The sequence below is a fragment of the Ranitomeya variabilis genome, chromosome 7 (genome assembly GCF_051348905.1).
Source record: "Ranitomeya variabilis isolate aRanVar5 chromosome 7, aRanVar5.hap1, whole genome shotgun sequence".
Classification (NCBI taxonomy): Eukaryota; Metazoa; Chordata; class Amphibia; order Anura; family Dendrobatidae; genus Ranitomeya; species Ranitomeya variabilis.
Window position 1 is genome coordinate 22011455 of NC_135238.1, and position 72089 is coordinate 22083543.

The 72089-nt window shown below is 44.6% G+C and overlaps 2 protein-coding genes across 2 annotated transcripts; one reads left to right on the forward strand and one right to left on the reverse strand.

Annotated features, from left to right (window-relative positions):
• The first annotated feature begins 29035 nt into the window (after window positions 1-29035).
• On the forward strand, window positions 29036-37479 carry NPW (neuropeptide W). Its single transcript, XM_077273031.1, has 2 exons — window positions 29036-29791; window positions 36771-37479. Exons 1-2 carry the CDS (start codon window positions 29036-29038, stop codon window positions 36933-36935), a joined length of 921 nt encoding a protein of 306 aa, XP_077129146.1. The 3' UTR covers window positions 36936-37479.
• Window positions 37480-37873: 394 nt separating this feature from the next.
• LOC143786178 (astacin-like metalloendopeptidase) lies at window positions 37874-49069 on the reverse strand. Its single transcript, XM_077275467.1, has 12 exons — window positions 49013-49069; window positions 47975-48017; window positions 44299-44349; window positions 44033-44185; window positions 43222-43339; window positions 41633-41811; window positions 41466-41550; window positions 40637-40764; window positions 40098-40415; window positions 39900-40009; window positions 39410-39638; window positions 37874-38034 (listed from the first exon to the last, which is right to left on the reverse strand). Exons 1-12 carry the CDS (start codon window positions 49067-49069, stop codon window positions 38030-38032), a joined length of 1476 nt encoding a protein of 491 aa, XP_077131582.1. The 3' UTR covers window positions 37874-38029.
• Window positions 49070-72089: the final 23020 nt, after the last annotated feature.

Below are 72089 nucleotides of genomic sequence, written 5' to 3' on the forward strand. Positions count from 1 at the left end.
GAGAGAATAACATGGAGGACAGTCTGAGGGAGAGAATAACATGAAGGACAGTCTGTGAGGGAGAGAATAACATGGAGGACAGTCTGTGAGGGAGAGAGTAACATGGAGGACAGTGTGTGAGGGAGAGAATAACATGAGGACAGTCTGTGAGGAAGAGAATAACATGGAGGACAGTCTATGAGGGAGAGAATAACATGGAGGACAGTGTGTGAAGAAGAGAATAACATGGAGGACAGTGTGTGAGGGAGAGAATAACATGGAGGACAGTCTGTGAGGGAGAGAATAACATGGAGGACAGTCTGAGAGGGCGAGAATAACATGAAGGACAGTCTGTGAGGGAGAGAACTACATGGAGAACAGTCTGTGAGGGAGAGAATAACATGAAGGACAGTCTGTGAGGGAGAGAATAACATTGAGGACAGTCTGTGAGGGAGAGAATAACATGGAGGACAGTCTGTGAGGGAGAGAATAACATGGAGGACAGTCTGAGGGAGAGAATGACATGAAGGACAGTCTGTAAGGGAGAGAATAACATGAAGGACAGTCTGTGAGGGAGAGAATAACATGGAGGACAGTCTGTGAGGGAGAGAGTAACATGAAGGACAGTCTGTGAGGGAGAGAATTACATGGAGAACAGTCTGTGAGGAAGAGAATAACATGAAGGACAGTCTGTGAGGGAGAGAATAACATGGAGGACAGTGTGTGAAGAAGAGAATAACATGGAGGACAGTGTGTGAGGGAGAGAATAACATGGAGGACAGTCTGTGAGGGAGAGAATAACATGGAGGACAGTCTGAGAGGGCGAGAATAACATGAAGGACAGTCTGTGAGGGAGACAATTACATGGAGAACAGTCTGTGAGGGAGAGAATAACATGGAGGACAGTGTTATGATCCCAATGGCAGAGGATCTCTGATATTCCGGCAAGATAGCAAAAATGTAAATACTGCTCTAGGGAGGTGGAAACTGGGCTAACCGCATACCTGATCCTGACACAAACAACTAAAAGTAGCCGGTGAACGTGCCTACGTTGGTTCTAGACGTCTCGAGCCAGCCGGAGAACTGACTACCCCTAGAGGGAAAAAATAAGACCTCGCTTGCCTCCAGAGAAATTAAACCCCAAAGATATAGAAAGCCCCCAACAAATAATAACGGTGAGGCAAGAGGAAAACACAAACGTAGAGATGAACTAGATTCAGCAAAGTGAGGCCCAATAGTCTAGATAGCAGAAAATAGATAGTGGACTATGCGGTTAGCAGAAAACCCTACAAAACATCCACGCTGAACATTCAAGAACCCCCACACCGACTGACGGTGTGGAGGGAGAATATCAACCCCCTAGAGCTTCCAGCGAGTCAAAAATCAAATGTAAAGCAAGCTGGACAAAAACACTGAATAATGCAAACGATCCAAATTGTACAAAACAGACATAGCTTTTCTTGCATGAGGCAGACTGAAAGGAATCCGGAGGAGACCAAATAGGTCTGGATACAACGATGCCAGGCAAGAGACTGAGTCCAGAGGAGACTCAAATAGGAAACACCCGCTGCTTAACGACACAGCTGGAGCTCAGGCCTGCAACAAGACATACCTAACACAATACCGTTAGTGACCACCAGAGGGAGCCCAGAAACACAGTTCACAACAGGACAGTCTGTGAGGGAGAGAATAACATGGAGGACAGTCTGAGGGAGAGAATAACATGAAGGACAGTCTGTAAGGGAGAGAATAACATGAAGGACAGTCTGTGAGGGAGAGAATAACATGGAGGACAGTCTGTGAGGGAGAGAGTAACATGGAGGACAGTGTGTGAGGGAGAGAATAACATGAGGACAGTCTGTGAGGGAGAGAATAGCATAAAGGAAGTCTGAGGGAGAGAATAACATGGAGGACAGTGTGTGAGGGAGAGAATAACATGGAGGACAGTCTGAGAGGGCGAGAATAACATGAAGGACAGTCTGTGAGGGAGAGAATAACATGGAGGACGGTGTGTGAGGGAGAGAATAACATGGAGGACAGTCTGAGAGGGCGAGAATAACATGAAGGACAGTCTGTGAGGGAGAGAATAACATAGAGAACAGTCTGTGATGGAGAGAATAACATGAAGGACAGTCTGTGAGGGAGAGAATAACATGGAGGACAGTGTGTGAGGGAGAGAATAACATGGAGGACAGTCTGAGAGGGCGAAAATAACATGAAGGACAGTCTGTGGTGGAGAGAATAACATGGAGAACAGTCTGTGAGGGAGAGAATAACATGAAGGACAGTCTGTGAGGGAGAGAATAACATGGAGGACAGTCTGTGAGGGAGAGAATAACATGGAGGACAGTCTGAGGGAGAGAATAACATGGAGGACAGTGTCATGAATCCCAATGGCTAGGGATAGCACAGGACAAGCAAAGTACAAATATATTACGGACGAGCTCTAGGGTGATGGAACCTGGGCTGACCGCTGCCCTACGCCTGACAAACGCAACTAGAGATAGCCAGGGAGCGTGCCTACGTTGGTTCTAGACACCACGCACCAGCCTAAGAGCTAACTAGCACTGCAGAGAAAATAAAGACATCACTTGCCTCCAGCGGAATGAACCCCAAAAGATATAGTTGCCCCCCACATGTATTGACGGTGAAATGAGAGGAAGGCACACACATAGAGATGATATATAGTTTTAGCAAATTGAGGCCCGCTGTAAACTAGAAAGCAGAACGATACAAAAGGGGACTGAGCGGTCAGCAAAAAACCCTAATCAAAAAAACCATCCTGAGATTACAAGAACCCATGTGCCAACTCATGGCACATGGGGAGAACCTCAGTCCACTAGAGCTACCAGCTAGCATAGAGACATAATAAGCAAGCTGGACAAAAAACCAAACAACTGAAAATCAGCACTTAGCTTATCCTGAAAGATCTGGGAGCAGGTAGGCAGGAACCAAACAGAGCACATCTGAATACATTGATAGCCGGCAAGGGAAATGACAGAAAGGCCAGGTAAAATAGGAAACACCCAGCCACTGATGGACAGGTGGAAACCAAAGGCCGCAACCCACCAAAGTCACCCAGTACCAGCAGTAACCACCAGAGGGAGCCCACAAACAGAATCCACAACAGGACAGTCTGTGAGGGAGAGAATAACATGGAGGACAGTCTGTGAGGGAGAGAATAACATGGAGGACAGTGTGTGAAGAAGAGAATAACATGGAGGACAGTGTGTGAGGGAGAGAATAACATGGAGGACAGTCTGTGAGGGAGAGAATAACATGGAGGACAGTCTGAGAGGGCGAGAATAACATGAAGGACAGTCTGTGAGGGAGAGAATTACATGGAGAACAGTCTGTGAGGGAGAGAATAACATGAAGGACAGTCTGTGAGGGAGAGAATAACATGGAGGACAGTCTGTGAGGGAGAGAATAACATGGAGGACAGTCTGTGAGGGAGATAATAACATGGAGGACAGTCTGAGGGAGAGAATGACATGAAGGACAGTCTGTGAGGGAGAGAGTAATATGGAGGACAGTGTGTGAGGGAGAGAGTAATATGGAGGACAGTGTGTGAGGGAGAGAATAACATGAGGACAGTCTGTGAGGGAGAGAATAGCATAAAGGAAGTCTGAGGGAGAGAATAACATGGAGGACAGTGTGTGAGGGAGAGAATAACATGGAGGACAGTCTGAGAGGGCGAGAATAACATGAAGGACAGTCTGTGAGGGAGAGAATAACAAGGAGGACGGTGTGTGAGGGAGAGAATAACATGGAGGACAGTCTGAGAGGGCGAGAATAACATGAAGGACAGTCTGTGAGGGAGAGAATAACATGGAGAACAGTCTGAGGGAGAGAATAACAAGAAGGACAGTCTGTGAGGGAGAGAATAACATGGAGGACAGTCTGTGAGGGAGAGAATAACATGGAGGACAGTCTGTGAGGGAGAGAATAACATGGAGGACAGTCTGAGGGAGAGAATAACATGAAGGACAGTCTGTAAGGGAGAGAATAACATGAAGGACAGTCTGTGAGGGAGAGAATAACATGGAGGACAGTCTGTGAGGGAGAGAGTAACATGGAGGACAGTGTGTGAGGGAGAGAATAACATGAGGACAGTCTGTGAGGGAGAGAATAACATGGAGGACAGTCTGTGAGGGAGAGAATAACATGGAGGACAGTGTGTGAAGAAGAGAATAACATGGAGGACAGTGTGTGAGGGAGAGAATAACATGGAGGACAGTCTGTGAGGGAGAGAATAACATGGAGGACAGTCTGAGAGGGCGAGAATAACATGAAGGACAGTCTGTGAGGGAGAGAACTACATGGAGAACAGTCTGTGAGGGAGAGAATAACATGAAGAACAGTCTGTGAGGGAGAGAGTAACATGGAGGACAGTGTGTGAGGGAGAGAATAACATGAGGACAGTCTGTGAGGGAGAGAATAACATGGAGGACAGTCTGTGAGGGAGAGAATAACATGGAGGACAGTGTGTGAAGAAGAGAATAACATGGAGGACAGTCTGTGAGGGAGAGAATAACATGGAGGACAGTCTGTGAGGGAGAGAATAACATGGAGGACAGTCTGAGGGAGAGAATGACATGAAGGACAGTCTGTAAGGGAGAGAATAACATGAAGAACAGTCTGTGAGGGAGAGAATAACATGGAGGACAGTCTGTGAGGGAGAGAGTAACATGGAGGACAGTGTGTGAGGGAGAGAATAACATGAGGACAGTCTGTGAGGGAGAAAATAGCATAAAGGAAGTCTGAGGGAGAGAATAACATGGAGGACAGTGTGTGAGGGAGAGAATAACATGGAGGACAGTCTAAGAGGGCGAGAATAACATGAAGGACAGTCTGTGAGGGAGAGAATAACATGGAGGACAGTGTGTGAGGGACAGAATAACATGGAGGACAGTCTGTGAGGGAGAGAATAACATGGAGGACGGTGTGTGAGGGAGAGAATAACATGGAGGACAGTCTGAGAGGGCGAGAATAACATGAAGGACAGTCTGTGAGGGAGAGAATAACATGGAGAACAGTCTGTGAGGGAGAGAATAACATAAAGGACAGTCTGTGAGGGAGAGAATAACATGGAGGACAGTGTGTGAGGGAGAGAATAACATGGAGGACAGTCTGAGAGGGCGAGAATAACATGAAGGACAGTCTGTGAGGGAGAGAATAACATGGAGAACAGTCTGTGAGGGAGAGAATAACATGAAGGACAGTCTGTGAGGGAGAGAATAACATGGAGGACGGTGTGTGAGGGAGAGAATAACATGGAGGACAGTCTGAGAGGGCGAGAATAACATGAAGGACAGTCTGTGAGGGAGAGAATAACATGGAGAACAGTCTGTGAGGGAAAGAATAACATGAAGAACAGTCTGTGAGGGAGAGAATAACATGAAGGACAGTCTGTGGTGGAGAGAATAACATGGAGAACAGTCTGTGAGGGAGAGAATAACATGAAGGACAGTCTGTGAGATAGAGAATAACATGGAGGACAGTCTGTGAGGGAGAGAATAACATGGAGGACAGTCTGTGAGGGAGAGAATAACATGGAGGACAGTCTGTGAGGGAGAGAATAACATGGAGGACAGTCTGTGAGAGAGAGAATAACATGGAGGACAGTGTGTGAAGAAGAGAATAACATGGAGGACAGTGTGTGAGGGAGAGAATAACATGGAGGACAGTCTGTGAGGGAGAGAATAACATGGAGGACAGTCTGAGAGGGCGAGAATAACATGAAGGACAGTCTGTGAGGGAGAGAATTACATGGAGAACAGTCTGTGAGGGAGAGAATAACATGAAGGACAGTCTGTGAGGGAGAGAATAACATGGAGGACAGTCTGTGAGGGAGAGAATAACATGGAGGACAGTATGAGGGAGAGAATGACATGAAGGACAGTCTGTAAGGGAGAGAATAACATGAAGGACAGTCTGTGAGGGAGAGAATAACATGAAGGACAGTCTGTGAGGGAGAGAGTAACATGGAGGACAGTGTGTGAGGGAGAGAATAACATGAGGACAGTCTGTGAGGGAGAAAATAGCATAAAGGAAGTCTGAGGGAGAATAACATGGAGGACAGTGTGTGAGGGAGAGAATAACATGGAGGACAGTCTGAGAGGGCGAGAATAACATGAAGGACAGTCTGTGAGGGAGAGAATAACATGGAGGACGGTGTGTGAGGGAGAGAATAACATGGAGGACAGTCTGAGAGGGCGAGAATAACATGAAGGACAGTCTGTGAGGGAGAGAATAACATGGAGAACAGTCTGTGAGGGAGAGAATAACATGAAGGACAGTCTGTGAGGGAGAGAATAACATGGAGGACAGTCTGTGAGGGAGAGAATAATATGAAGGACAGTCTGTGAGGGAGAGAATTACATGGAGAACAGTCTGTGAGGGAGAGAATAACATGAAGGACAGTCTGTGAGGGAGAGAATAACATGGAGGACAGTCTGTGAGGGAGAGAATAACATGGAGGACAGTCTGAGGGAGAGAATGACATGAAGGACAGTCTGTAAGGGAGAGAATAACATGAAGGACAGTCTGTGAGGGAGAGAATAACATGGAGGACAGTGTGTGAAGAAGAGAATAACATGGAGGACAGTGTGTGAGGGAGAGAATAACATGGAGGACAGTCTGTGAGGGAGAGAATAACATGGAGGACAGTCTGAGAGGGCGAGAATAACATGAAGGACAGTCTGTGAGGGAGAGAATTACATGGAGAACAGTCTGTGAGGGAGAGAATAACATGAAGGACAGTCTGTGAGGGAGAGAATAACATGGAGGACAGTCTGTGAGGGAGAGAATAACATGGAGGACAGTCTGAGGGAGAGAATGACATGATGGACAGTCTGTAAGGGAGAGAATAACATGAAGGACAGTCTGTGAGGGAGAGAATAACATGAAGGACAGTCTGTGAGGGAGAGAGTAACATGGAGGACAGTGTGTGAGGGAGAGAATAACATGAGGGCAGTCTGTGAGGGAGAGAATAGCATAAAGGAAGTCTGAGGGAGAGAATAACATGGAGGACAGTGTGTGAGGGAGAGAATAACATGGAGGACAGTCTGAGAGGGCGAGAATAACATGAAGGACAGTCTGTGAGGGAGAGAATAACATGGAGGACGGTGTGTGAGGGAGAGAATAACATGGAGGACAGTCTGAGAGGGCGAGAATAACATGAAGGACAGTCTGTGAGGGAGAGAATAACATGGAGAACAGTCTGTGAGGGAGAGAATAACATGAAGGACAGTCTGTGAGGGAGAGAATAACATGGAGGACAGTCTGTGAGGGAGAGAATAACATGGAGGACAGTCTGAGGGAGAGAATAACATGAAGGACAGTCTGTGAGGGAGAGAATAACATGGAGGACAGTCTGTGAGGGAGAGAGTAACATGGAGGACAGTGTGTGAGGGAGAGAATAACATGAGGACAGTCTGTGAGGAAGAGAATAACATGGGGGACAGTCTGTGAGGGAGAGAATAACATGGAGGACAGTGTGTGAAGAAGAGAATAACATGGAGGACAGTGTGTGAGGGAGAGAATAACATGGAGGACAGTCTGTGAGGGAGAGAATAACATGGAGGACAGTCTGAGAGGGCGAGAATAACATGAAGGACAGTCTGTGAGGGAGAGAACTACATGGAGAACAGTCTGTGAGGGAGAGAATAACATGAAGGACAGTCTGTGAGGGAGAGAATAACATTGAGGACAGTCTGTGAGGGAGAGAATAACATGGAGGACAGTCTGTGAGGGAGAGAATAACATGGAGGACAGTCTGAGGGAGAGAATGACATGAAGGACAGTCTGTAAGGGAGAGAATAACATGAAGGACAGTCTGTGAGGGAGAGAATAACATGGAGGACAGTCTGTGAGGGAGAGAGTAACATGAAGGACAGTCTGTGAGGGAGAGAATTACATGGAGAACAGTCTGTGAGGAAGAGAATAACATGAAGGACAGTCTGTGAGGGAGAGAATAACATGGAGGACAGTGTGTGAAGAAGAGAATAACATGGAGGACAGTGTGTGAGGGAGAGAATAACATGGAGGACAGTCTGTGAGGGAGAGAATAACATGGAGGACAGTCTGAGAGGGCGAGAATAACATGAAGGACAGTCTGTGAGGGAGACAATTACATGGAGAACAGTCTGTGAGGGAGAGAATAACATGGAGGACAGTGTTATGATCCCAATGGCAGAGGATCTCTGATATTCCGGCAAGATAGCAAAAATGTAAATACTGCTCTAGGGAGGTGGAAACTGGGCTAACCGCATACCTGATCCTGACACAAACAACTAAAAGTAGCCGGTGAACGTGCCTACGTTGGTTCTAGACGTCTCGAGCCAGCCGGAGAACTGACTACCCCTAGAGGGAAAAAATAAGACCTCGCTTGCCTCCAGAGAAATTAAACCCCAAAGATATAGAAAGCCCCCAACAAATAATAACGGTGAGGCAAGAGGAAAACACAAACGTAGAGATGAACTAGATTCAGCAAAGAGAGGCCCAATAGTCTAGATAGCAGAAAATAGATAGTGGACTATGCGGTTAGCAGAAAACCCTACAAAACATCCACGCTGAACATTCAAGAACCCCCACACCGACTGACGGTGTGGAGGGAGAATATCAACCCCCTAGAGCTTCCAGCGAGTCAAAAATCAAATGTAAAGCAAGCTGGACAAAAACACTGAATAATGCAAACGATCCAAATTGTACAAAACAGACATAGCTTTTCTTGCATGAGGCAGACTGAAAGGAATCCGGAGGAGACCAAATAGGTCTGGATACAACGATGCCAGGCAAGAGACTGAGTCCAGAGGAGACTCAAATAGGAAACACCCGCTGCTTAACGACACAGCTGGAGCTCAGGCCTGCAACAAGACATACCTAACACAATACCGTTAGTGACCACCAGAGGGAGCCCAGAAACACAGTTCACAACAGGACAGTCTGTGAGGGAGAGAATAACATGGAGGACAGTCTGAGGGAGAGAATAACATGAAGGACAGTCTGTAAGGGAGAGAATAACATGAAGGACAGTCTGTGAGGGAGAGAATAACATGGAGGACAGTCTGTGAGGGAGAGAGTAACATGGAGGACAGTGTGTGAGGGAGAGAATAACATGAGGACAGTCTGTGAGGGAGAGAATAGCATAAAGGAAGTCTGAGGGAGAGAATAACATGGAGGACAGTGTGTGAGGGAGAGAATAACATGGAGGACAGTCTGAGAGGGCGAGAATAACATGAAGGACAGTCTGTGAGGGAGAGAATAACATGGAGGACGGTGTGTGAGGGAGAGAATAACATGGAGGACAGTCTGAGAGGGCGAGAATAACATGAAGGACAGTCTGTGAGGGAGAGAATAACATAGAGAACAGTCTGTGATGGAGAGAATAACATGAAGGACAGTCTGTGAGGGAGAGAATAACATGGAGGACAGTGTGTGAGGGAGAGAATAACATGGAGGACAGTCTGAGAGGGCGAAAATAACATGAAGGACAGTCTGTGGTGGAGAGAATAACATGGAGAACAGTCTGTGAGGGAGAGAATAACATGAAGGACAGTCTGTGAGGGAGAGAATAACATGGAGGACAGTCTGTGAGGGAGAGAATAACATGGATGACAGTCTGAGGGAGAGAATAACATGGAGGACAGTGTCATGAATCCCAATGGCTAGGGATAGCACAGGACAAGCAAAGTACAAATATATTACGGACGAGCTCTAGGGTGATGGAACCTGGGCTGACCGCTGCCCTACGCCTGACAAACGCAACTAGAGATAGCCAGGGAGCGTGCCTACGTTGGTTCTAGACACCACGCACCAGCCTAAGAGCTAACTAGCACTGCAGAGAAAATAAAGACATCACTTGCCTCCAGCGGAATGAACCCCAAAAGATATAGTTGCCCCCCACATGTATTGACGGTGAAATGAGAGGAAGGCACACACATAGAGATGATATATAGTTTTAGCAAATTGAGGCCCGCTGTAAACTAGAAAGCAGAACGATACAAAAGGGGACTGAGCGGTCAGCAAAAAACCCTAATCAAAAAAACCATCCTGAGATTACAAGAACCCATGTGCCAACTCATGGCACATGGGGAGAACCTCAGTCCACTAGAGCTACCAGCTAGCATAGAGACATAATAAGCAAGCTGGACAAAAAACCAAACAACTGAAAATCAGCACTTAGCTTATCCTGAAAGATCTGGGAGCAGGTAGGCAGGAACCAAACAGAGCACATCTGAATACATTGATAGCCGGCAAGGGAAATGACAGAAAGGCCAGGTAAAATAGGAAACACCCAGCCACTGATGGACAGGTGGAAACCAAAGGCCGCAACCCACCAAAGTCACCCAGTACCAGCAGTAACCACCAGAGGGAGCCCACAAACAGAATCCACAACAGGACAGTCTGTGAGGGAGAGAATAACATGGAGGACAGTGTGTGAGGGAGAGAATAACATGGAGGACAGTGTGTGAAGAAGAGAATAACATGGAGGACAGTGTGTGAGGGAGAGAATAACATGGAGGACAGTCTGTGAGGGAGAGAATAACATGGAGGACAGTCTGAGAGGGCGAGAATAACATGAAGGACAGTCTGTGAGGGAGAGAATTACATGGAGAACAGTCTGTGAGGGAGAGAATAACATGAAGGACAGTCTGTGAGGGAGAGAATAACATGGAGGACAGTCTGTGAGGGAGAGAATAACATGGAGGACAGTCTGTGAGGGAGATAATAACATGGAGGACAGTCTGAGGGAGAGAATGACATGAAGGACAGTCTGTGAGGGAGAGAGTAATATGGAGGACAGTGTGTGAGGGAGAGAGTAATATGGAGGACAGTGTGTGAGGGAGAGAATAACATGAGGACAGTCTGTGAGGGAGAGAATAGCATAAAGGAAGTCTGAGGGAGAGAATAACATGGAGGACAGTGTGTGAGGGAGAGAATAACATGGAGGACAGTCTGAGAGGGCGAGAATAACATGAAGGACAGTCTGTGAGGGAGAGAATAACAAGGAGGACGGTGTGTGAGGGAGAGAATAACATGGAGGACAGTCTGAGGGGGCGAGAATAACATGAAGGACAGTCTGTGAGGGAGAGAATAACATGGAGAACAGTCTGAGGGAGAGAATAACAAGAAGGACAGTCTGTGAGGGAGAGAATAACATGGAGGACAGTCTGTGAGGGAGAGAATAACATGGAGGACAGTCTGTGAGGGAGAGAATAACATGGAGGACAGTCTGAGGGAGAGAATAACATGAAGGACAGTCTGTAAGGGAGAGAATAACATGAAGGACAGTCTGTGAGGGAGAGAATAACATGGAGGACAGTCTGTGAGGGAGAGAGTAACATGGAGGACAGTGTGTGAGGGAGAGAATAACATGAGGACAGTCTGTGAGGGAGAGAATAACATGGAGGACAGTCTGTGAGGGAGAGAATAACATGGAGGACAGTGTGTGAAGAAGAGAATAACATGGAGGACAGTGTGTGAGGGAGAGAATAACATGGAGGACAGTCTGTGAGGGAGAGAATAACATGGAGGACAGTCTGAGAGGGCGAGAATAACATGAAGGACAGTCTGTGAGGGAGAGAACTACATGGAGAACAGTCTGTGAGGGAGAGAATAACATGAAGAACAGTCTGTGAGGGAGAGAGTAACATGGAGGACAGTGTGTGAGGGAGAGAATAACATGAGGACAGTCTGTGAGGGAGAGAATAACATGGAGGACAGTCTGTGAGGGAGAGAATAACATGGAGGACAGTGTGTGAAGAAGAGAATAACATGGAGGACAGTCTGTGAGGGAGAGAATAACATGGAGGACAGTCTGTGAGGGAGAGAATAACATGGAGGACAGTCTGAGGGAGAGAATGACATGAAGGACAGTCTGTAAGGGAGAGAATAACATGAAGAACAGTCTGTGAGGGAGAGAATAACATGGAGGACAGTCTGTGAGGGAGAGAGTAACATGGAGGACAGTGTGTGAGGGAGAGAATAACATGAGGACAGTCTGTGAGGGAGAAAATAGCATAAAGGAAGTCTGAGGGAGAGAATAACATGGAGGACAGTGTGTGAGGGAGAGAATAACATGGAGGACAGTCTGAGAGGGCGAGAATAACATGAAGGACAGTCTGTGAGGGAGAGAATAACATGGAGGACGGTGTGTGAGGGAGAGAATAACATGGAGGACAGTCTGAGAGGGCGAGAATAACATGAAGGACAGTCTGTGAGGGAGAGAATAACATGGAGAACAGTCTGTGAGGGAGAGAATAACATGAAGGACAGTCTGTGAGGGAGAGAATAACATGGAGGACATTCTGTGAGGGAGAGAATAACATGAAGGATAGTGTGTGAGGGAGAGAATAACATGAGGACAGTCTGTGAGGGAGACAATAACATGAAGGACAGTCTGTGAGGGAGAGAATAACATGGAGGACAGTGTGTGAGGGAGAGAATAACATGGAGGACAGTCTGTGAGGGAGAGAATAACATGGAGGACAGTCTGAGAGGGCGAAAATAACATGAAAGACAGTCTGTGGGGGAGAGAGTAACATGGAGGACAGTCTGTGAGGGAGAGAATAACATGGAGGACAGTCTGTGAGGGAGAAAATAACATGGAGGACAGTCTGTGAGGGAGAGAATAACATGGAGGACAGTCTGTGAGGGAGAGAATAACATGGGGGACAGTCTGTGAGGGAGAGAATAACATGGAGGACAGTCTCTGAGGGAGAGAAAAACATGGAGGACAGTCTGTGAGGGAGAGAATAACATGGAGGACAGTGTGTGAGGGAGAAAATAACATGGAAGACAGTCTGTGAGGGAGAGAACAACATGGAGGACAGTGTATGTGGGAGGGAATAACATGGAGAACAGTCTGTGAGGGAGAGAACAACATGGAGGACAGTGTGTAAGGAAGAGAATAAAATTTTTCCCCGTTGTTAAGTTTATCATATGGTAAAATAAATGGTGTCTTTGAAAACTATAAGTCATCCTGTAGAAAACAAGCTGTCATACAACGATAGATGACTAATAAAGTTTTGACTATTAAAATAAAGACAGGAGAAAAACAATGGCAGTGTGTCCAATGGGTTAAAGCATAAATGTAAGCACCAATGTTTATATGAATACTAGATGGTGGCCCGATTTTAACGCATCGGGTATCTACTATATAATCGTCTAATTCTGTCTGTCTGTAACGGAAATCCCGTGTCACTGATTGGTCTCGCCAGCTGCCCGCGACCAATCAGCGACAGGTGCAGTCCGGCCGCGAATTGGCACGGGATTTGAAACACACTTCGCTGATTGGTTGTGCCCGGCCGGCTGCGACCAATCAGCAAAAGGTGCAGTCCGACCGCGAATTGGCGCAGGATTTGAACCACGCTTCGCTGATTGGTCGTGCCTGGCCGGCCGCGACCAATCAGCGATATTGGCTCGGGATTTAAACCCCGCTGCGTTGATTGGTCGCTCCCGGCCGGCCGCGACCAATCAGCAACAGGCGCAGTCCGGCCGCGAATTGGCGCGGGATGTGAACCACGCTTTGCTGATTGGTCACGCCCGGCCAGCCACGACCAATCAGCGCTGCGGGGTTTAAATCTCGAGCCAATATCGCTGATTGGTCGTGGCCGGCCGCGACCAATCAGTGATATTGGCGCGGGATTTAAACACTGCTTCACTGATAATGTATATATTTTACCTGGAAAATCCTGTGTATTCATTGCATTATTCTTAAATCTTCATAAATAAACTACATACATATTCTAGAATACCCGATGCGTTAGAATCGGGCTACCATCTAGTATATATATATATATATTTATTTATATTGACTGTATTATTATTTTTTTTTCTTCCGCACTGAAATATTGTAGCAAACTACTGTAAACAGGATAGAATGTAACAATTCCTACCATAAACATAAAGAAGAATGTTCTCTTTCCTGGACAGCATGCAAATGATACAGAATTGTACCACAAAGTATAAAGTCACATTTAATTTTGGTTTTATCGTCCATCCAGTGCTAGGAGTAGTAGGTTCACAACAGCTGGAGAACTACAAGTCGCATATGTTGCTTTCGATGTACCTAAATAATTGTGGTTGCATTGTGTTTATGTTTCCAGATCAGATAATCTGCGTCTGATATCGGGATAAGCGGCGTCCCATCATTACTCCACTTATCTCATGTCTATGGAGAGCTTTGGCGCACACATGGTCTGCAGCCCATTATCTCGGGATCTGGAGGGACCACTCTACTTTATTTTTTCTGCAGATGGCACCGCAGCTGCGATTCACGGTTCCATCTGAAGAGCACTAGAATAGAAATAATGAGAAAAGATAAACAGTTTTGATAGTAAGGAGGCTGCGATTCATCATATGTGACGAGTGGGCAAAAATGTTTATGTACCATAAAGTGCAGAGTAAACCTGGCTGACTTCTCTGCACCCAGAAAACCTGGTGCAAGTATGGTGGATATGCCCCCTGCATGTATGGAGCTGGGTCTGGAGCTGTGCTATGCAGCCTGCACCCGAGTCTGACGGCAGTGGTTGGAGGCGGCTCTGATCGCTGCAGTTTAATCCCTTAGATGCTGCTGTTAATCGTAGCAGCGGCATTTAAGAGGTTGGAAGAGAGAGGATGCGTTCCTTCTGATGCCCAGCATTCCCTTTACCCCCTCACTTGTGGATAGCGGAGTGCTTATGGCATTATTATGGCATACAGATGATACAGGGGGTCTCCTGGTGACCCCTGTGTCTGTCGGCCATGTTTGTGCACCTATGAAACCCAGCCTCTCTATGCAGAAAAGGAAAATGTGCTGCAATGGTAGTAATAAAGGATTGGAGAATGTTGTTTTGATCCGAATATCTCCATGCAGAAATTTTAAAAAATATATATTTTTTGCAATTAAGAGTACCAAAACATGGACTACCCCTTTAAGACTGCATTATTTTATTCCTTAAAGGGATAGTGTGCTCTAGGCATTTACTTTTTATTAAAAGGGCCCAGTAATAATAATCAGATCACATGTTATCTTACCGCTCTGACCCGTAGGTAAGTAACCTTCTGGGAAAACTACTAGCAACTGTTATACAGCACTTCTACAGGTAGAGTGAAGAATTACACATGCTGGGTCCTCCGGTGGAACATATTCACCATGTAGCCACTCTGACCAATGCACGATTAATCTATCCTTAGAGGTGTTTTTCACTATAAGAAAAATGGATCTCATACACTTTTATGTATGTAGAATAGCAAACAAAGCAGGTCCAGCTCTGTGCTGCTGCTTGGGTCTCTGTGTTTATGCTGCACCAGTGATGTCATATCAACAGGGTATTTCACCGCTGCAGCCAGTCACTGAGCTCAGCAGCTCATGCCGTCTGCACCAGCAGAGCTTCTGAGCTCAGGGATTGTCTGCAGTGAGAGACTCTGTGCTTATGTTGCATCAGCGATGTCACATAAACATGGCACTTCACCGCTGCTGCCAATCACTGAGCTCAGCAGCTCATGCCGCCTGCCTCAGCAAAGCTTCTGAGCGATTATGCTGCACTGATGATGTCACATAGCAGGGTACTTCACTGCTGCAGCCAATCACTCAGCTGAGCAGCTCATGCTGCCTACCTCAGCAAAGCTTCTGAGCTCAGTGATTGGTTCTCCGTGATTATGCTGCACTGATGATGTCACATAGCAGGGCACTTCACCACTGCAGCCAATCATTCAGCTGAGCAGCTCATGCCACCTACCTCAGCAGAGCTGTTGAGCTCAGTGATTGTCTGCAGTGGTGATGTGAGCTGTAGCAGTGACATCACCACTACAGCCCAAGCACAGAAACTGGACATGGAAGTGAAGTACCTGTTTGTTATTTTACGTCTATGGTCCGCTTTATTTAAACATAGCTGCTTTCTTAAAAAAACCCCCAAACAAACAGATTTTGAGATATTTCAGTTCAGTAACATTAATTTAAATGGAACTGAGCTGCAATACCAGACACAACCCGCAGACGGGTGTGGCGCTGTTTCTGGAAGAACGCAACCATGCTTTTCTAATTCTGTTCAACCCCCTTTAAGGCTGTTGCTCGTATCACCGTGTCTCCTACTCTATTTGCAAATCTCTTCAGCCCCCTGAAAATACGGGTCAATTACATAACAGTCGTATTAACGGAGTGTGAAATGGCTCCGTCTAATGCCATCAGGTGGGCGTTGCGCTGGGATGCTGCAGGAATCAAGCTGTGAGCGTGCACTTTGGTGGGTGAACGCCATTAGTTCACCTTTACAATAATAGTAAGAGCACTGAATAATGTAATTGGTCGCACATTAACCCATTGGGATGAGCGGGAGAATCGGTGTCGCCGGGGGACGGAGCACTCGTCTTCCAGCATCTTTGGCAACTAAGGGGTTAATCCACTCCAAAAATATAGCGACATCTTAGAACCTATCCTGGCATTGTCTTAGTCATCCCACTTGTGTACTGTCAAGTGAACAAACAGGAGCCCACGTTCCCGAGCCCTACACCAGTACAATAAAAACTCCGCTCCACAAAGGGTCCCAACCTGCGGTGTCTAACACCTGTGTGCCGCCATGACATTGCCACATTTCTGTCTGTGGATCCCAATGGATCAGCGATCAGCCACGTGAGCACTATATGATAGTATTGCAGAATATGGACACCTTCGGGGGGGGGGGGGGGGGGGGAATAACACATTGATCACTTGGGGTCTGACCACCCAAGCGATCCCAAAAACAAGCCTCATCGGAATGGAGTGGAGGTGTGCATGCATTTTTGCTTAAAGGGAAAACACCCCTTTAAGCATTATTTGGTGATAATTTTTGGACAATGAATGGCAATATTGTGTGACGACTGTATAGAAGTAACATTTGTCACTGTATGGCTATATTCACATGTACATATGTAGAAAGTATAAATGTATCTGTGATATAGATTTATGCTATATAAATATATGCATATATACTGTATATATATATTTATTTTTATTTTTTATGCATATTACATGTATGATTATTACACACACTGTCAGATTGATCAGATCGTTGCAGGTTCAGTTGTAGTGATTGCTGCCAGAAACTACAGCCAGCCATGCTTTTTTCCTACATCGGCCAATACAGGAGAAATGTAGCATTACATATGTCCATCATAGTCCACCAAAACTACAGGTGCTTCTCACAAAATTAGAATATCATCAAAAAGTTAATTTATTTCAGTTCTTCAATACAAAAAGTGAATCTCATATATTATATAGCGTCATTACAAACAGAGTGATCTATTTCACGTGTTTATTTCTGTTAATGTTGATGACTTTGGCTTACAGCCAATGAAATCCCAAAAGTCACTATCTCAGTAAATTAGAATACTTTATGACACCAGCTTGAAAAGTGATTATAAAATCCGAAATGTTGGCCTACTGAAATGTATGTTCAGTAAATGCACTCAATACTTGGTCAGGGCTCCTTTTGCATCAATTACTTCATCAATGCGGCGTGGCATGGAGGCGATCAGCCTGTGGCACTGCTGAAGGGTTATGGAAACCGAGGATGCTTTGATAGCAGCCTTAAATAAAAAAGAAATTGGTGTGCACTAAGGTTGAAATAAGGCGAGGTGCAGGTGTAGAGGACTAGGATGTCCTAACACACTAAGACTAAATTTAATACACCGCACACTCTAAGTGTATCATTTGTGAAAAACTTGAAATTTATTGAAGTGCTATAAACATATCATTCAACAATGCAGAATGCGACCAGAAGTCAAACTGACAACGTTTCGACTCCTCCCGAGTCTTTATCAAATGGTCGCTGGAAAGAATAGAACAAGTGTAAGAAACCGTACATCAAATATATACAAATTTTACTTGCAAAATAGTAGCACACAACAACCCGAGAGAGAAAAAAAAACAGTATATACAAATATACATATAGGACATAGCATAATACAGGTATTCGATCCTGTCTCAGGTGAGAAAGAATCCCCATCCTATAGGTGAAGGTGTCAATCCGCGTGGTTTGGAGGTGATTTCGTATAGTTCAGAGGACGGAGGGTTCGAGAAGAGACCGAAGTGAGGTTTACCTTAGCAAGGTGAATAGCAGTATAGCATAAATAGTATCCTCGTAGCATAAAGAGTATCTATAAAGAATAAAAGGCGTTAGTAAGGACCAGGGATGAGAGGCAACCTATTCCATAATATGGGGAGGATTTACCTTACAATATGATATTAATAATGGGCAGGAGGCCTTTCCTTATGGTACCGCAGGTATAGTCTGTTAGGGATACATGGAATAGGAATATGTGATAGCAGCCTTCACGGCTGTGCTGACTTGAGAAAACACAGTGGACCTACACCAGCAGATGACATGGCTCCCCAAACCATCACTGATGGTGGAGACTTCACACTAGACCTCCAGCAGCTTGGATTGTGGCCTCTACACTCTTCCTCCAGACTCTGGGACCTTGATTTCCAAATGAAATGCAAAATTTACTTTTATCTGAAAACAACACCTTGGACCACTGACAACAGTCCTGTTCTTTTTCTCCTTGGCCCAGGTAAGACGCTTTTGGCTATGTCTATTGGTCATGAGTGGCTGACACAAGGAATGTGACACTTGTAGCCCATGTCCTGGATACGTCTGTGTGTGGTGGATCTTGAAGCAATGACTCCAGCAGCAGTCCGCTCCTTGTGAATCTCCCCCACATTATTGAATGGCCTTTTCTTAACAATCCTTTCAATGCTGCGGTTATCCCTTTTGCTTGTGCACCTTTTTCTATCACACTTTTTCCTTCCACTCAACTTTCCATTAATCTGCTTGGATCCAGCACTCTGTGAACAGCCGGCTTCTTTAGCAATGGCCTTTTGTGCTTTCCCCTCCTTGTGGAGTGTGTCAATGACTGCCTTCTGGACATCTGTCAGGTCAGCAGTCTTCCCCATGATTGTGGAGCTACTGAAACAGACTAAGGGACCTTTCTAAACACTTAGGAGCCTTTGCAGATTTTTTTTGTTAATTATTCTAATTTACTGAGAAAATGACTTTTGGGTTTTCATTGGCTGTAAGACATAATCATCAACATTTACAGAAATAAACACGTGAAATAGATCACTCTGTGTGTAATGACTCTATATAGTATAGGAGTTTCACTTTTTGTATTGTAGAACTGAAAAAAATTAACTTTTTGATGATATTCTAATTTTGTGAGAAGCACCAGTATCTGTTCTAACTCCATCATATATATGAATGTTTATCCTGATCCTTATTTCCCCCAGTAGCATGTTGAGGACAGTAGGGGGGTCCTCATGCACATGAGATGGTCAGCGAGTACCACTGAAAGTGGCTTCTCCAGCCGACTTAAACCTACTAGATCGGAGTCCCTTCTATGATGTCTTTACATTCTAGTAGGGCATAAAAAAATAAACAAGCGGCATCGTATTAACTGTAGCCAGCTTTGCAACCAATGATCCGATATTGTCCTTCCCATTTTCCTCAATAGAGCAAAGGATTATTTATTGCGAAGGACGAAATAAAATGGAAAAAGACGGGAAATGAAGATATTTCTAATTATCCCAATATTTCATTCTATTACTCAGTGAATTCCATAAGAAATTACCATTATTGTAGCCAGATTTATATTAGTTTTTAGTAATTAAAAATCACATCTTTGTTGTTTCTTAATTTAATATAAATTCGTCTCCTGCATTTATTAAAATTAATTAAATTTATTACAATGTGAGCGGCGCCGCTTTCGGCTAACCTTCCCTTCAGTATAGTGGTAATGGGATATGCCATCATTTTATGGTGGGTGGGGGTCCGACCACTGGGACTAGCAATGAGATTGAAAGGCCTCCAGCACTGGATCAGCGCACTTCTATGTTTTTCCTTCAGAGCAGCGCTCCTGGCTACTCGCTGTACAAAGAACTGCAGCACTATCGTCTTCCAGTTCTACAGTCACATGCTCAGTGCAGTGGTGTAACTTGAAGCCTGTAGACCCCAACGCAATATCTCCAACAGTGACCCCAATTAAAATGGGTATTTAGTAATACTGATCTTCTAATATGGAACCACTGGGTCTCAGAGGTTCTAGGTGCCAATGCAACTCCCGCACCCATTCTTGTTATTGCCCTGGTTTAGGGCAGAGGGTGCAACCATGGATGGACCCATGCGGGAAGGGGGCACGCTGATGCCAATGCCTATCTCAGCTGGATATGCATCCAAGGACGCACATTCAGCTGAAGTGTATTGTGAAGCAGAGACCCATCTGCTCCCTGCACTACAAAACACACCACCGGCAGCTGACGTCGGCTTACCCGTCACGAGCCACGCATGGCAGTGACCTCATGTGCCACCCATGGCTGCCATGCCGAAGTCAGCTGCAAGCTATAGAAGAGTACGGTTGTGGGAGAGAAGGACGGTAGGAAGGAAAAGAGTTAGGAAAGAGCGTCAGAATAGACATTATACCAGGAAGGGGCCCAGGATGACGGGCATTATACAAGGAAGGTGTAATAATTATAGGGGATAACTCAGGAGACACTTTGCGTGGAACAAGACAACTACAGGACACAGTTTTATAAGTGGTAAAGTCTATATTATCACACGGTGATTCAAACAGGTGCAGAGAGAAACTCAAGTCCACAACACTTGGTGCAAATATCAAATGCAGCTCAGCAGTCTATAGGAAACTTCAGAGGAAAATGCAATCACGCAGAAAGTCTATGAAGCACAATTATTCTTGAGGATACTTGACACGAATAAATCCTTGTCTTGGTCCAAACACAGATAGATAAGCTTATAAGGCAGTTCAAATAATATCTTAGCTCAACCAGGGAGGCCTGGTTAATAGTCTCAGGTTTTTGCAGAGCAGCAAACAGCTTACATGTCCAGCAAATGCAAATGGAAGTAAATACGGACAGCAGATGAAGGAGGATTACTGGAACTGGTGTATGCAGCAGGAACTCAGAGCAGAGTAGCAGGATCACCACACAGGTTCACAGGAGCAGGTATATAGCCAGGGAGTAATCAGAGGTCAGGAGCTGGATGCAAGGCAGAATACTCTAGCACAGACTGAAGGCTGGGGTGGAGTTTTATAGCAGGAAGACACAGTGCACATGAGACCAAAGATGCCATCTTTGAAAAGGGAAGTAATGCACAAAAGGTAAAAAATGTTCAGTACTGACAGAAGGGGCCAAATATGGGGGTCATTATACCAGGATGGCGGTCATTATACCATAAAGGGGCTAAGGATGGGAGTCATTATACCAGGATGTGGCCCAGGATGGAGGACATTGCACCAGGAAGGGGCCTAGGATGGGCGTCATTTGACCATGATGGAGGTCATTATACCAGATGGGGGCCCAGAATGTGGGACATTGTTATAGGACGGGTGACATGGTTACAGGAAAGGGTCAGGATAAGGACATTATTACACTAATTGGCCCAGGGCAAGGGACATTATGCCAGGAAGGAGATCAGGATGGGGAACATTATTACTGTAAGGGACTCAGAATGGGGGACATTATCTCAGGACGGGGCCCATGATGGGGGACATTATGTCAGGATGGGGCCCATGATGAGGGACATCATACCAGAAAGGGAGACATTATACCAGGAAGAGGAGCAGGACAGGGGACATTGTAACAGTGAGAAATACAGGATGGGGGACATTATACCATAATATTATGTAATTGTAAAGTGCTGCGGAATAGGTTGGATGTTATATAATTAAAATTATTATTATTATTATCAGGAAGGAGCCTAGGATTAGGGATATTATTGCAGTAAGGGGCACCAGAACAGGGGTGATTATTACAGAAAGGGGCCCAGAATGGGGGGCATAATTACAGGAAGGTGCCAGGACGAGGACATAAATACAAAGCGTTTGAATGCGAACATAACTACATGGAGTGTGTATATATAAGATCTAGAATGCTATAAGGGCCCATATATCTGATGAACATGAAGGTGGAGGCCCAGGTCCAAATTTTGCATCAGATCCATGGAACTCTAGTTATGCCACTGGAAAGGAATATACCCAAGGGTATGCAGACTTTTGCATGAAAACTTTAGGTAATTTCAATGCATCTTCAAAAAAGGGAAACTTCTTACTTTATTATTTTTGCGTACACAGCTCCCACGCAGAGCTCTATGTCTCCATGGTTACAGACTACAAACTAAGTCCTGTGTAGTCTGACCGTGCAGATATGTTTTACTTTATTTCCTCAGCTTTCTCTTTTGCTCATTTCTAGATGCGGTAGCACAGGGCTACATAATTAGATTAATCAGGTTTTTAGTTTTCCATGGATCATCCTGCATAGCACTGGCTGTGAGACAAGTGACTGAGCATGTGTGACCACCAGCATTCTGCTCCCTAGGTGGACGTGCACTTTGTTATATACTCTGAACACCAGGTGGCGCCAGACTATGTAAGAAAATGTCATAACTCTTGACTGGATCGTTATATTAACATCATGTAAATTGGAAATATTAATCATTTTTTATGATCTGTCCAAAGTATATGAAAGTGGGACAACTCCTATAACTGACAGCAAGCAGAGCTCTTGAAAACAGCATCAAATTGCAAGGATATCAGAAATTTGCAGATCTTTTCAGTCTGGTCTGTAACTTTAGCAGAAGACCTCCACATGGCCAGACCTCTCACATTATGTCAGCACAATAAGAAGTTTTTTTTCGTTCCTGTTCTGTATTATTCAAATTGCGCTGTTTGTGATGCGGATAGTAAATGATCTTGTATTATGCCGGTGACATTTCGTACAATCCAGCTCCATTACGATGAGTAATTATCCACATTTTATTGCCTGGATTTGCATCTTTTATCTTGTTGCAAAGTTTAACGTTCACAGATAATTTCTTTTATTAGGAGAGCTGGCGCAGACCTATTTGTTTGTAGGATAATGAGGTTTTCCTACATGTGTTCAGATTGTGAACCAACGTACCACAATGAAGGAATTACAAATCAACCCGTCTAATTATCCGGTGGTATTGTCTAGAGGAACAATCGGGAAGCGCTGTGCTCGGCGCCGAGTACACGCCACCCTGTCTATGGAAGTCTCTATTCACAGGTGAGATCGGTCTCCAGAGCAAGACAGGAACGTGGGGGACGGTCACCAACTACACTGGAGTCATCTGTCCTCTCATTAGTAGGACACAGAGGTTACGAGAAACCAGCCATGAACATATAGATATCTACAGAACATGTGAGAGGTCCTGCTCCTGCCGCTACAGGAAAATCACACTGACACTCGGGGTGCAGGATAATGACACTGACACTGGGGTACAGGATAATGACACTGACACTGGGGTACAGGATAATGACACTGACACTGGGGGTACAGGATAATGACACTGACACTGGGGTACAGGATAATGACACTGACACTGGGGGTACAGGATAATGACACTGACACTTGGGGTACAGGATAATGACACTGACACTGGGGTACAGGATAATGACACTGACACTCGGGGTACAGGATAATGACACTGACACTGGGAGTACAGGATAATGACACTGACACTGGGGTACAGGATAATGACACTGACACTGGGGGTACAGGATAATGACACTGACACTCGGGGTACAGGATAATGACACTGACACTCGGGGTGCAGGATAATGACACTGACACTCGGGGTACAGGATAATGACACTGACACTGGGGGTACAGGATAATGACACTGACACTCGGGGTGCAGGATAATGACACTGACACTCGGGGTACAGGATAATGACACTGACACTGGGGGTACAGGATAATGACACTGACACTCGGGGTGCAGGATAATGACACTGACACTCGGGGTACAGGATAATGACACTGACACTGGGGGTACAGGATAATGACACTGACACTCGGGGTGCAGGATAATGACACTGACACTCGGGGTGCAGGATAATGACACTGACACTCGGGGTACAGGATAATGACACTGACACTGGGGGTACAGGATAATGACACTGACACTCGGGGTGCAGGATAATGACACTGACACTGGGGGTACAGGATAATGACGCTGACACTCGGGGTGCAGGATAATGACGCTGACACTGGGGGTACAGGATAATGACACTGACACTGGGGTACAGGATAATGACACTGACACTGGGGGTACAGGATAATGACACTGACACTGGGGGTACAGGATAATGACACTAACACTGGGGGTACAGGATAATGACACTGACACTCGGGGTACAGGATAATGACGCTGACACTCGGGGTACAGGATAATGACGCTGACACTCGGGGTACAGGATAATGACACTGACACTCGGGGTACAGGATAATGACACTGACACTCGGGGTACAGGATAATGACACTGACACTTGGGGTACAGGATAATGACACTGACACTTGGGGTACAGGATAATGACACTGACACTCGGGGTGCAGGATAATGACACTGACACTGGGGGTACAGGATAATGACGCTGACACTCGGGGTGCAGGATAATGACACTGACACTGGGGGTACAGGATAATGACACTGACACTGGGGGTACAGGATAATGACACTGACACTGGGGGTACAGGATAATGACACTGACACTCAGGGTGCAGGACAATGACACTGATACACGGGGTGCAGGATAATGACACTGACACCCGGGGTACAGGATAATGACACTGACACTTGGGGTACAGGATAATGACACTGACACTTGGGGTACAGGATAATGACACTGACACTTGGGGTACAGGATAATGACACTGACACTGGGGGTACAGGATAATGACACTGACACCCGGGGTACAGGATAATGACACTGACACCCGGGGTACAGGATAATGACACTGACACTCGGGGTACAGGATAATGACACTGACACTCGGGGTACAGGATAATGACACTGACACTGGGGTACAGGATAATGACACTGACACTTGGGGTACAGGATAATGACACTGACACTTGGGGTACAGGATAAAGACACTGACACTTGGGGTACAGGATAATGACACTGACACTCGGGGTGCAGGATAATGACACTGGGGTACAGGATAATGACACTGACACTTGGGGTACAGGATAATGACACTGACACTTGGGGTACAGGATAAAGACACTGACACTTGGGGTACAGGATAATGACACTGACACCCGGGGTACAGGATAATGACACTGACACTGGGGGTACAGGATAATGACGCTGACACTCGGGGTGCAGGATAATGACGCTGACACTGGGGGTACAGGATAATGACACTGACACTGGGGGTACAGGATAATGACACTGACACTCAGGGTGCAGGACAATGACACTGATACACGGGGTGCAGGATAATGACACTGATACACGGGGTGCAGGATAATGACACTGACACCCGGGGTACAGGATAATGACACTGACACTTGGGGTACAGGATAATGACACTGACACTTGGGGTACAGGATAATGACACTGACACTTGGGGTACAGGATAATGACACTGACACTGGGGGTACAGGATAATGACACTGACACTGGGGGTACAGGATAATGACACTGACACCCGGGGTACAGGATAATGACACTGACACTCGGGGTGCAGGATAATGACACTGACACACGGGGTACAGGATAATGACACTGACACACGGGGTACAGGATAATGACACTGACACTCGGGGTACAGGATAATGACACTGACACTCGGGGTACAGGATGATGACACTGACACTTGGGGTAAAGGATAATGACACTGACACTCGGGGTACAGGATAATAACACTGGGGGTACAGGATAATGACACTGACACTGGGGGTACAGGATGATGACACTGACACTCGGGGTACAGGATAATGACACTGATACACGGGGTGCAGGATAATGACACTGACACCCGGGGTACAGGATAATGACACTGACACTTGGGGTACAGGATAATGACACTGACATTCGGGGTACAGGATAATGACACTGACACTTGGGGTACAGGATAATGACACTGACACTCGGGGTACAGGATAATGACACTGGGGGTACAGGATAATGACACTGACACTGGGGGTACAGGATGATGACACTGACACTCGGGGTACAGGATAATGACACTGACACTTGGGGTACAGGATAATGACACTGACACTTGGGGTACAGGATAATGACACTGACACTCGGGGTACAGGATAATGACACTGACACTTGGGGTACAGGATAATGACACTGACACTTGGGGTGCAGGATAATGACACTGACACTTGGGATACAGGACAATGACGCTGACACTTGGGGTGCAGGATAATGACACTGACACTTGGGGTACAGGATAATGACACGGACACTCGGGGTACAGGATAATGACACTGACACTCGGGGTACAGGCTAATGACACTGACACTCGGGGTACAGGATAATGACACTGACACTTGGGGTACAGGATAATGACACTGACACTTGGGGTACAGGATAATGACACTGACACTCGGGGTACAGGATAATGACACTGACACTCGGGGTACAGGATAAAGACGCTGACACTCGGGGGAAAAGGATAATGACGTGGACACTCGGGAAACAGGATAATGACGCTGACACTTGGGGTACAGGATAATGACACTGACACTCGGGGTACAGGATAATGACACTGACACTCGGGGTACAGGATAAAGACGCTGACACTCGGGGGAAAAGGATAATGACGTGGACACTCGGGAAACAGGATAATGACACTGACACCCGGGGTGCAGGATAATGACACTGACACTCGGGGTACAGGATAATGACACTGACACTTGGGGTACAGGATAATGACACTGACACTCGGGGTACAGGATAATGACACTGACACTTGGGGTACAGGATAATGACACTGACACTTGGGGTGCAGGATAATGACACTGACACTTGGGATGCAGGACAATGACGCTGACACTTGGGGTGCAGGATAATGACACTGACACTTGGGGTGCAGGATAATGACACGGACACTCGGGGTACAGGATAATGACACTGACACTCGGGGTACAGGCTAATGACACTGACACTCGGGGTACAGGATAATGACACTGACACTTGGGGTACAGGATAATGACACTGACACTCGGGGTACAGGATAAAGACGCTGACACTCGGGGGAAAAGGATAATGACACTGACACCCGGGGTGCAGGATAATGACACTGACACTCGGGGTACAGGATAATGACACTGACACTTGGGGTACAGGATAATGACACTGACACTTGGGGTGCAGGATAATGACACTGACACTTGGGATACAGGACAATGACGCTGACACTTGGGGTACAAGATAATGACACTGACACTCGGGTACAGGATAAAGACGCTGACACTCGGGGTACAGGATAATGACACTGACACTTGGGGTACAGGATAATGACACTGACACTCGGGGTGCAGGATAATGACACTGACACACGGGTACAGGATAATGACGCTGACACTTGAGGTGCAGGATAATGACACTGACTCTTGGGGTACAGGATAATGACACTGACACTTGGGGTACAGGATAATGACGCTGACACTTGGGGTACAGGATAATGACACTGACACTGGGGGTACAGGATAATGACGCTGACACTTGGGGTACAGGATAATGACACTGACACTGGGGGTACAGGATAATGACGCTGACACTTGGGGTACAGGATAATGACACTGACACTTGGGGTGCAGGATAGTGACGTGGGCACTCGGGGTACAGGATAATGGCACTGACGCTCGGGGTACAGGATAATGACACTGACACTCAGGGTACAGGATAATGACACTGACACTCGGGGTACAGGATAATGACACTGACACTCGGGGTACAGGATAATGACACTGACACTCGGGGTACAGGATAATGACACTGACACTCGGGGTACAGGATAATGACCCTGACACTTGGGGTACAGGATAATGACACTGACACTGGGGGTACAGGATAATGACACTGACACTTGGGGTGCAGGATAGTGACGCTGACACTGGGGGTACAGGATAATGACACTGACACTGGGGGTACAGGATAATGACACTGACACTTGGGGTACAGGATAATGACACTGACACTCGGGGTACAGGATAATGACGTGGACACTCGGGGTACAGGATAATGACACTGACACTCGGGGTACAGGATAATGATGCTGACACTCGGGGTACAGGATAATGACACTGACACTTGGGGTACAGGATAATGACACTGACACTCGGGGTACAGGATAATGACGCTGACACTTGGGGTACAGGATAATGACACTGACACTTGGGGTACAGGATAATGACACTGACACTGGGGGTACGGGATAATGACACTGACACTCGGGGTACAGGATAATGACACTGACACTGGGGGTACAGGATAATGACGCTGACACTCGGGGTACAGGATAATGACACTGACACTTGGGGTACAGGATAATGACACTGACACTCGGGGTACAGGATAATGACACTGACACTCGGGGTACAGGATAATGACACTGACACTTGGGGTACACGAGAAGAATACAATAATTGTGTAAGAAAAAAAACAAATCTTTCTATTCTTTTCATTTTCTTTGATGGTGAATTTTAACTTATTTTAACTAAAACTTTAAATAGTTTCTGATACTTTTTCTTGCACATTTTTGTTAATATAAATGATCACAATTTCCAATTAAATCCTTGCAAAAATATTCACGCCTGTGTCCAAGAGCAGTAACAGGAGATCTGGATAATGAGAATCTATGACCATGAAAACCCATACGACACGGACCCTCGCACTGATCAGATGTCACCCCTCACATCTGCACTAATGTGGGTAATGATATTTAATTGGGGTATAATAGGAGAACAAGGTACAAGTGAGTTCTCTGCATTATCCCCGTTCACTGGGCGACCCCCTCCTTGAGTGGTATCTCTGTGATGATGTGATGGCTCCCCCCCCATATATCTCTTTATATAGAGAGGAACCAGGGACTCAGTTACAGATCTGATACCAGGCTGAATAGAGGGGTGGAGGTGGCTCTTGTACAGAGGACACATCTGCCTATACTTCTCCTCATCTCATATGATTCTTGACCAGTCCAAGAGGACACTCACAACAATCTAAACTATTCCCGTGTTCTTCGACAAGTAGACGATGCGTTGGCTGATCAGCCCCATTGGTTGTTGGTTTCTAGGGCTCCTACTCCTCGCTGCACCCCATCCAGGGACATCCTGGTACAAGCACTCTGCCAGTCCCAGATACCACACCGTGGGCAGAGCCTTGGGACTCCTCATAGGGGTTCGTAGATCACCATACCTATGGAGAAGAGAAGTTAAAGTAGACCCTTGGCCAGTCATCCAGCAGGGGGAAGAAGAAGACAAAGGATTATTTCAAACCTCCAGGGGTGGGGAAAGAGCAGGGCTCCAGTTGTCCCCTGATCCAGGAGAGAAGATTTTAAAACTGATCCAAAAGAACAGGCTGAGGAGCCTTGAGGAGGAGCGAAGTCTTAATGATGTTCAGGATGGAAAGAGTCTGGAGCACAGATTTGGGCTGTACAATGATCTGGGAGAAGAGGAAAGTCTTGAAGAACAGAGCCAGATGAGCAGGTGCCCAGAGGAAGAGGAAAGAAGAAGCCCTGAGGAGACCATGTTGGTCAACATGGAGTCAGGAGAACAAAAGAGAAGCCCAGAAGAAACTTGGGTCACCACAGAGCCAGGGGAAATAGTTAGAAGTCTGGAAAGTGGACAGAGGAAGGTGAAGAACCAAGATAAGTATGTGAGGACCTTCCTAGAGTCCGGACCGGAGAGAAGGCCAAGTGGAGAAGACATCCTGTCCATGTTCCTTCACCTGCAGGAGGAGAACAGGTCACATCCCCAGCCATGGAGAACACCGACTGACAAAGATAAGCAGGTAACATAGCGTTAAAGTTTTAAAGTAGTTGTTTGAGGGAGTGAACAGGGTGACAACCAGTATGACCACATTAATGTCACCACCCAGCATGTCCTTTGCTACCGCCCTGCTCTCCCAGGCTCCTGAATAGTATATCTGCCTAGTTATGAGTTATGCAGTGACCCTTGTTTCCACCCTTCTTTTCCAGGCTCCTGAATTCCATATCTCCTTAGTTGTGCAGTGACCTTTGCTTCTACCTTTCTCTCCCAGACTCATGAATTACATATCTGCTTAGTTATGCAATGTCCTTTGCTTCCACCCTTCTCTCCCAGGCTCCTGAATTCCATATCTGCCTAGTTATGCAGTGACTTTTGCTTCTACCCTTCTTTTCCAGGCTCCTGAATTCCATATCTCCTTAGTTATGCAGTGACCTTTGCTTCCACCCTGCTCTCCCAGACACCTGAATTATATATCTGCTTAGTTATGCAGTGACCTTTGCTTCCACCCTGCTCTCCCAGACTCCTGAATTCCATATCTGCCTAGTTATGCAGTGACTTTTGTTTCCACCCTGCTCTCCCAGACTCCTGAATTACATATCTGCCTAGCTATGAAGTGACCTTTGTTTTCACCCTTCTTTTCCAGGCTCCTGAAATCTATATCTGCTTAGTTATGCAGTGACCTTTGCTTCCACCTTCCTCTCACAGACTCATGAATTACATATCTGCTTAGTTATGCAATGTCCTTTGCTTCCACCATGCTCTCCCAGAATCCTGAATTACATATCTTCTTAGTTATGCAGTGACCTTTGCTTCCACCCTGCTCTCCCAGGCTCCTAAATAGCATATCTGACTAGTTATGCAGTGACTTTTGTTTTCACCCTGCTCTCCCAGACTCCTGAATTACATATCTTAGTTATGCAGTGACCTTGGCTTCCACCCTGCTCTCCCAGACTCCTGAATTACATGTCTGCTTAGTCATTCAGTGGCCTTTGCTTCCACCCTGCTCTCCCAGACTCCTGAATTAGATAACTGCTTAGTTATGCAATGTCCTTTGCTTCCACCCTGCTCTCCCAGACTCCTGAATTCCATATCTGCCTAGTTATGCAGTGACTTTTGCTTCCACCCTGCTCTCCCAGACTCCTGAATTCCATATCTGCCTAGTTATGCAGTGACCTTTGCTTCCACCCTGCTCTCCCAGACTCCTGAATTCCATATCTGCCTAGTTATGCAGTGACTTTTGCTTCCACCCTGCTCTCCCAGACTCCTGAATTCCATATCTGCCTAGTTATGCAGTGACCTTTGCTTCCACCCTGCTCTCCCAGACTCCTGAATTCCATATATGCCAAGTTTTGCAGTGACCTTTGCTTCCATGCTGCTCTCCCAGACTCCTGAATTCCATATATGCCAAGTTTTGCAGTGACCATTGCTACTACCTTGCTCTTTCAGACTCTGATTTCAAACAGCTGTTCCTGAAGCATGTCTAACAAGGGACAGAATTGACTAAAAAGCGCCACTCTTCTACATAGGCTGTATCTGGTACTGCAGTATTAGCTTCAGCAGGACCTAGCTGCAATACCTGACTTCACCTCTAGACAAGGGTGGCGTTGCTTCTGGAAAACAATCTATTTAGTCCTTTACTAGATAGACATGCTTCTGAGAAAGCTGAGAGGAATCTATGAGTGTGTTTTATGAGGTCTATTGGGCTCAGATAAAGAAGGTAGCAGAGCTGAGTGTGTCCGATGCAGCAGAGCTGAGTGTGTCCGATGCAGCAGTGCTGAGTGTGTCCGATGCAGCAGAGCTGAATGTGTCCGATGCAGCAGAGCTGAATGTGTCCGATGCAGCAGAGCTGAGTGTGTCCGATGCAGCAGAGCTGAGTGTGTCCGATGCAGCAGAGCTGAGTGTGTCTGATGCAGCAGAGCTGAGTGTGTCCGATGCAGCAGAGCTGAGTGTGTCCGATGCAGCAGAGCTGAGTGTGTCCGATGCAGCAGAGCTGAGTGTGTCCGATGCAGCAGAGCTGAGTGTGTCCGATGCAGCAGAGCTGAGTGTGTCCGATGCAGCAGAGCTGAGTGTGTCCGATGCAGCAGAGCTGAGTGTGTCCGATGCAGCAGAGCTGAGTGTGTCCGATGCAGCAGAGCTGAGTGTGTCTGATGCAGCAGAGCTGAGTGTGTCCGATGCAGCAGAGCTGTTTGTTGGAGGATTAATATGTCGATGAGCTGAATGACAATACAGCTCTGCTATTTCTGGTTTGGACCAGTTTTGATACATCTGTTTGGTTCTTGTTTGTACCAATGTATTTTATGGCATATGATTAATTAATACGGCACATGAACTGCTTAGATATATAAAATAGGACATGATACAGTATTACACTGCATAAAGTACTTTTATAAGGAAAGCAAGGTAAAGTGGAACAGTGAGCAAGAGCACAGATTATATTGGGACAGTGAGAAAGTGTGATGACGATAATAAAGATATAATGAAGGAAGAATAGTGATATTGGTAAAAGGAGAAAGAACAGGAATGAGGCTGGTACAGTGAGTAAAAACAGAAATGTTATTGGTGTAGTGAGAAAAAAACATCATTATGCAAGTAGAAAATAAGAGCATGATTATACTGATGTAGTGGAAAGAAAAAATATAAATAAACAAAGAGGAAGAGCAGTGATAATGTTGGCACAGTGAGTAAGTGCAACAGTGACATCAGTACAGTAAGGTGCCTACAAATGATGATTGGCTAAGAATGGAAATATACAGTATTTTACCAACATATTGTAGATATTGGTAGAGCCAGAAAGCGTCTGTGATAGTAGTTCACTAAGAGCAGTTATATTAGTGGTACAATGAGGAGGGTAGTCATAAAGGAAAATTAGGTATTTGTTACTGGTGTTGATATGTAAGCACAAAGAAGGATACAGTGAGACTGGCTCAGCGAGGAACAGAAAAAATGACATGGGTGGTTGAGTGAAAAAAGCGTTTATATTAGTTATAAAATTATGAAAAGATAGTGATCACAATGAACATTGATAATATTGTTACCGTGAAGGGGTGCGTAACAATAATTGTACAATAGTAAAGAAGAGCTGTAATATAGGTACAGTGAGAAAGAGTACCATGACACAAATACAGTTAAATAACATAGTACACAGTGAGAAAGAGTACCCGTGTCACAAATACAGAGAACATACCTAAAATAGTAGCACAGTGAAGAAAAGCAGTAATATTTGTACAATGAGGAACACTACCTATAGAAATTGTACAGTAAGAAAAGATATGTAATAAACTTGTACAGTGACAATGAGCAGTAAAGTTGGTATGATGAGTAAGAGTATCAAGGAAGAGTATCTATGAAGTGGTTGAGTCAGGAATGATACCTATAAGTGTTACAGTGAGAGAAGAATTCATAATAATAGTCCAGTACAAATAACACTTATAGGAATGGTCCAGTAGGGAAGAAGAGTGATGTTGGTTCAGTGAGAAAGAGTATCTTTGTTAGTGATTTCATGAGAAATATAGAGGTCAAATGAAAAGCAATACCTACAAGTAATGCAGTGAGGGAATCTTTCATAGCCTTAGTCCAATAAGGAAGAGCACCTATAATAGTGGTTCAGTGAGGAAAACAGTGATTTTAGCACAGTAAGGAGCAGTACCCAAAATAGTAAGTGCAGTGAGGAAGAACACCAATAAAAGAAGTTTAGTGTTGAAGGGAAGCCAATGTAGTCCAGCTGAAAACTATCAATAACATTTGTCCAGTAACTATAATAGTGGTCCAGTGAGGAAAAGCATTCGTAAAAATAGAGCAGTAAGCAAGAAGACCTATTAAGTAATCCAGCGAGGAAGAACAATGTTGTTGGTACAAGTAAGGAAGAGTACCTAAATAGTGATACAATAAAAGCTGATTGATGAGGAAAAGTAGCTACAGACGTCCAATATTGATCCAGTGAGGAAAGGCACTCATAAAAGTTGTGCAGTATGAAAGAGTATTTTAAACAGTGGTCCAGTGGGTAAGAACAGCCATGTTGGAACAATGAGGCAAAGTACCTGTGTTAGTGAACTGATGAGACAAAGAATCAAGAAAAGATATTTGGTGAGTAAGAGCACTTACGGTAGCAGTCCTGTAGCATTGGTTCAGTGAGGAACAGTCTCATTAATACATGTGAATCAAATGTTCACAGCGTAGATAATAAATCACAGTTGCGCTGTAAATCACTGGTGCTGGATGAGCTGCGATACTTCATCACCAAGAAGCTTTAATAGATTTCTCTTAATAATCCTCCAGCAACAAGCTGCATACAGGCTGCAGAGTACCAGACGATGCACCAGGGAGCTCTGGATGTCCCTGACGTATCGTAATGGATGGCCTCTTTATACTGTGCCATAATGAGCTGCAGCGATCGCTGGAGACTTCTGTGAGATGATGAAACGATTAGTGTTACTGGAAACTATTTATCTCCTCATCCCAGAAATCTCCAGTGACACTATGAAGTCTGTGCGTCTTGTAGCTGTACAGAGCATGCTGGGACTTGTGGTACAGGCGTCATGTTATGTAATAGAATGTGTACATATTTAATACATTGCCATATTATGATACTGACATGCATTTACCGAAAGCATAGGGTCCCATAGCTAAGCAGAAAATGGTCCCCACACATACCCCATATTACTGTCCAACATACTAACATACTATATTATTATATAGGTCAGTGCTGCTTTTATCATAGCTCTAATCCCAAATTATACAATTCTGGGAACTGGCAGATACAGGAGCAGCACGGTGGCTCAGTGGTTAGCACTGCAGCATTACAGCACTGGGGTCCTGGGCTCAAATCCCACCAAGGACAACATCTGCAAGGAGTTTGTATGTTCCCCGTGTTTGCGTGGGTTTCCTCCCACACTCCAAAGACATACTGATAGGGAAAATAGATTGTGAGTCCCAATGGGGACAGTGATGATGTCTGTAAAGCGCTGTGCAATTAATACCGCTATATAAGTGAATTAAAAAAAAATAAAATAAATGCCACTTTGGAGCTCACTACATACACATTTATACAGCCACCACTGAGGGGAGCTCACAGGTCTATACAGTCATCACTAGAAGGAGCTCACAAAATAACTAAATACAGATTTATACAGACACCACTAGGGGGAGCTCACTGCATATAGATTTATAGAGCCACCACTAAAGGGAGCTCCATATTGATTTATAAAGCCACCACTAGATGGAGCTCACTGCATATTGATTTATATAGCCATCACTAGAGGGAGCGCCATTTTGATTCATAAAACCACCACTAGAGGGAGCTCATTGCATATAGATTTAGACAGCCACCACTAGAGGGAGCTCACTGCTTATAGATTTATACAGCCACCACTAGGGGGAGCTCACTACATACATATTTGTGCAGCCACCACTAAGAGGAGCTCACAGGTTTATACAGTCATCACTAGAAGGAGCTCGCTAAATAACTAAAAACAGAGTTATACAGCCACCACTAGGGGGAGCTCACTGTATATAGATTTATAGAGCCACCACTAGAGGGAGCTCACTACATACAGATTTATACATCCTCCAGTAGAGTGAACTCACTGCATATAGATTTGTACAGCCACCACTAGAGGGAGCTTACTGCATGTTGATTTATACAGCCACCACTAGAGGGAGCTTACTGCATGTTGATTTATACAGCCACTACTGGAAGGAGCTCACTGCATATAGATTTATACAGTCACCACTGGAGGGACCTCACTGCATATAGATTTATACAGCCACCAGTAGGTAGTGCTTCCTAAATACATATTTATACAGCCACCACTAAGGGGAACTCACAAATGTATACAGTCATCACTAGAAGGAGCTCGGTAAATAACTAAATACAGATTTATACAGCCACCACTAGGGGGAGCTCACTCTATGTGGATTTATACAGCTATCACTAAGGAGAGCTCACTGCATATAGATTTATACAACAACTAGAGTGAGCATAGTACATATAAATTTATACAGCCACCACTAGGGTGAGATTTCTACGTACAGGTTTATACAGTTACAACTAGGGGGAGCTCATTACATAAAGATTTATTTTGCCACCACTAGGGGGAGCTCACTAAATACAGATTTATACAACATCCACAAAGGGGAACTTACTACAAACAGATATAAACAGCCACCACTAGAGGGAGCTCAGTACATACAGCTTTATACAGTCACCACTAGAGGGAGCTCACTACATACAGCTTTATACAGTCACCACTAGAGGGAGCTCACTGCATACAGATATAAACAGCCACCATTAGGAGGAGCTCATTACATGCAGATTTATACAGTCACCACTAGGGGGAGCTCACTGCATACAGCTTTATACAGCCACCACTAGAGGGAGCTCACTGCATACAGATATAAACAGCCACCATTAGGAGGAGCTCATTACATGCAGATTTATACAGTCACCACTAGGGGGAGCTCACTGCATACAGCTTTATACAGCCACCACTAGAGGGAGCTCACTGCATACAGCTTTATACAGCCACCACTAGAGGGAACTCACTGCATACAGCTTTATACAGCCACCACTAGAGGGAGCTCACTACATACAGCTTTATACAGCCACCACTAGAGGGAACTCACTGCATACAGATATAAACAGCCACCATTAGGAGGAGCTCATTACATGCAGATTTATACAGTCATCACTAGGGGGAACTGTAAAATTCTTCATGCCGTAAAGCTTCTAATAGAAGCTGTAAGAAAATGCTATGTCTTCCACGATAGTTTGTTACAGTGTGTCAGCTTTGGGACCAACCTGCTCTGCTCATTTCCTAGACTGGTTACAATTGTATCAAGACTTACAGCAAAAGAAGTATTAGGTCTGTAGAGTGCTCCAGCTTCTGTTTGCAGACAAGAATGTTCTGTCATTACAGTAAGCAGAGGTATTGAAAAAAGGGATGAATTTGAAGCCAAAATATAAACAAGTATGTCATTTTTCCTACTTCTGTTTATCTTCACAGCCGATTTATTCCAACTCCAAGGCTGCTCAATGGATTAGCTGCGAAGACTTCAGATTGATCTCCTATAGAGTCCTGTGTAAAGCGAGACTACAATTCCTGTCTCATTCACAGCTACGGCCCGGCAGACCCAGGAATGAGGCAGAAGACCCCGCCGCCGATTTATGAACTCAAACCAAGAACGATTCAGACACATATTGATTCCAACCCTCATAAGGACTTCCCATCAACCATCTAAATGAGACCATTGCTCCCAGCGATCACAAGGACAGACGTCTGGAGCCCCATCATCTATAGTTCTGCTCCTCCAAGTCCACCTCGTGGCTCGCATCCAGTAATCCATACATCCACTAATACATTCCAGCATTGATCTCGATCTAATAAGTCACCAGCGGATCTGAAACTGTGTATTGTTTTGGCTTTTTCAACTAATGTTCCCTTAGACAATAAAGCTGTTTGGTTGTTTGTTCAGCACAATGCCCATATTGAATTTCTAAAAATAAAAAAAAAATCCATCACTATTTTGTTTTTTTCCATGTCCTAGTAGGTCGTAAATTCTAGACTGATTTCTGAATATATCTTCACAACTGTTCTGAGTTCAGGTTTCCTGCAAAGTTATAAAGTCACTGTGGTGTCAACAAAATAATATCACAAGGGAATATAAGAAACACTATAATGCATCGGATGAGAAAAATATACTATTTATCCCCACTCCGCCACACACACACCTTAGGGCCAATTCCAACTTGAAATATCCTATCGCCCCTCCAAAAAAAGAAATCCACGCAAAAATAAAATCTAGTGATTAAAACAAATAATACATACATAGCTATTCTAGGTGGGTGTCACCACTAGGGGGAGCTTCAGAGTTTACCGGCATACAACTTGTTGAATAAGTCAGTTTGTGGTAAGCTCCCCCTACTGGTGAATAATGTGAGTGCACTCTATATCTCTGCAGAAGAGTTGGAGCATTGTATCACAAGAGCAGAGCTCAAGGCACTAGAGATACAGTATATACAATAAATTCAGGTTGTACGGGCACCTGTAAGGGAATATCAGCACTAAAAACCCTTCCATGTGCAAATTCAAAGTAAAACTCAACACAAGTGATAAATATAATGTATTTTTATGTAAAAAAAAAAAGAACATCGACGATATAATGCATTAACAAGACAATGGCAGAATGATGTCAGGTCTCTTTTGTTGGTGTCGGAGTGATGCAGAAAATTTAGGATGTTCGGTGAACCTTTTCTTTCCATAGATTACACTGCAAGAAAACAAAAGCGAGGAAGTTAATGGAGATGACGCATTTCACAACAGGCATAAAGTCATGGCATGTGGGAGGGGGTACGACCTCTGGGACCCTCAATGATCCTGGTGTCCCCATCACCGTTTGTCCCGGTATGGAGTTTATTCCTCGCCACCCACTGTGATGGGAACTGCTGTCAAACGCTATTGAAGTGGAGGGTTCCCTGCAATATTGGGGGCCGAAGATATGAGAAAACCCTCACCCACTATAAAGTGATGCATCGAAAGTTTAGGAGATGGGAACACCCCTTTAAAGGTGTCCAGCAAGGAGGCATCTCTGCCAACAGTAAGCTGATTACTAGGGATCTTGCAGATGGAACCAAGAAAACTGATGGATCACGATAGAAGCTGCTTTGAGCTACTGTTAATAAAGACGAGGGCACCATGTTGGTTTGGACCATTCCTATGGGCTCCATCTGTTCTATAAATGTCAAAACAAACGAGGGGGTGAACCAAGGGTCAAATTGCCAATACCCTCCCATAGAGATGGTGCAAACTAGAAGGGTCGTCCTTAACCAGAATGGTAGATAGTGGTGGCAATAACCAGCACAAGGATGTAAACCCAAGTAGAAGAGTTTGTAGTGATGAGCGAACACACTCAGATAACGTGATATCCGAGCATCTTGGGCGTGCTCGAATAATATGTTCGAGTCCCCGCGGTTGCATGTTTTGTGGCTGTTAGACAGCTGCAACAAATGCAGGGGTTGCCTAACAAACAGGCAATTACCGCATGTGTTGTAGCTGTCTAACAGCTGCGAATCATGCAACCGCGGGGACTTGAACATATTAATCGAGCACGCCCCAGAGCCCGAGCACGTTCGCTCCTTATTAGTTGTCTGTCTTTAGGTCCCTGAAGCTAGGCAACCTAAAATTTAAAGAGATTGATCAGGACTTCGATACTGAGGGCCATTCCATATGATGGATCATTCTATAGACTGGTAATAGTTTGAAACCCTGGACCTCCACTGATCATCAGATCCTGGGTCGGCCGGACGTATTCAGTATACAGAGCCGGAACTGCACAGCTTCATGGAGTGGAGCTGAGCTGCTGTACCTGGGAACGGCCATTACACAGTGTATGGATATGTGGTGTTAAAGCTCTGCATTCTGTGTACTTCCGAGGGGTCGAACCCCCAATCTGATATTGATGATCTATCCTAACATCATAATCCTGTACAACCTCTTTAGAGGGATTGTACAAGACTACTAAAACATGGCTACTTTCTTTCACAAACAGTTCAGCATGTTTCCATCTTGTGCAAGCCCTTTTACAACTTCAACTCTGGAGAACCTTAGACACAGCTAAAACCAAATGATCCTCCAATTTGCCTCACCTCTTTGGTAGACCAGGCTAAATCCCCTCTTCTCAATACTTTGGTCACTCGTGAAGACAATCTGCATGGAGTTCGAATAGGAAATAATGGGTAATGGGAGATTCTGCCCGCAGAAATCCCTGAGCTGATACAGGACATCAAAATCCCTTCCGTTATAGATCCTCAGCTTGTCGTACTGGCAGTTAATACCATCGCCCTCAATGTTAAAATCTTTAAAGGTGATCCTGAACTGTAATGATAAAAGTAAAAAATGGAGTAAGTTTGATACAACTATGACCATTGAGACCCCCACTGCTCCCGGGAGTAAGTAGTCTCCATCCCCACCCTTATGGATAATGTCCCTACCATCCATATCCAATCAAATATGTCCAAGGATGCAATGGGTGGTGGGCAATGTTGATACCGTAGGTTAAGGGGTACTGTATTTGTCCCCTCTGATCTGGTAATTGGTGGAGGTCTTCAACAATGTATGGAAAGGTTGTGTCATTACCCGTTCAGTGGTGGTGATGTTCCAGTGACAGTAAGCATTACTAGGATAATTTTGGGGATAATTTGGAGATATTAAAGCTCCTTCTGGTCCTGTCAAGTTTCCTCCGCAACCTGGAAGAATAATAACAATGACTTATAAATCCTGGACAATATAAACGGATCAATATCTATGGTGACCATAAAGGAATGGTCTTCTTACCGGTCTGGAATGACATGTCAAGCCTGACATTAACCGTGGTGGTGGTTGTCCTCATTGTGGTTGATGTCATAGTGGTGGTTGTCCTTGTTGTGCTTGGAGTCATAGTGGTGGTCTTCCTCGTTGTGGTTGGTGTTGTAGTGGTGGTTGTCTTCATTGTGCTTGGGGTCATAGTGGTGGTCTTCCTTGTTGTGGTTGGTGTGGTAGTGATTCTGGTTGTAGTTGTAGTAGTAGATGCGGTGGTAGTAGTTTTGGTGGTGCTAGGAGTTCTTGTGCTGGTACTTTTGGTGGTGACAGGAGAGGTGACCTGGGTTGCGATCCCTATAAAAAATTATATTAGTAATTACTATTGATCATTATTGGCAATTACTTTTAAATAATTATACCATTTTTGGTCAGTGCTTCCATAGTTCTAATAACCTAGGGTCTTCCCACATATCAGGATGGGCAGGATGGGAGGTTGGTAAAATACCAGGACTTCCTCTTCGGAACTCAGGACTAATCACTAAAGAGCCACATTTAAGAAACAAGTGACTACTTACTGCAATTGTATAGACTGTTAATCTTTTTGATATCCAAATAGCTCATGGAGAACTGTTGTCCGAACTTCAAGCTACTGTTGAGAACAGCGACCAGGGTTGGTTCTATACCGTCTTTGGAGAAAGCCATACTGGAAGAGAACAAGAAGAAGGAAGGTGACGTGATCTAGACGGGAAATGTGTAACTCACATCAGTCCCGGTCCCCATTGCAGCTGCTAATCCATAATAAAGCTAATATCATAGGACACCCATTAACTAAACATGACTCAATGTGGAGGGAGCTTAGAGAACCTGGAGGAAGACTACAAACGCTACAGTTACCCATACACTTTAGATAGCTGTTCCCCGAAACCTCGCTTGGCCAACAGCTATTTCATTCCGACTCCCTATACACATAAACACTCATCTCAATGAGGGTAGTCAGACACTTTTAGTGGTGACTTACCTCCTGTGAGAACTAAAGAATCAGGCATGTCAAAAATATAACATGTCTGATCCTTATTTTACCCAACATTTGTCATCGGTGAAGAGTTGGGACATCTCATATACATGAGATGATCAGTCAGTCGAGCCGAATATGGCCACCTTTAGTGAAAATATATAAACTCCATGCATATTTTGGCTCCAAGGTCTGGGAAAATACTTTGGTTCCCCAGGAGATAAATTTATTCCATTCTCCCCATTGAAAATATGCAAAGCTGATCATGCATACCTATGGAGGAACCTCATGAGGAACCAGGAGAATAGCCAACAGGTATTTTAGGTATATGTGCAGCTTTACTTTTCGAAGTGCAGGCAATAAACCATAAATACATTGACTGGTAGACTTACTTTGGATAGTGCAAAATTGAGTCATAGTCATAGGCAGAAAGGTCTTTGTTGTAGGTGTCGACCATTTCAAAATTACTCCTAGCATCTGTAATGAGATGTTTAGGTTTTACTTAACCTTCATGTAGATTGTATCTTTAGAATGGATCTAATCATGTCAAGGAACGTACCGGACTGGATGTTATTCCACTCAACTTCTACATATTTATCTCGGTCACGTCTCACGTGCTCGTGGTTCAGACCTAAAGCATGAAGAACCTCATGTGTGATTATTCCTGACCAGACACATCCAGGCTTCTCCAGGGAGATGTACTGTACTCCACCAACACGACCTACTGACGACCAACACCTGCAAGAGAAGAGAAGAAGAAGATAAAAATAGTGCAGAATATGATAGGACATATAGATGAGATAAAATGTGGAATATAAGAGAAGTGATAGGTTCTCTAAAGACCTGGTGACGAGCCTTCAACTATGTATGAGTGACTCAATGCATCTATACCTTCGTCATCTAGGCATGCCACCAGCCAATGTGTTAGCTTCAAAGACTGACTGTGTGTTTCCCATCCTATTTTCTCATACAAATCAATATTAAACAACACCAAATCCGTATGGCTAGGTTATTGGTGACTTACTACTCCAACTCCATAACGCCCTTCATTGGTGACTTATTACGCCAAGGTCCATATCTCCAGGACATTGGTGACTTACTACACCAAGGTCAATATCTCCAAGATATTTATGAACTTACTACAGCAAAACTGTATCTCCAGGACACTGATGACTTGCTATGCCAACTCCATAATTCCAGGTCATTGGTGACTTACTGCCCCAAGGTCTATATCTCCAGGATATTCATGATTTACTACTCCAATGTCCATATCTCCAGGACATTGGTGGTTGACCACATCTAAGTCTATACTGATCCAGTATGGCTGAGACATCCCAATGACAACCCTCAAGGGCAGAGTGAGCCGAGGGCATTGGTTCAGTAGACACCACTCACATCACAAGAGATGCTTCTATAATGCTAATTGGTGCTCCTACGAATGTCAGAGGAAAATGCTTCTAATATTTACTTCATGCCTGTATTTATAGCATTTATAGGGGATGTCTAAAAGGAGAGTTCCTTGTTGAAGACCCTCATCCATTACAAAGAGCTGCAGAAAGCACCACTGATGTGCCCGGTATGTCCATGTCCAGATATCTCATTGTTTTCTATAGGAAAAGTGTAATACTTCAATACCCCTGTGGGGGCACTGCAGCAAAATTGAATACTTGTTGCTAGATTTGCTATGAATTGATTTTTTTTTTTTCACCATGAGAATAAAATAAAAAAAAATCTATGCAAGTTTGGTATTGCCATGACCGTATTGACCTGGAGAATCAAGTTGACAGGTCATTTATACAATACAACACACACACACAAAAAAAAAACAATGGCAGAATTGTGTTTAGTCACTGCAGGTTTACATTACACCACAGTGAGGGGCGCCATTTCAATTTTTCGCCCCTGGCAGCAGGAGAGCTTGGATCATCCCTATTCTAGCTGATCGATGGAAGTTCTAGTATCGTACATCTTATGATTGGCTCTGAAACCAGACCACCACAATAATAAGACCATGACCTCCTCAGAAAAAAAGCACAATACGTCCCAATGATGCCATGTCCGACATGAACCTGTACCTTTATTACAGCTTCGGCGCTGCACATATCTATCCGCACAACTTACGATGACTTTCCTTCCATCTGTACGTACCCTGTAGAAGCCACGAAGGTGATGTAGTCCGCCTCTGACGTCTTGGGCTTGAAGCGTATGCAGGTGGCATCCTCAATGTCACTAAGGGAGGCTTTAATTACGGTGGTGTCATAGGAATCTTGAAGAACACAGAAGAATTACGATATGCGCTGCCTCGAAACTGCCATCCACTTCTCCCTTTCACTTGCAAACCCAAAAATTTATATTAACCTATCCTTGATCCTAAGTCTAACCCTAACCTTAGTCCTAACCTTTAGAAAAAAAAAAATAAAAGCATAAAGACAGCTCTTAGTAATGAAAGAAGACAGTATTACATTCAATCCTGATTTTATTCATTAGCTGCTCAGCTTCTTTCATTTTATTCACTGCCTATGCAGAGCGCAACAGATGAGATGTGATTGTCATCGGCTGCTACGCCCTGCATAGGCAGCGATCGAGATGACAAAGCTCACTTCATTTTGCTGAGAAGTTTGTCATTACGGACGCAGCCTATGTAGCCATATTTCTGCATAGGTGGCACTGGGTAGGCACTAACTTCATTGCTGTAAGAAGCAGCGTTGATGTTTTAAAAGTGGGGGAAGAGGAAGGATGAAATTTTGCACCCCCTAGACTTTGGTGCCTGGGGCAACCGCCACTATGGTCATACCCATGCTACAATACGGGGTGCAGAAAAGCAGGTCTTGGGCTACGCAGGGGAGGATCATGGCCACAACCTCATACATATGATTACTCATATCCCATCTCTCACATATACGTGCACGGACTGGCCGGTATAAGGCATGGGGAACTCATATGGTGCCACCTATCTTACCGAAATCACTGGATATGGAGTAAGGGATATAGACAAATCCATCTTTAGAACTGGGCCATAGGCAGATACTCTTCGGACATAGATTAGCGCTTCTTCCAATGTTATAAGCAATGTCCAAGTTTTTAATTATAAATCTTCCAGTGAAGAAGGATCCTGAGGGGAATAAAACATGGCGGAAGTATATTAGCACGACAGAATGTTATCTCCGATATGGGGATATTTAATAAAAAGACTTCAAGAAAAAAATAAGATCCATTGATCCTTACCACTGCTGGCATTATAAATTCTGGCAAACCAGCTCAGATTTGTCCCAGTACCTATAAGAAAAAAAATGGAAACTTTTTGGAAATTATTAAGCGCTAAACCTGTGGCGGACAGTAGTAATTCTGCCCCATTCCAATAAAGGCTGTATAACAAGGGCGGCAGTGAGCTCCCCCTAGTGGCTGTTGTCGGCAGACAGAATGTTATAGGGAAAATGATACTGTTATACTGTTTATAGGGACAGTGTTCTGACACTGTTTATGGGGCCAAGATACCAAGACAGGGGATTTACATGGTTTGTTACATCCATTGATCCTTGACTGGAAGTTCAGCTAAGTAAATCCACTTTCCTGGTATTTTGACATATTGAATCCTTGTGGATGCTGCAGCAGCTGATATTAGATGCCGTGCAGTGGTTGTGTCACACACGACCCTATCAGGTGAGCATACAGGTTTACCAATCCTACCTGACTTGGATAAGTCCCCATTTGCTCTATGTTCCCTTTTAGCATCACTGTGTATGGGAGCACTCTTCTGGCACTGTTTATGTGGGACCACTCTTCCGGCACTATTTATGGACAGTATTTTAGCTTCACCGTTTATAGGGGAGCACCCTCATGGTGCCATTAATGGGGAGCACTCTTCCGGCACAGTTATGGGGAGCATTCGGCTGGTACAGTTTATGTAGGAGAACTCTGCTAGTACTTTTTATAGGGAAGCACTTTCTTGACATTGTTTATGGGAGCACTCTTCCGGCAATGTTTATGGGGAGCACTCTTCCGGCACTGTTTATGGGGAGCACTCTTCCAGCACTATTTATGGGGAGCACTCTTCCGGCACTGTTTATGGGGAGCACTCTTCCGGCACTGTTTATGGGGAGCACTCTTCCAGTACTATTTATGGGGAGCACTCTTCCGGCACTGTTTATGGGGAGCACTCTTCCAGCACTGTTTATGGGGAGCACTCTTCCGGCAATGTTTATGGGGAGCACTCTTCCAGCACTATTTATGGGGCGCACTCTTCCGGCAATGTTTATGGGAAGCAGTCTTCCAGCACTATTTATGGGGAGCACTCTTCCAGCACTATTTATGGGAAGCACTCTTCCAGCACTGTTTATGGGGAACACTCTTCCAGCAATGTTTATGGGAAGCAGTCTTCCAGCACTATTTATGGGGAGCACTCTTCCAGCACTATTTATGGGGAGCACTCTTCCGGCACTGTTTATGGGGAGCACTCTTCCAGCACTATTTATGGGGAGCACTCTTCCGGCACTGTTTATGGGGAGTACTCTTCCAGCACTATTTATGGGGAGCACTCTTCCAGCACTGTTTATGGGGAGCACTCTTCCGGCAATGTTTATGGGGAGCACTCTTCCAGCACTATTTATGGGGCGCACTCTTCCAGCAATGTTTATGGGAAGCAGTCTTCCAGCACTATTTATGGGGAGCACTCTTCCAGCACTGTTTATGAGGAGCACTCTTCCAGCACTATTTATGGGAAGCACTCTTCCAGCACTATTTATGGGGAGCACTCTTCCGGCAATGTTTATGGGGAGCACTCTTCCGGCAATGTTTATGGGAAGCAGTCTTCCAGCACTATTTATGGGGAGCACTCTTCCGGCACTGTTTATGGGGAGCACTCTTCCAGCACTATTTATGGGGAGCACTCTTCCGGCACTGTTTATGGGGAGTACTCTTCCAGCACTATTTATGGGGAGCACTCTTCCAGCACTGTTTATGGGGAGCACTCTTCCGGCAATGTTTATGGGGAGCACTCTTCCAGCACTATTTATGGGGCGCACTCTTCCAGCAATGTTTATGGGAAGCAGTCTTCCAGCACTATTTATGGGGAGCACTCTTCCAGCACTGTTTATGAGGAGCACTCTTCCAGCACTATTTATGGGAAGCACTCTTCCAGCACTGTTTATGGGGAGCACTCTTCCGGCAATGTTTATGGGAAGCACTCTTCCGGCACTGTTTATGGGGAGCACTCTTCCAGCACTATTTATGGGGAGCACTCTTCCAGCACTGTTTATGGGGAGCACTCTTACGGCACTGTTTATGGGGAGCACTCTTCTGGCACTGTTTATGGGGAGTACTCTTCCAGCACTGTTTATGGGAGCACTCTTCCAGCACTGTTTATGGGGAGTACTCTTCTGGCACTGTTTATGGGGAGAACTCTTCCGGCACTGTTTATGGGGAGCACTCTTCCGGCACTGTTTATGGGGAGCACTCTTACGACGCTGTTTATGGGGAGCACTCTTACGACGCTGTTTATGGGGAGCACTCTTACGACACTGTTTATGGGGAGCATTCTGCTGGTACAGTTTATGGGAAGCACTCTTCTGGCACTGTTTATGGGGAGCACTCTTACGACACTGTTTATGGGGAGCACTCTTACGGCACTGTTTATGGGGAGCATTCTGCTGGTACAGTTTATGGGGAGCACTCTTCTGGCACTGTTTATGGGGAGCACTCTTCTGGCACTGTTTATGGGGAGCACTCTTCTGGCACTGTTTATGGGGAGCACTCTTACGGCACTGTTTATGGGGAGCACTCTTACGGCACTGTTTATGGGGAGCACTCTTACGGCACTGTTTATGGGGAGCACTCTTACGGCACTGTTTATGGGGAGCATTCTGCTGATACAGTTTACGTAGGAGAACTCTGCCAGTACTTTTTATAGGGAAGCACTTTCTTGACATTGTTTATGGGGGGCACTCTACCGTCACTAGTTATGTGGAAGAAATCTTCTGACACTGTTTATAGAGCGCACTCTGTCTACCCTGATAATGAGGGGCCACATTGCTAGCACCGATTATGAGGAGCACTCTGCTGTCACTGTTTGCAGGGTTGTTAGAGGGGGCACTAGCTGGCTCTGTATATTCGTCTTTCTGTTGGTACCTTAGCTGTGATATACACCTATGTGGACATGGTAGGTAATTATGGGTGGGGTCCACGTAGGTCATTATTTTGTAGGACATACAGGTATGATGCATGCATAAACCAATAAGTCACATGGATTAATTTATGCTTGTAGGGGCCATATATTAGCCCAATATATGCAGAACATTTCTGCTATTGCCTGATTGTCTAATTATGTGACACTTTCATTAACATTTTATACAATCGGATCATTATCTTCAAACTAATTATTGCTCAGGATGTGCTAAATATAAACCGGAATGTCAAACATAAGATATAAAGAAGCCGTAGTGACGCTTCCCGACGCTGCACTGTATATAGGGGTGAGGGGGATACAACTTCATACAATGCTTGAAAAATAAACAATGCAATAGCGCCACCTAGGGCAGAAATAAGTCATTTGTGCTTAAAATAATAACAATGTAATTATTTTTACATTTTTAACATTTAATATTAAGAATCTATCAAGGCCGAAGTCAGAATATGAAGATGTTTGGGCAGCTGAGGACATCACTTAAGCTCTACACGTAGTGAAGGCACCCATGTCTTACTGCTGCTTAACCGCATAGATGCTGCTGTTAATTGTGGCAATAGCATTTAAGAGGTTGGAAATGAGGTGGGATGTTCTTTCTGAAGGCCCTAGAGTCTGCCATGTTTTTACAACTATGAAGCCCAGGTATAAACCTACAATATTGGAGTGTACAAGCAATTGTAGGTTCAAGTCCCCCTAGGGGGACCAGTAAACAGCAACACTTACCAGGCGTGTTCTCTGTGTCTCTTCTCTTCCTTTGAAGCAATATCTGTGAACACATAATAATACCAATACTATCAAGACAGTCGGAGAAAGGGAACAGAGATGATAAAGTTAAATGTGATTAGGCATATGGAGATAATCGGCTTCTTGGCATATCTTATGTCACCCTCCGCAAGGAGAAACGATACTTTTTGGATCCCGGTCAGACGCCTCTCAATCAGCCAAACCAGATCTCCACTTTACATTAATGAGGGGCAATACCCCGAAACACAGTGTCTGCAAATTGAGATTCTGGTTTGGCTTCTATCCTAAGTCATATGACGAGGCTCGTTAAAGGGTCGACATTGACTGTTAGGATTGCTACTTCCAATAGGTGGCACTAGAGTTCTAGTCCTCTTCCTCTCTGAAGAGACAATTGACATATCTTATGCCGCTTATCTTACAGAGGATAGGTTAAAAAGCTGACATATCCAATACGTGTTATCTTTGCCGGGTATTACCTGTAGGCACAAATTAGTGGCAAACTGGCATGTGAATTTTATGGAAAGAGGGACATAACTGCTTGTCTAAGGAATAACAGAGGCCAAAGCCCCCCTGTACACAATAGGTCACACTCATTCAGCCGGTTTCTCTGGCGGGGGCTTATCTCTTAGAGAATGAAAGAATTGGCAGTCTGAAATCGGATGTGCCGGATCCTTATCTCCCCCCAATATCATCTATCAGGAGAGAGTCAGGGGGCCTTACGTATTACACATTAGCTTATTATGTATGGGGGTCTTTAGACAAATAATCATAACCTACTCTTGTTTCACCTGTCCCTGTAGACATAAGATAGCTGTGAGCATGGTAGAAGCCAAAAGAGAGAAGAGGGAAACAAAAGATCTATCCAATATATGAGAGTTCTTCCTGAGGAGAACCATCGAGCTGTCCTCAAAAACATCAGAGCTTTGGTGGAATCGATCAGAATGAAAAAGTGGAACACAAGCCAAAATCTCATGTACGTAATAAAATTTTATATCGCCAGTTCCAATAAATTCTTACCGGGTATGGAACAGCTAAACCCATACAGCCGAGGGCGACCAGCAGGAGACTCCTCATTGTGTTGATGATGAAGCTCTTGAGATATCTGCACAACTTCTTCAGCGATTATGAGTCCATTGGATATCTTGGCCTTGCTGAACTCCTTATATACCCCACCATACCTCCACTTTCATGCTATTCTTGTTTAACAACAGACCTTGGCGACTTATTTTGTTATCAATGATAACCACCGAGATAGACTCCTCTGCATCCTGTAATTAGACCCTTCTGCAGGTGGATTTGTCAGCGCCTCATGGACTCCATCACAGCCCAAAGTAGGCAATAGTTTAAGATAAAGCTGCCCCCAAGCTTTTTATTATGGTCTCACCTAGAGGTGCTAATTTCAGGGAGTGCTAATTGTGAAGCGTTACTAACAAATTGCCAAAGGCAAATAATCCCTAACTAAAGACCATAAAATGTAACTAAGATAAGAAACCAGATTGTATGGTATTGTAGGCCCATCATCATCCACCCTATTAAGTGATTCATCTGACCATCAGAAGCAGAATACACACCCCGGCCAATCATCCCTCACCTTTTAATGTAGGCGTAGTGGTCCCAGATTATTTTTGAGATCCTCTGTTATATACCAGGCTGTAGAGACAGAAGGTGTAACCATATTCTCTATTTCCCACGAAGAGCAACAGTTCATAATAATAAATTGTTTCCATTTCAGAAGAAACTTACCTGCCTGTGTCTCTGTTACATAGAGCATCCTGCTGTTCTATTTCCATGAAATGTTTCATTTGTGCTATGAGTTCTGTGAAGGGGGCAAGACGGGGCCAGACAGTATTTGAGAATCAACCTCTTTGCTAAGATAAGCAAGGTGTGCAGCAGTTTGGGAGGACCACCTATCCTCTGGTTAGGAGCAACTGAGCTATCCCAAAAGTGAAATAGGGCTAAGTAAGGAGACAGGGAGTCTCAAATGTAGTAATCAAACTTGATACCAAACCCCAAAAAGAAACTGACGCAGGACAAGTCCAAAGGCCATGAATGAGGTCGGAGTTACAGAGATTACAGCTAGGACAAGCAGTTAAAGTCTATTTGATCCTTATCTTTTGTTAGGAATATTGAAAGCATAAATGGCCCCTGCATGATTTTAAATTGAGTCTCTCTCTACGTTTCATTTATAACATGATTCCTAAATAATCTCCACCCTGATCTGATCTTGCAGGGAATGTCTACATCATCTAACTGCTGCTTCCAATATTTATAGAAGATGTCCGGGTGCACGCCCAGCAAATTAGGCTTCATTACAGAATAAAGAATCGATACTGAAGGGGTACCCATGGGAGATAACAGACTGACATCGAAGCCGTTCTGGGCAGCCTGTGTCCTGTAAGTTGGCCATAATAGAGAGCTTGATTTGTTCGTATTGAAAATAGTGTTGGGGAGATAGGTTATATTTCTCTAGACATTCTGTACAAGTTAGCCATCTCATAAATGTAACTTTTATTAAGACTATTAAAGGAAAAAGAATATTAAAATCCTCATTAGTCAGTATATATCTCTGTAGACACAAATATACTGCTTACTCCACTTAAGTCATGAATGTGTGCCAATAGTCAATGTCTCTTTTATGGGTAAGAATAATTTGGTTACCTATGTTATCCTATTGTGGAGTAACCCCATAGACACACTGCAGAATGCCACTAAAAAGTGCTCCTAGGCCTCCCCAACATGTTTCACCAGATAGACTGGCGTCATCAGGGGACTGAGGCAATAATGTGAGTAATTGTATATTTACCCTAGGCTGACTAGTTGAACAGAATTAGTTGTAAATCAATTGTGAAGAGATGACCCTGAGGATCTTCCTGCAAAAGTTCAAAACTAGAAGCCCCCCCCCCCTAAAAATAAGGGCAACCCGAAGACCCAGTTATGTATTGGTGCCCATGAGGACTCCATGTCTAGTTCCTCCTGCATTTAGTCGGCTTCCGTCGGCAAGATAGATTATTTCTTTGCTATTTAAGTCAAGTTCTGTGAAAAAGCTTTTATTCCTAAAGGTCTTGTATACATTACACAAATGTCGTGAGTAATGTATACAAATGGTCAAATTCGTCAGCAGGAAAAAAAAACACATCTGAGAGTGGATTTGCCATTTTGGATGTTTTCTCAGCCAATAATAGAGCCAGTACTTATCAATCCAACAGTGTTTTGAACGATAATGTACGTTTAACAGTCGGCCATTGATCAATACATATAGGGTCAACTCCTATAGCACGATTCTTCGGCAATCCCAAGTCCACAATACAAGGACTGCTCGACTCAACAGAACACTCCTGCGTTACCTATGCCCTCAACAGGGCAGACAAAGTAGGCCTGTGCCGCAGCCGCGGCAGGAAGACAAGAAGAGGACGTCATCGCATGAAGATGGGAGGCCCCGAACCGGACCGCGACGCCCATCGGACCGGACCGCAGCGGGACCGCCCCTGGGTGAGTATAATATAACCTTTATTTCTCATCTTTCAGGTTACATCAGGGGCTAATCTACAGCATTACAGGATGCCGGTGGCCTTAGCTCATATACAATTTTTGGGGTGACAGATTCCCTTTAACAGATTTTCATTAGAATTTTGTCCAATTTTCATTAGTTTTTATCGAGTGTGAAACAATAAAATGTTTCGCCAGCTTCTCCTTTCTAACAGTCTGCTGTGCAAAATGGGTGGCACTGAGATGACCTCCGAGTGCGGTCCGATATTTTTACAGACCCATCAACATGCAATTTCGATTTTGATCTGGCACTTGGCTCAATATTGGACATGTCTCTACAATTTTGGATGATCCACTCTGAGAACAGCCCCATAGACATTTATAGGCATGAGTGCTAATGCGTGAAAAACATGTATAAGTATTCGTACACAAAAAATGTTGGACATCTGATTTGGCCCTAACTCCAGATATACTACAGACTAATTTATTTAGACTTTTTTTTCTGATGGGAAGCCAATAATGACACCTGAAGTTCATAGGATAGTTCATCAGATAACAGGTTTGGTAATTGGCCAACAATTATGTTTAAGATGGTGCCGATGGGGAGGTAACTGTTACAGATTTTAGCACCGGGGCTCAGGAGTGTCAGGTGATGCTTCTAGATATAGTACTTATCTTTATTATTGGACTGATCGCTGTGATTGTAGTGATTGCGTTGCCCTACTAGGGAAAAGCTCAGCCGTAAATTGTTATAAATCACATTCATGGTGATAGCATCCGACAACAGAACAGGAAGAGCGCATTGGGAATAAATGACAATGGCTCAGTGGTTAGCACTGTTGCTTTACAGCAATGGGGTCTTGGGTTTAAATCCCACCAAAAATACCATCTGCAAGGAGTTTGTATGTTCTCTGTGGGTTTTTTGCGAACACACCCTTACCTCCACTACAGCGGACCTCGCCTTCTTCTTTTCTGGTGTCAGATATCTGCAGTCATAGACTCTTCTACTCCAAGCATCCTGTAATTAGGCATCGCTACAGGTGGATTTGCCAGTGTGCAGCGCCCCAGAGTCCTGGTCGTTGTAGTACTGTGGCTCCGCCACTATGGGGAGCCATGGTGCGTCCGATGGCACTGAAGGAGTTCATCTGATCAGGTATCACAGACACCAATACATTTCACAGTCTGGCCTCCAGGGGGAGCTAAGTGTTCTATTCACTAGGACACTCCCCACCATAGTGGGTAAACTGGGGGTCAGGCAGGAAGTTAGATCAGAAAGCTGACTGGGTTGGAACCAGGTAACACCTTGTGGCAGAGGGTGTTGGGGGGGAAGATACAGTAGGGTCTCTGTCAGGGGTGGGATCCTGACAGAGGCTTGGCAACTTGAACGAACGTAACGGGACCGTGCCTGCTCCGGGTAGCGGCGGTGCCCAAGGAAGGATTAGAAGAGAGATAGATTGTGCTGAGTGAGAAACGAGATCACGCAAAAGGAGAAATACCAGTAGGGGTCGTGCTGTAAGACCGGAGCAACATCCTACTGAGGCGCACAACCGGTGGCCGGAACGCCGAGGGAGTATCATAACATTCAGCTTCAAGCAATACTCCAAACAGCGGCAGGACAGTCAGTCTAAGGCGGGCTGTCTAACTTTAATCACCTATGCAGTCTTGGGGGGCAACTTGTGGAGAGGGGCGACTCTAGGGTCCCGGAAGAGCTCCGAGCCTACCCGTCAAACGGGTGCCGTCCCAACCAGAACATCAGGGAGGGACGGAGGATTAGCAGAACATCATCTAATCGAGTTGTGAGGGAACTTAAGAAACAGACACAACAGTTGTGGGGACTTTCTGTAAGCACAGCAGGGAAGGACCACAACACATAGCGCTAGAAGGAAGGCACAGATTTCCACCTGCTAAGAGAACTCTGGAGGTGCCATTGGGCCGGCCGGACTTGCGCAGCCTGGTGAGCCGTATTCTGGACTGAGGACCCAGAGATCTTCAGTAAAGAGACTGCAACCTGGTGTCCTCGTTATTTACTGCACCGCACCACTACAGCCTTACCACCACCATCCACATCTATCATTCGCTGTACGCCCCTCAGCCGGGTCACGGACCGGGCCTAGCCACCGTGACAACCCCAGAGCAGAGACTCAGAGGCCCGGTACCGGGTACCCCTCGGCCCTGCGGCAGTGGGGGCGCTACAAGTGCATTATGGAATCCATTATGTCCCCAAAGTGAACACTAATTTAAGATAAAGCTGCCCTACAGGATTTTTATCACAAACTTTTCCTGAAGTGCTAATTGTAGGAAGTGCTAATTGTGAAGAGATGACCGTCCATAATTATCTTCCTACAAATCCAAAAATACAAGCCATAATAAAGTGGCCTGGTATACATTAAAAAAGCACAATGGGGTAGTTTAGCACTCCATATACCCATGAGCTCCATAGCCCCTTCATCTAAAGCCTCGTTCAGACAGCTGTATTTTTCGGTCAACGTGCTGTTTGTGTATACAGTCCAATATTTGCTAATGCACATAAGCAATTTTCCCTACGGACCACAGGTCAGTCTGGAGAAAAATCACAGTATGCACTAATCTATCCGTTTTATGGACGACGTCAATTGCAAATGCTGCCGACATCTTTGCAGTAAGAAAGGATCAGACATGTTGAAATGCAACAGCTTTGATCCTTCTTTTTCAAAATCTGCTCTCAGGAATAGTTAGGATCTTCCCATACATTTATATATATAATCGTCTAAGGGGCACTTCCATCTGGTTGTCTGTTTGTCCATCTGTCTGTCTGTGTCTGTTTGTCTGTCACGGAAATCCCAAGTCGCTGATTGGTCGCGGCCAGCCGGCCGCGACCAATCAGCGACGGGCACAGTCCGGCCGCGAAATGGCCGCTCCCTACTCCCCTGCAGTCAGTGCCCCCTCCATACTCACCCCTAGTCAGCGCCCGCCGCCCACATAGCGTTTTAGCAGTCCGTTAAACCGACTACGTTACACCGCGGCATTATGCGGTGTAACGCAAAGTCATCTGGGTAATTTTGCAATGCATCACTGGGAACGGAAGCTGGCGGCAGCCTCGCACGCATCGGGACAACTTCGGTGGACGACAGAGGGTGAGTATATAACTATTTTTTATTTTAATTCTTTTTTTAACAGACATATGGTGCCCACACTGCTGTATACTACGTGGGCTGTTATATACTGCGTGACTGATATATACTATGTGGGCAGTGTTATATACTACGTGGCTGTGCTATATACTACGTGGCTCTGCTATATACTACGTGGCTACTATATACTACGTGGCTGTGCTATATACTATGTGGCTGTGCTATATACTACGTGGCTCTGCTATATACTACATGGCTATCTGTGTTATATAGTATGTGGGCTGTGTTATATACTATATGGCTGTGCTTTATACTACGTGGCTGTGCTATATACTACGTGGCTGCTATATACTACGTGGCTGTGCTATATACTATGTGGCTGTGCTGTATGCTATGTGGCTGTGCTACATACTACGGGCTGTGCTATATACTACGTAGCTGCTATATACTACATGGCTGTGCTGTATGCTACATGGCTGTGTTATATACTACGTGGCTGTGCTATATAATACGTGGCTGTCTGTGTTAGATAGTATGTGGGCTGTGTTATATACAATGTGGCTGTGCTATATACTACGTAGCAGCTATATACTACGTGGCTGTGCTATATACTATATGGCTGTGCAATATACTATGTGGCTGTGCTATATACTATGGGCTGTGCTATATACTACGTGGCTGCTATATACTATGTGGCTGTGCTATATACTACATAGCTGTGCTGTATACTACGTGGCTGTGTTATATACTACGTGGCTGTACTATATCCTGCACCCCGAACCCCCGACATCCAGCACCCCGAACCCCCAACATCCTGTGAGCATGTGTCAGCGACAGACGCAGTCCAGCCGCGAATTGACGCGGGATTTAAACCACGCTTCGCAGATTGGTCGCGCCCAGCCGGCCACGACTCATCAGCGATATTGGCACGGGATTTAAACAACGCTTCGGTCATTGGTCGTGCCCAGCCGGGCGCGACAAATCAGCAATATTGGAGCGGAATTGAACCCCCTCTCACAGCGCGATGTACATACATACATACATATTCTAGAATACCCGATGCGTTAGAATCGGGCCACCATCTAGTACTAAATAGTTTGCTAGTCCTCTTGAAAATAAATGATTTTGGACTACTTTCATGTAATTAGTACAGCCACCCTACAATTCTAGTTTCCAAACATGCTTAATGTGAAAGAGGTCTGAAATCTGCACCCAATGCAAAATCATGTAATAGTTATGATACTGGCATTTTAAATGTGGTAGAGAAATCTTTAGGAACCCTGCAGCTCCAGGGCCTGGATGCAACTCCTACCACTGTTCACCGAGGGACAGCAGAATTAGTGCAACTGGAGCGCCCCGTCAGGGCAAGGGGGTACTCTGTACCGGGTCCTGCAGTTCACAGGGGGATGTCACGGTGGCTGACCCGGTCCGTGGCCCTGGGACGTCCGTGTAAAAGGGAAAGGTCTTTAAAGGGATAGAGTTTATGTTCTTGACGCCACCTGTGGTATTCGGTCAGTGGGGACCGACGCTGTTTTAAGGGGTCTGCTGGGGTGATGTTATGGCAGCTAGATGGTTTACCTTCCCACAGGTGAAGTATGTCCCCAGGGCTTCCCGGTGTGTAGATGGTGGTATGGTGAATGGCGCAGTGAAGAACGAGAACACAAGGTTGCAGTCTCTTTACCTTTACTGAAGACTTCAGCATCCACAGTCCAGGACACCAGATCACAGGGCAGGCAGACTCTGGCCGGTTTGGCGGCAAGTCCAGAGTTCCCTTATCCAGGTGGAAATCAGTAGCCTTCCCTTGCGCTGCGGTGGTGTAGTCCCTTACTGCCTAAGGCTTCACATAAGGGTCTTACAGATGTGGTGTTTCTCTCTCTCTGTCCCCTATATAGGATAGGACAAAACCCATATGACTGGTGACTTGAGCCTGTTTATAGGGTCTCTTAGATAACCCGGCTCTGTAGGTGTCACCGTGCCTCCTGGGTGAAGGTGTGGACAGGTAACCTGCAATTAGCTGTCCTGCCGGTCTCTGAAATAAGGCGTAGAGGTCCTTACTCCCTCGGTGTTCCGGCTACCGGAGTTTTGCGCCTCAGAAGGAGGCAGCCTGAGTGGGGCTGGTCCCCTTCTGGTATCCTCTCCTTCGCTTCGACTTCCTTCACACTTGCTGCAATACAGTTCTGCCTTTCAATGTCTCTTTCCGGGAGCTGCAGCTCTGAGGGCATGCACAGCTCCGTTAACCTTCTATCCTCCTCAGACTCCGGTCTAGAACTGACTGAGCTGAGCCCAGCCAGCAACTCACTTCTGTCTGGAACGGACTAACTACCCCTACAGACAACCAGTTATATATATATATATGGGGAGTGACCTAATAAATAGGAGCAGAAGCTCCCCCTGGTGGCCTGGAGTGTGAAATGTGTTGCATGTTTGTTATACCTGGATGCAGTTATCCTTTATTGCCTCCAAACGTAGCATCACTATCCCCGAGAGGAAAGCAATACCACTGCGACAACCAGGACCCTGGGGAGCAGCACAACTTCTACCTATGCCTCCTGAGGTACTAGAGCCACTGTGAAACTCCTACCTCTGCTCCCTAAGACATTAGAGCCTGGGTGCAACTCCTACCTCTGTTCATTGAGGCACTATAGACTTGGTGCAACTCCTACATCTTCTCCCTGAGGGTTTTGAGCCTGGGTGCAACTCCTACCTCTGCTCCCTGAGGCACTATAGGCTGGGTACAACTATTACCTCTACTCCTTGAGGGTCTTGAGCCTGTGGTCAACTCCTACCTCTGCTCCCTAAGACAGTAGAGCCAGGGTGCAATTATGAACTCTGCTCAATGAGGCACCATAGCCTGGGTGCAACTCCTACCACTGCTCGATGAGGCACTATAGTCTGAGGGCACCTGGTATCACTATATCACTAACTCCATGTTTCCCGCACCCTCAATGTTTAGATGTTTTCAAATGAGAAGACAAGTGTGATCCTTGCAGGCTGTGGGATAGTTTATCAGATAATGTCTCTGGTAATTGTCCAATAATTATAGTGATAAGTAGGGTGGGTGGTGAGAAACTGTTGGACTGATCGGAGTGATTGCAGTCTTTGTCAGGATGATTGAATGTTTGCATTTCCCTACAAGGTGGAAATCTCAGCTCTCTGATGTTAAACACCACAATCATACAGATAGCATCCAACAGAAAATTACCACCGATAATAAATGACAATGCTTTGTCACCACAGATGCTGTAATTATAAGACTATCATTAGGACAGCTTTCCTGTGTAAAATAATAATAATAATAATAGAAACATAAAAATGTATAAAAACTCTGCTATATAACCTCATTCTTATTGAAATTGATGGGAATTTGTATTTTTTCAACTGTATTCACTATATAACTACGATATGTAAAAAATATTGAAGGGGTTTTCTTATGAACAAAGTTCATGTTAATCAATAGATCTTGGAATAATAATAATTTCCAGAATTGGATGTGTTTAAATAAAATGTTCCTGTGCTGAGATAATCTTATAAATGTGCCCCTGCTGTGTACGGTGTAATGGCTGTGTCTGACCGTGCAGGAGCATGGTCTGATCATACCACATCTCATGGGCAGGGGGTGGAGAAAAAAAGAGTATACAGACAGAACAGCAGGGGATCACAAATAATTCTTTCTTTGAGTTAAAACATTTGTTAAAAAACAGGCAATGAAATGCTTTATCTCACAAAAAGAATCAGCGGTGATCCCTTTCTGTCCTGTCTGTATCCTCTCTTTTGCTTCCTCCCCTGCCCAGGAGATATGGTATGATCAGACCATGTCCCTGTACGGTCAGACACAGCCATTACACAGTACATACAGGGGAATATTTATAAGATTATCTCAGCACAGGAACATTTTTTTTAAACACATCCAATTGTGGAAATTATTATTATTCCAAGATTAATTGATTAAAAACAACTTTTAAATTATCTTTGTTCTTTGGAAAACCCCTTTAAGTATAAAAAAAATTGCAAAGCGCCGTGCAACTGCTATCTGAAACCCCCTATAGGTACACCTCTGCTTTTTCCATTCCTTATGGGAGAGAAAGGCAGTGGGACCCTCTGTTTGCTGAAAAACAAGCATCCGGATCCCCCACTCCCACCGCCATAGCATCACATAGCAAAAGTTTTGTGAAAGTTGTACAAACCCTTCATCTGTCTATGTTTATCTCTTGACTTCTGGTAGTTTGATGGACAATAGATAGGATCGAGATCTGAAGTGAATATTTACATGTAAATGAAGTCAGGATGTGATTGTTCCAAACCCTCCAGGCACATTTACACCGCACAATTATCAGGAACGAGTGTTCCTAGGAAAGCTTGTTTCCCCAGAACTCTCTAAACAGGCTTCCAATCACCCAACGAATAAGTAAAACGCTCATTCCTAGTGTGAATTGGTCTTTAACTTTTCTTAAAAATCATCGTTCTCAGCAGCACATCGTCCTATGCAAGCATGTGCTGCCGAGAAAAATATCATTCCCCCCCCCCCCCGCAATGTGATTGCAGGAGACGAAAAGTTACTGTAACTGCTGGGGGTCTGCTGAAGAACCCCGTTGCTGACATCTCGCCCCTCCTGTGAAGCTCAGGCATAGACTGAGCTCCTTAGGAAACAGAGATTTTCACCATTTATTGCAATTCATTCTGTAGGTTCAAGTCCCCTAAGGGGACTACAAAGTAAAGAAAAAATGGTTTTAAAAATATATATACAAAATTAACATAATTGGTATTGCTGTGTTCAGAAATGTCTGGTCTATTAAGTTATGAAATTAATTAACCTGATCAATAAACACAGAAAAGAGAAAATGTATTAAAACTCCAGAATTGCAGTTTTTGGTCACCTCACTTAATAAAAAAAAAAATAGTACTAATAAGCAATCAAATCATCGTATGTATACATAATTGGTATCAATAAAAATGTCAGTTCATGACACAAAATACAAGCCCTCTCTCAGCCCCATCAACAGAAAAATACAATTTTACAGGTCTGGGAACATGGTGGTACAGAGCAAAAACATTTTTGTAATACTCAGAATATTTTTTTTTTTTTTTTCAATACTTAAATAAAAAATATCAATGGTCTCACCATAATCGGAATGTTGTGGACAAACATATTTCCGTGTAATTTTTTACTGCACAATGAGCGTCGCATAAAACAACAACAAAAACAATGAAGATGAATGAACTTGGCACTCAATGTGAACAAAAGCTTCTTATTTATTAATGCATCCAGACAAAAAAAACTGCTAAACGTTATTGGCGAGAAGTTCCCCAGCAAATGCTCGGGGCTATTTCAACATGTAGAATAGTGTTATAAAAATGTTGGTTGTTTGAGTTGTTATTTCTATGATGAGAATTTTGCATTTTGTTTGATTCATCATTTGTCTTATCCATACGGTTCATCCCTCAATGACAGTACTGATAATAATCTGATTACTTATACCTCTTTTGATAAAGCTGTTGATATTGTTAGAGATTTGGGGCCAGGGCCGATGTTGAATCAGCATTTAGATTATTGCTCATTCATCCCAGTCTTCATTTCGTTAGGTTTTCAATCTAATTTTATTTATTTTTATTTTTTTATGTTTATTAATGGTTTGTTCTGTTTCTTGTTTTATTTTGAAGCATTTGCCTCTTTTGTTGATTGGGTTACAGCAGTTGAGTGTATGAAGGGAGGTATAAAGCATTACCTAGATGATTTTGTACTCACAGGTCCTAAGGATTCAACCGTTTGTGAGGAAATTCTTCATACTTTCCAGATTACTTACTGTAATTTTGGTATACCTTTAGCTTTCAATAAAACCGTGGCTCCTGTTAATTGCATAGAGTTTTTTAGATATTACCATAGACACGGTCAAAGGGGAGCTTCATCTGCCAATAGCTAAAATTGAAAAATGCAAACAGACATTACAGTCCTTGGTTGGTAAGAAGAAAGCCTCGGAAAAGAAGTAGCGTCTATGTTGGGATTGTCGGCCTTTGCAGGTAGAATAATGCCGATGGGCAGGTTTTTCATTGGCGATTGTCTTCATGCATAGCGGGTATTAGGAAGCCATGTTTTCATGTTAGAATTTCAAGGGAAATTAAAGAAGATTTAATAGTGTGGCTAGAATTCTTAGAATGTTTTAATGGTCGGTCTATGTGGCATTCACCTTTTATCTCACGCAAGCAGTTGTTTTTCTTTACAGACGCCGTCACTTCTGGTTTTGGTGTCTCCCCAGACGGAGCGTGGTGTGCTGAAATGTGGCACCAGTCATCGGTTAGAAAGAGGGGTCACAAGCAACAGTGTTTTCTTAGAATTGTTTCCCATACTAGTAGCAATAGTCATTTAGGGTAGGAGATTAGCTATAAGGCTACTTTCACACATCAGGTTTTTGCTGTCAGGCTCAATCCGGCTAAATTAAAAAAAAATGGATCTGGCGAATGTTGCCGCCAGATCCATTTTTTTTCCCATAGACTTGTATTAGTGCCGGATGACATTGCGTCTCGTCCGTTTTTCGCCGGATCCGGCAAATCTGCCGTTTCCTGTTTCTGGAGAAAACGTCCATAGCAACATTTTTTGTCTCTGGCGAAAAAGCCAGAAGTGCCAGATCCGGCCCTTCCGGCTGTTGGCTAGAATGGATGCCTATAGGAGCCGGAAGGTGCCGGATCCGGAAAATGACAGATTCCGGCACCGGATTCTGTTTTTTTAAATTGAGCATGCTCCAATTTTTTTTTTTAATCCAATAATCTAGATATGTTAGCCGGATCCGTCAAAAAAACGCATCCGTCGCATCAGTTTTTCACAATCTGCGCCGGATCCTTTTTTTCCAACATTCGCCGGATTGTGCCTACTGCAAAAAACCTGATGTGTGAAAGTAGCCTAAAATATTCTGATTAGGTCCAACAGTTAGGGCCTTGTATACGCTGTGAACTGTTTATCTAGTAAAAGTGATTTAGTGGTTAAATTATTGAGACATTTGGTGCTGTTCTGCCTTAAATGGAATATTTGGCTTAAAGTTGTACTAATTCTAAATATATATATATATATATATATATATATATATATATATATATATATATATATATATATATATATATAGCCAGATCCAAAACTGACAAGAAAGGGAAGGGCAATAGTTTAAAAGATGGGAAGATGGAGTTCAAAATGTTATAAGTTATACATTCGAAAATAATATGGTATTAACTTTTGTTTGTAGTTTTTATAGGTGTCACAAAGTATGGATCCTGGGCCATTCTTTTGTTCGCTGGACAGAATGCAATGCTGCTATGGTTTGATCTTATCCATGTCTTTTGATTTAATAAGGATTTTTGGTTTGACATTAGGCTATGTGCACACGTTGCAGATTATTTGCGGTTTTTTAGCGTTTTTGCGCTATAAAAACGCTATAAAACCGCAAATAATCTGCATACATTAAGCATCCTATCATTTTTAATGAAATCCGCAATTTCTGTGCACATGATGTGCATTTTTCCGCATGAAAAACGCATTGCGGAAAAAAAATGAACATGCTCATTAATTTTGCGTTTTTTTTCGCGGTTTTCCCACTGTCTAATGCATTGGGAAATGTTCAGGAAAAACCACATCAAAACCGCGTCAAAACCGCGTAAAAACCGCGCAAAAAACACGCTAAAAAACGCATGCGGTTTTCATGCGGAAATCCGGCAGAAATGTCCGGATTTTCACAGGAATTTTCTGCATCAATTCCTGAACGTGTGTAGGGGGCCTAAAGGACAAAGACAGACCGGCCTAGCAGCCCGAGTGCCCCTTATGTACAGCAGGGCCTCGTTACCCAACATTATCATTATCCATTTAGGAGGAAACGATGTGGGAAAGCTCGGCACCATCGATTTATTATGCCAAGCGCAGGAAAGTTTGGTAGAACTGAAAAGCAGTGTTTCCCAGTGTTATTTTAATATTTTTAGAAATGGTGCCGAGGCTTCTCTGGTTAAACTCTCTGGATTTAAGTTTTTGTGAAAAAAATCCGTAAAAGGTTGAACAGAGCCATGTGAAAGTTTATGCCATTTTTTTCTTTCAGGCACGTTGACTTGGTATGGTTGGTATGCCAAGGCTTTTTTGGTATCTGAATAGGTAATGATATTTTTAATGTTAACCGGCAGACAATGGTTGAATTGGCCCTTGGTGGGTCGGGGCCACTCTCACCTAATGTTTTTTAGGCGAGAGTGGCCGTTGGGTAAGTCATTCAGGGAACTGAATGGACAGCATGATGGTAAACAGGGCTTGAGCTTTGGCTAAGCTGCGGTATGGTTTATAAGTTACTGAGTTATATATTTCAATTTAATAAAGGCCGTGGACAAAAGCTTCCATTTAAAAGTCAACGTGTCCTGTGTATTTTATTATGTTGATATTTATTGCCCTAAAGGTCTTTAGTATGCCCGGATCATAGGCTGTGTAATGCCATGTAATTGGTGCACCATGAAGGGGTACATAGCTGACCCGTGGAGGGGGCAAATAGGATTACACCTGATGAGAATAATGTAATTATGGTATGTAAATGGTGTAATGCTAGGGGACACATTATTGCTGGTTTAATGGTAGGAAGCACATGCCTGGCATAACATGAAGGGACACGGGACTGTTATAATGTGATGGGGCACATGACTGGTATAGGGTGATGGGGCGCATGACTTGCATAAGGAGAGGGGGCAGATAACTGGTGTAACATGCTTGTGCACATGACTTACAATGTGACTGTACACATGACTGTTTTAATATGATGGCACACATGACTAGTATAACAATGTGAGGGGGCACATGACCGATGTGATGGGGCACATGACTGGCATAAGGTGAAGGGGCACATGACTGGCATAAGGTGAAGGGGCACATGACTGGTATAAGGTGAGGGGCACTTGACTAGTATAATGTAATAAGGCACGATTGGCATAAGGTAGGGGGCACATGAACGATATAATGTAATGGGGCACATGACTGGTATAAGGTGATGGGGCACATGAATAGTATAATGTAATGTGGCACATGATTGGCAAAACATGAAGGGGCACATGACTGATATAATGTGATGGGGCACATGACTGGCATAATATGTTGGGGCAATGACTGGTATATTGTGGTATATTGCGACTGGGCACATGATGTGAATAACCTGAGGGGGCACATGACTGAGATAATGTTATTTGCCACATGATTTGTATAATGTTACTACACATTTTACATTACAATACACTGATATGGTTGGAAATGTAGTAACTATAGCAACGCAATTAACACTAAACAGCATAATTACAGCATGAAATATAAAATAAATATGCAAAGATTCCTCAGGTTCACTCTACTTTAACAGCCTCTGACAAAGGGAATGATACTGGTACTAGAGAAAGTCACTGTATTATCTCTTCTTCTAATATAGACCCTCGCCGGGGTCTGTGGTTCTTCCCACTTGCCCACAAGTCCTCCTAACAAAGACTAACAAGGCTCGCTGGGCCGCCTTTGCTTCAATCGTCCCTCGCCCTGTTTGTTGTACTAACTCAGACCAACCTCTGTACCGTACGTCAGTGGTGGAAGCAATGGCCCAGCTCACTTACACCACCCGTCCATCACTGCGGGCGTCCACCCCGAGCGGAGTCTTCTCACAGATCTTCAAAGCTTGACCAACGGTGGATATCTCATGCACCTGGTCAAGGCCTGGGCCTCAGCTCTTGACTGACATAGTCTGGACTCCAGGTCTTGACCAGTGCAGGTTGGGTCCTCTGGTCTTGACCAGTGTTGTCTGGACTATGGAACTTGCCTGGTGTGGATCGGGCCTTAACCGGCATCATCTGAACTCTGGAACTCACTTGGCGCCGCCCAGGTTCTGCTTCCAGATGCGCCACAGCCCACTGTTGTGGGCCTTCTGCCACGGCCTGTCACCTTGGCCTCAGCCTTGGCCTTTTATATCAGGGAACTGCGTTAATAAGGTCACCTGACCCAGTGGTCAATTCAAACACTTCCTCTCTGAAACTCTCCCTCTTCTGGTTGGTTCCACAGGGTCGTCTCTTTTGGACAGTAGATGACAGTCTTCTTGCACAAATGCCACACAGGCCTGGGGTCCGGATTCTTGTCTCTTATGTTGCACATACTTACAATACCACCTACGGTACTTACAGAGAAACCCTCAAATCCAAAAAAGGGCACAACAGCCATAAAGAAAAAATAAATAATAAAACAAAAATAAAGCCTTCTTGGCTATTCAGCATCCAGGCCTTATTTGGCCTATAAGGGTAAACTTTAGCAACGTTCCCCTTTAACACTTGACTTGGCCTATATGGCCTTACAGTACTACTTAGTGGTTGGGTCTTCACAGCAATTTTGGGCTCAACAACACCCAACGTGAATGTGATGTGATGACAAGATCTCACTGAGCTCAGTGGTGTTTCTCTATTTAGGCTGGGCTCCATCTCTCCATGCATTTTCCTCCCGCACCTTCCGCAGACGTTTTCGGCCTCTGGCTTGCATGATTTCCTCTCTCTGGCATCTTTTTCCTCATCTATTGCTCTGTGCTGCCATGGCAGGTCATCTCAGGCCAGCTCTGCATCGATCACGGTCACCGCCGCTGCTTGTCTCTGGGTAGGAGGCTGTTATATCAGTAGCCAATATGTTGATTAGCGGCGAGTTGACCGGCACAGGGGATACTGCAGTGGTCACCAACACAGAGCTCTCAATCATTATTCGTGGACGGCTGCGTGGTTGTGGGACAAGGCCATCATGATAGCTGTCATCAGAGGGTGGTAGACAATATTATTATAGTTATTATGGTTATTAAGGTTGAAGGAAGACTTTAAGTCCATCTAGTTCAACACATAGCCTAACCAACATGCCCTAACATGTTGATCCAGAGGAAGGCAATAAAAAAAAAAAAACATGTGGCAAAGAGTAAGCTCCACATTGGGGAAAAAAATTCCTTCCCGACTCCACATACGGCAATCAGACTAGTTCCCTGGATCAACGCCCTATCAAGGAATCTAGTGTATATACCCTGTAACATTATACTTTTCAAGAAAGGTATCCAGTCCCCTCTTAAATGTAAGTAATGAATCACTCATTACAACATCATACGGCAGAGAGTTCCATAGTCTCACTGCTCTTACAGTAAAGAATCCGCGTCTGTTATTATGCTTAAACCTTCTTTCCTCCAGACGTAGAGGATGCCCCCTTGTCCCTGTCACCGGTCTATGATTAAAAAGATCATCAGAAAGGTCTTTGTACTGTCCCCTCATATATTTATACATTAACATAAGATCACCCCTTAGCCTTGATCCTGTTCTGACCACTGATCCCAATTTTCCGCACACAGGAAGGGTCGCTTCACCAGAGCAGCAAATGATCCCTGTTGACTCTTCATCTTGATGAAATCTACTATCTCTCCTGGTCCTAAGTTGTGCAGTCACGATAGTCCTTTTTCACAGATCGTCGGTTCACATAGATGTCTTGGCTAGAGCGATGCTCCTTGATGAAGCCAAAGTCCATTTCAATATCAAAAGCGATGACTGTCCCTTCTGTAAGCTTTCTGCATGAGGTCCCTCAAGCCACTGCAACAGGAAATCCTCTGCAAACTCCTCTTCGGACTTCATTGCCTGGACATTGTCAAATCTCAGACTATAATATTTGTTGCTGCAGAGACTAGCTCACTGGCTGCTTCTCTCAGGCAAGATGGCTCAGTAAACCTTAGATTTCTTTCACTAATCTTCCTCAGTCGCTAAAATATTCCATAGGTCCTTCCACAGTAAAACCTCAGGACTCTCCTAGTTGCAGGGTACCTTCTAGTTTGCTCCCAACAGCCTTTTACATATCAAATCCTCCTCTCTTATGTCCACTAGGTATCTAGATTTCTTCACTGCTATCTCCTTCCAAACCCTAGGCAGCTCCCAGGTCTGCCTGCTGCCGCTAACGACGGCCCTTCTTCCAGTTGTTCCCCTCTAATAGTGTCTGCCACCAAGATCCTCTGAGCTTCTGAAGCTCAGCTCCAACTTCAGGACTAGTGCAGGAACGAGCTATAACTGTTTCTCTACCATTAATAGCACTGTCTGACTTCTAAAGTCTTCTGCATACTCAATTACTGCATGTAACCCTCTACTTTCTGGAGTGTAACTAATGCTTAGTCATGTCTCAAGTACCTACAATAACCACTAGATGGAGCCAAAACCTTTCTGCAGTCCCAACAAAAAGGGAGAATGCGCTGTAATTATAGCTGACTAGTGGTGGCCCGATTCTAACGCATCGGTTATTCTAGAATATGTATGTAGTTTATTTATGAAGATTTCAGAATAATGCAATGAATACACAGAATTCGGCCGGCCGGGCTCGACCAATTAGCGAAGTGTGGTTCAAATCCCGCTCCAATTCGCTGCCGGACTGCGCCTGTCGCTGATTGTTCGCGGCTGGCCAGCCGCGACCAATAAGTGAAGCCAGGGCCAGCTGCAGGTTTTTGAGGGCCCCGGGCGAAAGAGTCTCACAGCCCACGTAGCATATAACGCAGCCCACGTAGTATATAGCACAGCCCATGTAGTATATAGCACAGCCCACGCAGTATATAACACAGCCCACGTAGTATATAACACAGCCACGTAGTATATGACACAGCCACGTAGTATATTGCACAGCCATGTAGTATATAGCACAGCCCACGTAGTGTAGAGCACAGCGACGTAGTATATAACACAGCCCACGCAGTATATAACACAGCCCACGTAGTTGGTCACACAGGGTTAATGGCAGCGTTAACGGACTGCTAAAACACTATGTGGCCCCTGACAGGAGGGGAGTATGGAGGGGGCAGTGAGTGGAGGGGAGTAGGGAGGGGCCAATTCGTGGCCGGACTGTGCCTGTCGCTGATTGGTCGTGCCCTGCCATCCGCGACCAATCAGCGAGGCGGGGTTTCTGTGACAGAGAAACAGACAGACAGACAGACAGAAGTGGACCTTAGACAATTATATAGATAGATCATTTTTTAGGCAGATAGAGAGAGAACTGTGCCAGTGTTCTCTACTATCATAGTACAAAGCCACTTAACTATAAGCTGCACCATTTTTTGGTTTAGCAAGATTTATTCTAGAAATCTTGCCACGATTCTTGTGCTTTTTTTGTATTGATGTTATTGGTATAGTTTTGCAAAAATGGTGTTTTTGTCTTTTTTTTTATATTTGCACAGTTCATTCACTGAGCCTGTTTTTAAGAGTTGTTACAGTATTTCACACTGACCACTAGGTGGCTCTGTTTATCTTTATGTTTTGTCATCTAACCTGATTGTTACAAAGGTAAAAACAGAATCCACTATTAGTCCATGAGCCGGGCCAGATATCGGTACCACCCGGAGTGACTAATTTTCTTTGGTATTTTTAGGTAGATGCATGTCTGTAGTTTATTTTTTGATATGATAGCCCTTACATATACGTAGCTTATTAACCCCTTCAGCCCTAGGCCTATTTGTACCCAAGTGCCTAAGCCAATCTGACCTGTGCCACTTCATGGGCTAATAACTTTGGAACGCTTTCACCTATCCAAGCCATTCTGAGATTGTTTTCTCGTGACATATTGTACTTCACGTCAGTGCTAAATGGGAGTCAATATATTTTACCTTTCTATATAAAAAAATGCTAAATATTCGGAAATTTTGGAAAAATCGGCAATTTTTTAACTTTGAAATTCTCTGCTTTTTACAAAAATACTGATACCCCCCATAATAGTTATTAATTTACACTCCCCACATGTTTACTTCATATTGGCATCATTTTGAAAATGAAACCTTATTGTTTTACGACGTAATAGGGCTTATAGTTTTATGCGCAATTTTTCACATTTACAGCAAAACCCACTTTTCAAAGGACCAAGTCACTTCTGAAGTCACTTTAAGGGGCTTACATAACAGAAACCACCCATAAATTACCCCATTTTGCAAACTACACCCCTCAAGCTGTTCAAAACTCATTTTTAAAAACTGTTAACCCTTTAGGTGTTCCACAGGAATTTTAGCAGAATGAAGGCGAAATTTCAAAATTTCATTTTTTTTCCAGATATTACATTGTAATCCAATTTTACCTGCAACCTAGCAAGGGTTAACGGCAAACCCAAACTTGGTTACCCTAATTCTGCAGTTTATAGAAACACCCCACATGTACTCGTAAACTAAAGTATGGGCACACAGCACAGCTCAACACGGAAGGAGCGCTATGTGGTTTTTGGGTGGCGGATTCACTGGAAGAAATCTAGGGGGCCATGTCACATTTGAAGGCTGCCTGAGGTACACCCACAGTGGAAACCCCAAAAAGTGACCCTATTTTGGAAACTACACCCCCAAGGAATCTTTTAGGGGGTATAGTGACCACTTTGACCCAACCAGTGTTTCACAGTAGTTGGAAACACTTGGTTGAGAAAATGGAAAAAGTGCATTTTTTACATGAAGGTGTCATTTTAGGCTCATTTTTTTATTTTTAAGAGGTGTACCAGCAAAAAATGCACCCCACTATTTGTTCACCAATCTCTCCCGAACACAACAACACCCGATATGTTGTCGTACACTGCAGTATTGGGGAACGGCAGGCCTCGGAAGGGAAGGAGCGCCAAATGACTTTTGGAGTGCAAATTTTACTGGAAGAAATCTAGGGGGCTATGTCACATTTGAAGACACCCTGAGGTGCCCCAACACACGCACACACACTGACACATACACGTTCTGTGCTGAACAGGACTCTCCGGTCTTCTCTGCAGAGCTCCTATCTCCCTCTGCTTGCATGGAAAAACTTCCTTCCATGGCTAGAAGAAAACCATGCAAGGGACCTTCACCATCTGGATGAAACACTGAAGAACATCACAAACTTTCGCATCAGTGTGTCGCAGGGATCCTTCGAAAAGCTCTTGGATAATGAATCTTGCACACTTACCCTGAAGCTCTTTCAAGTTTATCTTGAGACCCTCAGAAATGAACAACTCTCAGCATTCTGGATGTCATACTTGGACATGGTCGAGACCATGCTGGCCCTGGTTCGAGCTTCAAGAGAAGGCAACTGGATGCTTCACCTAGGAGCAATCCGACAGATGATACCATGGTGTTTTGCCTATGACAAGGTCAACTATGCCCGATACCTAACCTATTACTATGCCACAATGTCTCGGCTGCCCATAGAACACCCAGAGGTCCATGAATACTTCATGCAAGGTGGCTTTTCGGTCCAGATCGGTAGCAAGAATCCTTTTGGACGAATTCCTGTGGACCAGACCATTGAAGAGACAATCAACAAAGACACCCAGACACCAGGGGGCACAAAAGGCTTCAGCCTCAAAGTTGGAGCTGTTTCCAGGTTCTACCTGACATCAGAGTACCGCAGTATGTACTTGAGGCAGCTGAGGGCCCTGGTAGGCCAACAATATACTGACTTCAGCCATTCAGACCTACAGGTGTCTAGGATTAGAAGAGATGAAGCCGATGTCCAATCTTTCGTTCAACTGCTGGAGACAGGTTGGGTGAACCCCTTCAACAAAGAGCATAATGGTGAACTTATCAGTTTGTCAACAGCGACTGTAGCACCACCAGATGTAGCCAAAGACCTTCAAGGGGCATACAGTATAGGAGAGGATGCATATCAAACATTCAAGGATGAGCGTTTGGGTACCGATAAGCCAACTACATTGTTTCATGACAAGATGACGAAGAACAAACTTAAAACGTTCTCTAACATCCAAATGAAGACACGCAGACAAGGTCTTGGCAAGGAGGTAATTTTGAAGGCTGACAGAAACCTATTTGGCCAGATGATACTTGTAGCTGAGAACAGAAAGCTACAAATGAGTGATGTCTTGACTCATCCCCTGGGTCCATTGCCATGGGCACTTGCCAATGGTGATGGGTCTATCCGCAAGACCAACAAGGCTGCCCTCGCAAGGGAGTTGGAGAGAAATGCTCGTCCTGCAGAAGTGATCCCCGAGCCCTCTGCAACCATCATTGATGGGATGAGCCTGGTTCAGAAACTGAAGGGAAACAATGCAACATTTGGCCAGCTAGCAGGCACAGCAATGAGTCGCGCTATCCATGAGGGTGCTAAGAGCAAGCGCATTGATATTGTCTTTGACGTCTACAAGGAGACATCCATCAAAGATACAGAAAGAGTCAACAGATATGAAGGCACAGGGATCCATTTCAAGAACATTCAACATGGGCACAACATCCAGCAGTGGAAAAAGCTTCTAAGTAGTTCCTCCAACAAGGCAAGTCTCATAAAGTTTCTGGTAGAAGAATGGAAGGCGAAACACCACAGGGAGAAGCTTGAGGAGAAGGAGCTGTATGTCACATGTGAGCAGCTCTGCTTTAAGATCACCAAAGAACAGTGGGAAGAGGCTGCTGACCTTAAGTCAAATCAAGAAGAAGCAGACACACGCCTCCTTCTCCATGCTCTTCATGCAGCAGAATCTGGTTACAAGTCGGTCATCATCACTTCGGAGGATACTGATGTCATGGTCCTGTGTCTGGGCATGTGCCACAAAATCCCATCCCACCTGTTCCAGAAATGCGGTACACAGAACCGGACAAGATTCCTGGATATCACCACTCTGAGCCGAACATTGGGAGGCAGCGTATGTGATTCATTGATTGGTATGCATGCATTTACAGGCTGTGACACCGTCAGTGCATTCGCTGGCCGTGGGAAGATGACGACACTCAAGCAGTTGAAGATGAACAAGACATACCAGGATGCCTTTCAGGAAGTTGGTCGTTCATGGGAAGTGTCTACCGAACTTTTTGAGAAGTTACAGGAAATCACCTGCCACATGTACCTGCCAACTACCCAAACAACTGAGGTAAACAGGCTCCGTTATCAGCTGTTCTGTGCCAGACGTGGAGTGGTAGAGTCAAGTCAACTCCCTCCTTGCCAGGACTGCCTTTTCATGCATGCACTGCGTGCAAACTACCAGGCTGCGATCTGGAGGAGAAGTCTGCAGAGCCAGCCATGGGTTGCAAACCCAACAGACTGCGGTTGGATGATAGATAACGACGGAAAGCTTGTTGTCAAGTGGATGCAAGGGGCACCAGCACCAGAAGCTATTATACAGCTACTGTCCTGCAAGTGTGTGCGGTCATGTGAACTTCCTCAGTGTACTTGCCTCAGCAATGGCCTGAAGTGCACAGACATGTGCAGATTACAGACATGCCAGAACAAGGGTACTGAAGACGAGCCAGTAGAACAACAGTCAGATTCAGAGTCCGATGTTGAAGATATTATGGAGTAACATATATATATATATATATATATATATATATATATATATATATATATATATATGCACATGACATGTTCAGTGTGTATTTACATAACTTGGATTAAATTTTGTTACAAATACTACATCTAGTCACTCCGGGTGGTACCGATATCGTCATATTTGGTTCTTGGCTCATGCTAAAATTCCTGTGGAACACCTAAAGGGTTAACAGTTTTTAAAAATGAGTTTTGAACAGCTT

Bases quoted from the DNA above. Each gene is read 5' to 3' on its own strand.
- NPW (XM_077273031.1), top strand. From the start codon at position 29,036: ATGCGTTGGCTGATCAGCCCCATTGGTTGTTGGTTTCTAGGGCTCCTA. The intron at 29,792-36,770 runs GTAACATAGCGT...TTATCTTCACAG, and splicing joins CGACTGACAAAGATAAGCAG to CCGATTTATTCCAACTCCAA.
- LOC143786178 (XM_077275467.1), bottom strand. From the start codon at position 49,069: ATGAGGAGTCTCCTGCTGGTCGCCCTCGGCTGTATGGGTTTAGCTGTT. The intron at 44,186-44,298 runs GTAAGGATCAAT...TATTCCCCTCAG, and splicing joins AATTTATAATGCCAGCAGTG to GATCCTTCTTCACTGGAAGA. The intron at 40,010-40,097 runs GTAAGAAGACCA...TTATTCTTCCAG, and splicing joins TGACATGTCATTCCAGACCG to GTTGCGGAGGAAACTTGACA.